Below are 63,583 nucleotides of genomic sequence, written 5' to 3'. Positions count from 1 at the left end.
TTTCAGAAAAGTTTGTTATAAATTTTTTCAACTGAAACATTCAAATGTGTTGACATTGTGTGTTATCGTGTTACAATTGAATTAAGGTAATCGATGTTGAATCAACACATGTTTTGTTCGGTTATTCGCCTTTGTCCTATTTCAAAAGAGGGACGAAAGATACCAAAGGGACAGTCAAACTCATGAATCTTAAATAAACTGACAACGCCATGGCTTAAAATGAAAAAGACAAACAATAGTACACATGACATAACATAGAACACTAAAGAATAAACAACACCAACCCCACCAAAAAATAGGGGTGATCTCAGATGCTCCGGAAGGGTAAGCAGATCCTGCTCCACATGTGGCACCCGTCGTCTTGCTTATATGATAACCGGTTAAATCCGGTAAATAGTCGGTAGCTCACATTCATGAAAGGGAAGGGGATTGTAGTTACGACGTAAGGAACATATCCAATATCATTTGTGAAACGGTTATTCCATAACGGTCAACCAACTCGTGATGGCGTCCGTAAAATTTACGAAGGGGTAGTTTTAACTTCACCATTTGGAACTCTTGGTTTAATAGCTTCCTTGTGAGCAGCAACCCTATATCAAGAAAATCATGATAGGAAATGCAAAATGCATTCATATATCTTCTCCTTTAAATTTTCGCAGTCCAGTAGTCAGCACTTCTATGTTGACTTGAGTTATCATTGATTTGTTCATTATTATGAATTAACTGTTAACAAAACTTTGAATTTTTTAAAAACTAACTAAAGGCTTTTATTCCTCAGGAATAGATTACCTTACCTGTTTTGGCAAAATTTTTATGAGTTTTTGAAAAACTAAGGCTTTTATTTCTCAGGAATAGATTACCTTACCTGTTTTTGGTAAAGTTTTATGAATTTTTGGTCCTCAATGGTCTTAAACATCAGGCTTTATTTGGCCTTTGTCACAGCTTTTATTCGAGTGTCACTGATGATTCTTGTGTAGTCAAAACGCGCGTCTGGCGTCAATATAAAATTTCAGTCCTGGTATCAATTTTTTGAAATTTTTGAAATTTTTACCGGAGCAATCTTAATACATTACTATAACATTAAGCCCGTAATATTAATTTCAATTTATTTACTATAACATAAAGCCCGTATTATTAATTTCAATTTATTTTTGTATAACTCATTATAATTGAGTCTGTGGAACCCTTCTCAGGAACAACACTACTGGCAATTAATTTGTAATTGAATGCAGTGCATTACAGCGTACTAGCATGAAATTTATGATAATTGTTGAGGAATCCATTTGTTGAAGAACGCATAAATTGGTATACACAAATCGTACAACTGGTCAGTTACAAGAAAGAAGGTATACATTTGTTTTATGGGACATGTGTGGTTTACACCAATAATGTCCATGCAATTCTGGAATTATGCTGATGTACAGATGTTGAGTGTAGTTCTTTGTCTGTGTGGTATCCATTTCTAGAAACAGTACGTAATACATCAATGTGAATTACCCGGGGGTCATTTTGACATCACAATTACACCGATTAAAACCTGGATCTTTGGAATAATCGTACAACATCGGGAGTCTAATGTTCAGTGGTTGTCTTTGTTGTTGTTTGCTATAGTTGATTTTCAGTTATTGTTTTAAGCATAAAATTTTCTTATTAATTGTTTCATTTTTGGCATGCCGGGGTAATATGACACTTTTCACACTGTATTGGTTTTACTTGTTTAAGACCGTATGGTATAGTTGTTTCCATTTTCGTCATTTGATTTCAGATAGCTATTTTTCAAATTGGCCGTGATATCACATCTATAAATGTTCAGAAATCACAGTATAAGACTGGAAGGAATAAAGGCAACAGTGGTATTCCGCTGTTCGAAATTCATAAATCGATTGAGAAAAAAACAAATCAGGGTTACAATGTACAAACTAAACCTGAGGGAAACACATCAAATAAAAGAGGAGACGTACGACAGAAAAACAACATTAAAATGTAACACGCACAGACACGAACTATAATATAACGATTGCCATGTTCATGACTTGGTACAGGACATTTTAAGAAAAAAACGGTGGGTTGAACCTGGTTTTTAGGAAACGTCAATTATGAATTTTGTCAACTTTATGAAATCTAAGCTATAGAAATATGTGTAATATACATAAACCTTTATTAAAGTCAATTATGATATTTGACAAATATAACAAATAACTAAAAAGAAATATTATTGTGTTTTCAACATATCTAGAGTACATTTTTCGTGACAATACCTTTTCTCCCTTTCTTTCTTTTTTTTTTATATAAATGCACTCGTTTTAAAAATTTCAAAATTTCTTGGCAATTTTGTCATTATTTTTTGGAAACATCACAATATAAACACAGATATAGATTACATCATCAGACAAGGTAAAATGAACAGGAGTTTATAAGTGATAGAATTGAAATACAAATGAAAAAATTAGAAATAATAAGAAAATCTTTATGCTAATGATGCAATCAAAACAAATTTGAAAATATAGAAGATACTGTGCAATCTAAGTAGTTTTTAAGTGATGAGCTTAATGCGATAAAGAGAGAACAAGAAGTGAATTTGAAATGAATAGAGACACATTAATAAATTGATAAATTCTCATTTTGATAAAATGGGCAACAAATTTGACAAAAAATCGGTCACTGACTCACACATTTTTTGAAAAGAAAAAATTCCACTCTGTCAGAGAACATTTAAGCAAATTGCTCAATTATTTCCAAATAAATGTTTGTTACTCAATTCTTTTTTGGAACATGACTCTTCATAACTTTAACGGTACACATTTTGCATTTAGACAATACATCTATTTAAGTTGATGATCTTGACTAATATATTTAAAAATCCATATTGTGTTAATATTAAGATATGTATGTGCTTTTAAAAAAAGAGATTAAAGTAAAGCCAAATTATGCTAACTGAAATTTCTATGTCTTTGTGTTGAAGGATGGCAAGAACTGATGACATATACATATAACCTCAGATGACATATAGGCTGTGACATAATTTCTTTTGATTATTTTTGTCGTTAGGTTGCTTCCTCGTTTACGTATACCTTTCATCCTTTTTATTCATCATCAAGCATTTTGTCGTAAAAGGAATACAAATATTATTAAATTATAAATATTATTGAAGGTAAAAGAAAGATACTTTACTAAAACCTTTAATAAATACTTTATTCTTCCGACACAAGTAAGAAAAAAACATAAAGTACAAGCATATCACAAGCACCTATCGCTGGAAAAGTAAACATTATATTACAAAAAAGACAGCTGGTTGTAGTTATCTATGAAAAAAAACAAAGTACTTGACATACTTACAAAACGTGAGATTTTAGAATAAACATAATTATAAGAAGTAGATATTTCAATGCTAGGATAACTCACATGTGACACTTGTAACTTCACGGAGGAGAAGTAACAATGTTTAAAATTTGGATACATGGATTCTTATTGTTTGTGCTAGCATCAACGACTACATCAAACTCTAGTGAGGACGTAGAGGTTCGGTTACTTGACAATCAAAATGCTCCTTTAGTGGCCACTCTTGACATGTCAAAAGCAGACGAACGTATTAAGAAATTTGTTAGTCATGCAATTGAAGCAAAAATTAAAAGCATAGAAGAAACAGTAAAATCTAAGAAACTTGTAAGTGATGCACTGGAAGTTAGAATGAGAAATATAGAGGAGACTGTGAAATCTAAGCAGTTTGTGAGTGATGCAATTGAAGTAAGAATGAAAAATATAGAAGACACGGTTAAATCTAAGCAGTTTCTTAATGATGATATTGAAGCAAAAATGAAAAATATAGAGGATACTGTGCAATCTATGCAATTTATAAGTGACTCACTCGATACAAAAATAAAAGATCTGGAAGTTAATTTGAAATCACAAATTGCTAATTTTGAAAGGAACTTGACAGATCAGTTAACTGATAACATTAATGAAACGGTCTGCAAGAAAGCAGAAGAAAACGGTAAGACATGTACATCCATTTTCAAGATGTTTCTCTTTACGCATTTTATCGATATATGTTGTGTCGATTAAAGGTCACAATTTATTCACATACACCAATCACTCACAAGTATACCCGTACCAATCCTCGGACACAATTATATTTTTAGTTATAAGTGATATTCCCACAGTTCGTCCAATGCAAAATCAAAGAAATTATTATAAAACAAATAAATATTTCATCAAATAAATATAATATGATGTGAATGATCATAATTACAATAATTTTAATCTGTAAACATTATATGAGGTGCATCATGTCAGTATATGATTAAAATTTTGAGAAATTTATAATTAATTCTAATTATAGGATTAATTCTAATTATAGGATTAGGGGAGAATATTGGATACAAAATTTAAAGTCGCCTATGCAAGTTTTTTTCTCTCGATATGTTCGGTTAAAGAAAACAAATAGGTGCAGAACGCACAGAAAACAAATCATTTGGAAATGCAAAATTTCTTTAATTATCATGACAGTTCCATAAATTCTATGCGGTGTAAATGTTGGTATGTATGTGTGTATGACCGACAATTGCCCATCTATATTTAATTCATAATGATAATTTCAAAATGAAGAAAGTAAATTAATATAAGAATAGAAAAACTACCGTGCAGAATTGTCACATGTTATTTCTGCATCTTTGGATATTAATTAACTGAACCCTAAACATGTCTCATAAATTGCCTATCAAACTGTACATTAAGCATTCAGATGATTGATGGTTTTAGCTTGCTAAATTTACATTGAAAAAATATTCATGCATTTTTTTAATTGATAACAAATTATCACTTTAATATAATATAGATAGATAGTGTTACTATGGATAGGAAAGCAATATGGACAGCCAATGGAAAATTCATGTAAATTGGAAACATTGATTAGAACAAAGAATATGCATGACAAACTTTGTGTTTGCAAATACATGTATATGTAAATTTTTAACTACTTAAACATGTTTGTCTAATTTTCACTTTCAATGTCTTATCCTTTTTTATAATCAACGTATAAACATAAATCAGTTACATTGAGGTATTTTCAAGATTATTTTCAATATTAGGCTTTCCAAGCCGGATCGTAACGTTACATCGAAAAGAAACACACAAATTATATATGTATGAAAATAAAAATAGAAAGCAAAACCAACAAATTAAAGTAAATTAGGGATTTTGCAGTTGGAATATTAATGGAATGTTTTTAATCACATTGGAAGATGAAGAAAAATGTGACTGAATCATGAAAAGAAATTTCGAGGTTAATACAAACAGTTTGTTTTAAGAAACCATAAATTTAAAGTTATAAAAATATATTCTGATTGCAATGAAATAATAACGATCTACTACTTTTAGACATATTAAAGGCACAAAGAAATTGCATAATGAAATAGAAACATGTCGTAATACAAAAGTAATCATATTTACTATGTACACTCTGGTTTATGAAACTGTAATGTGTAATGAGTTGTGTTGTAATGAACAGCTTTAATTTTTCAACTTAACGTCAGCTGATAACATAAGATAAAAATAGGTTTGTCCTCTAAACATAAGTATAGGGTTGTTACGAAATGTATTATCATGACTTGGTTAATTTTACTGCCTACGATAAAGAAGCATGTGTGCATAATACAAATGTAAAAATTATTTATTATGTTTTTAAACTTCATATAAATAGTTGTGTCCTCTAAAACATATAAGTATAGGTTTGATAATAAATGTGTTATAAATAGACTTGGTTAATGATAATTTCTTGAATTACATTCAGATTAATTACCAAAATTTCTAGATATTGTAAGTGTCTTTGATATTCCGAACTCTGATACCCGAGATTGTTCTTGTTAAACATTTCTGAAGGGTACGATCGTTTCGCGACAATATTGACCGTAATGACAATTTTAACACTTAACATTTGTATATACACATTTTTTTTATCAATATGAACTGTGATGCATGTAGATAGTTGATATTTTTCGAAAATGGAAAAAACAACTTTAATGAAATTATTGCTTTTATTCCCAGAAAAAACAGAAAAGCATAATCAACGCCCAATTGATTGCAAAGATGTCAAATTGCATAAAGGAAACGGAGTTTATAAGATATATCCTGATCCTTTAGAACCAGGATTTGATGTCTATTGTGACTTTGAAACTGACAATGGCGGATGGACGGTAATTAATTTTATTGAGAGTTCATTCAATTTAATACCAAATATATATTAAGTTAAATGATGATGATACCTTGGTGTTATACATTCAGTGTCAATGAGAATATATGAGTTTGATATAATTGAATAATATGAAAGATGACCCCGGTTTGAGTCATTGGTCATGCAGTTTTTATACCTATTCATAGTTCAATTTAGCCTTGATTCAAGGCATGTCGTAGTTAAACATGGCATTTGCATATGTTGAATCTAAGATAAAAAGCGAGAATTGATTTGTGATAAAATACTTAATAAGAATATGACGGCTTCAAAGTCGATTTCGTCACCCCTAGCGCAAAGTCTACTTTTCAAATCCGTTACTGACCTATCATTAACAATGCACTTACATTAGTTGTTTTCCTTAACTTAGGATGAAATAAATTTGCATTGACTATGTAGAGCTAACGAGAAAAAGCAAATTTGTCAGTGCGTAATGTTTGTTATCTTCGATTTGTTTTTTTAAATTACATTCGGAAACGTTTAATATCGGTATTTTTTTTTTATATCATATATGATTAAAATGCCTATATATAATGTGCAACTTATCATGCTTTGCATGGACAGCGGTCAATTTTGTCTGCTTTAAACCTGTCTGACAATTGTCCTGATAGTTAAAAACTCTGCTCTAGTCGGACTTTCTTATGAATGCAGATATGTCATTGTATTGTAAAATTCCGCTGAGTGCCTTCAAAAGGGCTTAAATGCATTGGAATCATATTGTGATACCTGGTGCTCAAATGTTATCTTAAAAAAAAAATAAAGTTTTAATTTTTGATAAAAGTGGACGTCACATAAAAGAACCATTCTATTTTAAGAATGAATGAATTTAAACTGTTTTCAAATATAAATACCTTGGAGTTATATTCTAGTCAAGTGGCATGTTCAATTATGCAAAAGAGATATATTGCATAAATCTTTAAAAGCTTCAAATGAACTTAATAGATATTTGTCTGGCTCATCTGCTAGTACTAAAACAAATTTACTTCTGTTAAACCATGCCTATAATTCTATCATTTTGTATGGCTCAGAGATATGGTGAATATTCAAAACTGACTTGCATCTTGCAAAAACAGATGCTACAAATAAACTTGAAAAAATATACCAGAATAATGTTGCTTATAACATTTGTATAAAATGAACTTAAAGTTATGTAATCATATTAAAGTACACATGTTGCTGTACAATCAGGGTTATGAAGATTATCTATATATCTATGATAACCTATTCGCAAAGATTGCATCATTTTTACTCATAATTTTTGAAAGAAGCCTGTATATGTATCCAGAATATGCTGGAAGATAGCACTATGACATGGTATTCCTGTATTGAATTCATACTAAAAAAAACTTGAATCGAAAGACACAAATTGTATTGATTATTCAATTGATAGATTAAAACAATTTATTATTTCAGGTGTTTCAGAGAAGATTAAACGGACAGACAGATTTTTACAGAGGATGGGAAGCTTATAAAATTGGATTTGGAGATTTAGAGGCGGAGTTTTGGTTAGGTAGATATGTTTAAAATTTGTAAATACTAAGTATGACTTACTATAATTGGTTTTCAAAATAAAGAAAGCAGTCTCACGTAGAAACGAATGGATTGATATAAAATAATTAATCTGTTCAGTTACGATCAATGCTTTATGGACGTAAAAAAAAGAGATATTAGAACATTTAGCTTATTTGACTAAATCAAGTAAAAAAGAATTCGTTTAAAAATTTATTATGCTAGTATTCCCTTTTCATTTATATCAATGATTAGTTTAGTACATATTTATAAATATTTGTTAATTTATGAGTAAATATTTACAAGCATATTAATGCCAACAATTTTTGATACAGATAATTCATATGAATAATCAATAATATGTTATAAAGCATTTATTGACATGGTTAATGTAATAAAACATCGTTCGATTACTATTGTACATCTTCGCTAGCCAAGGGTTACGATACAATTCTCTCCTCTTTACACTTTGCTGATAAAGAGAGAACTTCGGAGACACAAGATAATGATTTGCATTGGTTGCAGTCGTATCTAGCTGCATACAATCAAAGAGCACATACAACATAAACACGTGTTAATGTAGAAAATGTAGGTAAAAAATTGACATGTGCTGATTGTGCAACAAGTCTTTACACCACAAAACATACAACGATATTTAGTGACAATTTAAATGTTCTTAATCAACTAATAGAAGTTCCTTTGTATGATTCTTGCACCAATGTTAAAATGTCACCGTATATTTTCGTTTCGGAATTGACGTGACTTTAATCAACCGATAGATGACGCAACATTGTTATCACAAATGTTGGCTTAATTTGCCAAAGATGGAGAGGGGATGGATCGTAAGCCTTGGCTATCGTAGATGACGATTGCAATAATGATCAATTTCAATATTAACAAATGCGAGTCGAACATTCAAAAGTTATCCGAGTTTGTGTTCTTTTTCTGCATCTTGTTTAACAAACAGATAAAAAGACAAATTACCAAGTTCTTTACTGGTTTTAGACTACGAAATAATAACTGAAGACAAATATGGCCGGAGAGAAATTTGATCCATCACTGTTTCTTAATGTTAGTGAAAACAAGTATTTTAATCAGCGAGTTTCAGATAATCGAAATGGGTAATAAGCTTATGTTAAAGTTCCGTAAAACAGAACGTTGTTGACGTCTTAAATGTTTCCATCAAAGACTCAACTTAAATTATGACAACGCTGACGCAGACAACAGCATGTAGGATAGCTAGTTCTTTAATGCTTTCGTCGTGGGTAAGACAATAACGCACTATTGAATATCTGATAACGCAATATCCAAAGCATTTATTTAACTAACAATCTGATTCAAATAACATGCAAACAAATGCTTATCTCTATACTAAAATAAGGCAAGTAATTTACTTCATGTAATACATTAAATATGTTTCGAGAAAATTTATTAATCTTATCTGGAAATCTTATTAGGTAACCAACGGATACATACATTGACTGCAGCTGGAAAAAGCGAATTAAGAGTAGATATGTCACACTTTGATGGTAACAGGGCTTACGCAAAATATTCAACGTTCGCTGTTGGTGATGCGGTGACTAACTATAAACTAACTGTTGCTGGCTACAGTGGGAATGCTGGTGAGTTATAATCTATATAAACAGAAAAAAAAATGGCTAAAAAAGAAAAAAACAGACAAATAATAGACCACATTACACACCATACAAAACTAACTATAAATCTTGATATGGAAATATACAAAAAGGAAACCACAAAGATAACTTATGGCAGAGAATTCATTTACGGTTTAAAGTTTCTGATTCAAGAGTATTATGCATTGTGTTTGACATTTCTTTGCGTATCAAGTGCATTAACTTATGTAAAATATACTATGCAGGCGTAAAATAACATTTTAGAAAGTGGTCAATCCCATCAAGATTACTACTGGAGTTTCGTAAATTATTACTCGCTGAAATAGAAATTAATCTTAAATTTTTATTGCAGCGATTAGTGATCTATTACTAATATTAGACTTTTTACTTTATGAACATAATAAATGATTTCATACTACCAATCTGGCCTCACCATGAGCATGTTAAATAAGAAACATTCAGACAAATAATGCCTTTTTGGTAACTAAGTTCAGGTTTGGCCAGTGATTTTTAATAATAAATCAGGACATTGCTGTAAGTGCGAATGTCCTGTTTATTCAAATACTGAGATGTTCTAGGGTAGAACAGCTTGAGTGGACAAATGTTTATTAGATTTTAAACATAAATTCACAGGGAAGGTTCTCCAGAAAAATGGAATGATTTCATATTTGGTCTGTTGCTTGATGTTTATAATTTTATTTTGTTGCGTGTAATGAATTGTACATACGTGCCATACAGCAACGTTCTGTTTGTCGATAGTTTGAAATTATACAATAGATATAGAAAGATGTGGTATGAGTGCCAATGAGATAACTCTCTATCCAAGTCACAATTATAAAAGTAAACTATTATCGGTCAAGGTACGGTCTGCTTTTACACAGAAACTTTCTGTTAAACTTTTCCTGGCTTCCATGGATAGGAATAGGTTTATATTTGGACTGATTCTTGAGTTGTTAGTAATATTACCATCTGCCGTTCATCAATTTCTTGTTTGATGATATGTTGATATTTTACACTTCTCATTGTAGACGGAATTGTTTTCTTGACATCTATGGATATAGTTGATTTTATGTTTGTTCTGACGATTGATGATTTAAGTTTTCAAGGTTGTATCGTATAAATGTTTACAACCGCCCCGAATCTACTTCCTATGTGTCGATAGTTAGATTTTTCAATTACAAACACGTTTTGCATGATCTCAATATTGACGACTTCAAGTCTATACCTCCCGATTGCACTTGTGCTAGTTCCCAATTCACATATAATCTGGCTTGGCACGTTATTATCGTTGACCTCGATATTGTAAATAACACTTCTCTGCGAAATGTGTTATCGAAAGGTCCGAAATATCGTGAGCCTAAATCCATCAATTGGAAATACAACCTTAAAATTTTGATGGATTCAGTCGAGGATTATGCCAGGCAATGGGCTAAGCGCGAGAGGGAAGACGTAAACACTCTTTCCGAATGGATCAAGGCGGTGAGGTCGTTGATACAAATCAGAATTAAGAAACTGAATGGGTCTATCAATGCCCATGCTACGTCAGTCTTTAAAGACCAAAATGTTGCAAAACACTTATCTTACCTCCATGACAAATATGTTGTTGTCCCCGCAGATAAAGCCCCAAACAACATCGTTTTTGTGTGTAAAACTCATTACATTAACTGCTTGATAAACGAATTAGGTATTGACAATTCACTTGGAAACTCAACATATACCCTCACGACACTTACCAAAGAGGAAATACTGGATAGTTATAGGTCTGTTCTATGTTCCTTTGGAATTTCAACCAATGTTGAAGAACTGGATCTTCCATCACTGTATTGGATACCTAAACTACATAAGTGTCCTTACAAACAACGGTATATTGCTGGGTCTTCCAAGTGCTCCACGAAACCTATTTCAAAATTATTAACATCTATTTTATCAGCAATCAAAGACGGGCTTCAAAGTAATTGTGAAACTGCTTATTCTAGAGGTGGCGTGAATCAGATGTGGATACTTAAAAATTCCAAAGATCTTTTAGAGTACATACAATCTAACTCACTTTTATCTTGCAATAGTATTAAAACATTTGACTTTTCTACACTTTACAACTTTACACAAGTATTCCACATTCAAAACTAAAAAGACAAATTGAAAGAGTTGGTATTGCTTTGATTCATAAAAAAAAGAATGGCCAACGTAGATACAAGTATCTTGTCTTAGGGAGGGATACATCCTACTTTGTAAAGGATCACCCTGATTCAAACAAAAAATTCTTTAAAACTGACATTATCAAGATGCTTGATTTTTTTATTCATTCATTCATATCTTTATTTCCTCTTTATAGAGATTACATGCATTAAATTATCATGAACAATAAATTAATACATTAATAACAGAAAATAGAATAATAAAGTTATGAACAATGCGTAGTATTTACATATAAATGAAAATGTTAATATATATTGCAAGCCTTACTGTAAAAGAGTTTATGTTGCGAGCTGTTGATATTACATGTGCTAACACTATACTATATAGTTCAATTGCTGATTGTATTCGGATGCAGATTTTATTACATGGACGTAGCAATGTCGCTTAAATGAATCTAAGTCGGAGTCACTGAGCGCAGTTGAAGGGTCTTTTCCTAGACAAATTATGAATAACGATTCATCACTACATTCACTGAGTTCAACATAGAGATCGAGAGAAAAGTTTTCTATTATCAAGTCTAGCCCAAGTACTGTACATATTTGATGTGCACGTACAGCCAAAGAATGCATGTACAAAAACGTCAGTGAATAGACGGTCGCAAATTTCACAAGATTTGGAATCGTGGTTTGGAGCGGTATATATAAGTTTTCCGATAAACAGTGCAGTGCGAATTTCGAAGTTGTTCGTCGGGAATTTCCATACATGAGCTACAGATATGGATTAATGTATATATTTGAACCTCTTGAAGTCATTGTCCGAATTAATGCGAATTAGCCAGTCATTATCATGTTTTGATTCAACTTCATTCACAACAATACGTTTCCATTGAAGCTTTTCAGGAAAGTTGCAATCACTAATGTAGGTAATAAGAAATTCATTCAGTTTGTATTTACTTAGAATGTCCAATATGTCATGAATGAATCCAAGAAGTTAGCAATATCCTTATACTCTACTTTCCGCTATATAGATGACGTTCTTTCACTAAATAATTCAAAATTTGGTGACTATGTTGAACGCATCAATCCCATCGAACTAGAGAAAAAGGATACAACAGATACAGTTGAGTCGTCCTCATATCTGGACTTAAATCTAGAAATTGACAATGAGGGTTGGTTTAAAACAAAACTTTACGACAAAAGAGATGATTTCAGCTTTCCAATTGAGAACTTGCCATTTCTAAGTAGCAACATTCCAGCATACTTGCATAAGGGGAATATATCTCCCAATTGATACGATATTCCCGTGCTTGTATTTCCTATCATGATTTTCTTGATAGAGGGTTGTTGCTCACAAGGAAGCTATTAAACTAAGAGTTTTAAATGGTGAAGTTGAAATCATCCCTTCGTAAATTTTACGGACGCCATCACGAGTTGATTGACCGTTATGGAATAACCGTTTCACAAATGATATCGGATATGTTCCTTACGTCGTTACAACAATACCATTTCCTTTCATGAATGTGACGTACCGAAGTAGACTATTTACCGGATTTGTTATAACATAAGCAACACGACGGGTTCAACATGTGGAGCAGGATCTGCTTACCCTTCCGGGCCACCTGAGATCACCCCTAGTTTTTGGTGGGGTTCGTGTTGCTTATTCTTTAGTTCACTCTGTTGTGTCATGTGTTCTATTGTTTGTCCGTTTGTCTTTTTCATTTTTAGACAGGCGTTGTCAGTTTATTTTCGATTTATGAGTTTGACTGTCCCTCTGGTATCTTTCGTCCCTCTTTTAGAAATTCTATAACTCTGGTAATTTGTCAAAGTATTCTTGGTTTAAATGAAAGAGAATAATTTTTATTGGGACTGCAGCTGGATAACTTACTTCCTCAATTTTTTTTTTGCAGTAACGCAGAGCAATATCTTGTATTGGTTTTGTTCAGTATGTTAAGGTATACTTGGAAAAGCATTAACGACAGTTTTATTAATTATTTAAACTAATGTCGGTTGATGAAATTTTATTGGAATCTCGTAAGAAGGTTGATAATATGTTACTACTATCATTTGCCTGCAACAATGCACGTTTAGACCAGGTATCGATCTTGTTTCACTATGTTGAGGTACATTTGGAAAAGTTATAATGACGGAGTACTTTGTTACTGATGCAGACAAGTGCAAGTTGCTACTTTCATATTTATCGGATTTTGTATTAAGGTTTTCAGTTGTTAACCTCCAGCTGCTATTTTGTTTTGCTGTAGTATGATTAATATTACGTGTATCGCTACAAAGCATCAGGAACTTGCAAGTCCTGTGAATTTGATCTTACTAATTTTATTGATTCCAATTGTTTCTTTAAACTGTAAATTTTAATCTGAAAGGGCCAGAAAGGACGATTTCTTACAACAATTTTACTATCTAAAGGCATGTGGTTGATAACCAGCTGCAGTCCACATGAAACTTTTAAAACTGTTTTACCCTTTTTGTTAAAAATAAACCGCGAAAGCACTTATCTTGGATTGATTTGGACTTATTCCAAAGTATATCTCTGACTCAAACAAACATTCAGTTTTAACTCTGCGATAAAATGTGTTAAAATGATATATAAACCTTCAATTTATTGATTAAATGTTTACAATGCAACACAACATTTAAAAATCAATCCTTTAAGAAAGCTCAATCTCATATATAGAAAATCTCACCAATCCTAAAAATACAAAACATGCCCAAAACGTTGCTTGAAAATTCATTGAACGCAAGTTGATTAAACCAAACAATAAGTTTATTGAAGTAAACTCAAATCAATGATTTGTTGTAAATCAGAATTTTACTCTATAAATACTGAGTCGTGGAAATTTACTACCTTAAGTCAAGTATGACGTTCTGACAAATTACTTTCCATGAAGAACGTGATATTCTATTCAGTGAAATATTTTAGAAACAAGTGCAATTAGGTTAATAATAATAGGGATATCTTAAGTTTCATATACCATTCTAGCACGCCTATTGCAAAAGTTCATTTTAATAATATCATGAGATAAGCTTTTTTTTTTTAACTTAGGCGATATCATATCTGTCTTTTTGCTTGAAATCGGAAGTCAAGCATGTATGGTGTTTCATAATAAAATTCAAACACAAGACTGAGTAGTCATTAGGCCAAAATTAATCATTTTTTGGAATTTGAAAACTCAACTTAAGATTATTTGTGTTAAAATTAAGCGATCGTGAATATTGAAAACAAACGATTTACTGTTTCCATTGACAGTTCTCATCATTGTAATCAACTGTCACACTTTTAATCAACAATTATTAAAAGTCCATTTCCTCAGACTTTTTACTTTGGTTGCGTTTCCATATGGTTTTCTGGTTCAGAGCCTGTTAGTATGTATACTTATTGACTGAGTATGACTTGAATTGTAAGTTTAGTGTCTTCGAGGTGCAACTATTGTTCTAATGCGTACTTTTTCACGAATATCCATCCAGTAAGTGTTTATTATATCGAAAAAGACAACAGAGAATATGGCGGTGATTAATCAACTATCTAGCTACATATTGAATTAAAAAGCAGAAACCCTACCATAATGTTTACCAAAATAAATATTTTGAAATGCTAAGGCTACGTTTTGCACTGACGTCAATCCTAGATAAAATAGATAAAACGCGACGTCGTTACTCCCGCGGTAATTTCAAAATCCTCAAATTTCGTAGCTGCATTGAAATTTTCCGTGAAAAACAATGACGCTTGTGGTCAAATAGTTTCATCGAAGTCCAATAATTCAACGCTTGCAATTTGAAAAAAAAATGGTAAAAATATTGTGTACTTATTTTATATAGAAAATGTTAAGTGAGGCATACTAATTATATTTGTTATATTAATACCACTGGCAGTTAAGCAGCCATCAAGTAATATTTTTTATTCAAACTATTTGTGACTACCGACTTGCATATTCTGTACCTTGACATCAAATTCTACTATTTTTTAACTCGCAAAATGGAGAGAAAATACTATGATTTTACTTTTCGTAACTCTTTAATAAGTTCAACGCCGTTGTGTGCATATTTCAGGAGAACTTAATTCGTTAAAAATATCTTTTAAGATTGAGTTGAAGAATATGTAAAAGATTAAAAATGACACTTTATAAATGTTTTGCACCCGAAATGCTTTTTCTTTGGATAATAGATGAATCAATTTTTCGTTTTTTTCTGAGCAATTTCTTTTTTCAGTAATAACTAAACCCAACAGATTAGCTATGTACAACCCAGTTAATAACGTAATCATCACTAATACATTTGATCTAGTGATGCTTGCATTTTAGCTGGTCTAAATGGCTCATGTTTTATATTCATTTCACGTATGGCTTGTTGCTTAAGTTTCATTAAATGTATCTTATAATTGAGTTCCATCTTTTTTCATATGTGAAGAATCGGTATTTTATTCAGCACAAACGTGATCATTGACTTGCAATATTCTGGGTTTTTGAGCATTCTTGTGAAGAACATCGCCAAATGATGACAGCGTTTTTTTCATCATGTATATTTAATATTGAAAATAAACCATTTTCCAAAAAGAAATTAATTTGAATCTGAGTGAAAATCTAGAGACAACTTCCCTTAAACTATAATACTATGATACTGGTAATTATTGTCAATTTCAAAAGAATTTGGGATTAAGGACGTCTTCATCTAGTTGTAATTGGTCTCATTAAACATTCGATTACCTCATGCGATGGTATTCTTACATGTATGAAAAAATATTAGATTATGACCACAAATAATAAAAGGGATATCACAATTGATTTCGAGGGTACCAAGTCAAAATTCCTTGTAAATTTTGCTTAAAATAGGTATCCCTATTTAAAATCAAATATTTCATAATATTACATGTCGTGGAGCATTCTCCGGTTTTCATTTGATACTACAATTACGTGTTTCAAATAATATTTCATGTATCGGTTTCTATTTATACGTATACTGACGGTCAATATTTTAAATCTGTGACGTCACACATAACGATTCTGGCAGAGTACGAAAATAAAAAAAAAGACTGATTTGTGTAATTTTTTTTTGCTAAAAATAGAAAAAAAACAATGTTGTGTTTTTGTTTACAATTAAAACAAGTTAATCTTATTTTTTAAAAGTTCAATAGCATGCTAAAAATCTTGCAAAATCAAATTTAAAACTACACAAAAAAAAACACACATTGATTTTCATTTTTCTACTACATCATTTACATATGTAATATATGAATAAATGACTTTAATTAGTCAATACTTCGTTCTCGGTCATTTTAATCTTTACAGGTCTATATATAACTTATTGACCTCGTCCAAATAAAGGCAACAGTAGTATACCGCTGTTCAAAACTCATAAATCCATGGACAAAACACTAAATCGGGGTAACAAACTGAAACTGATGGAAACTCATTAAATATAAGAGGAGAACAACGAAACAACATTAAAATGTAACACACACAGAAACGAACTAAGCAAAGTCCATAATTTATTAATATATAACAACATAACCTTACCTAACAAAATGTGTTAACATATAACAAAAAGGAACATCTGAATAAATGTTGAAGTAATTAGTTTTTGGGTAGTTACTAAAGTCTCTAAAATAGAGTTGTGTACGACAATAGTACTGTCCGAAATAATAGCCAGAAAAAACCCACAAGAACACGGTACAGTAAAAGGGCTATGCGACCGACAGAGTTGCATTCATTCATTTTTTTAATCATTCAAATATTACTGATTCAGTTCTTTAAAAAAAAAAGTGAACATTTGAATAGAAAACATTTCACTTTTATAAATTGTGACTTGTACGGAGATTTGTCTCATTGACACTAATACCCCATCTTATTATATCTACATAAAATTGGCTAAACTCTTTTTTAATTGGTCTAAAAGTCATCACATCAATAGATGTTCCTTGTAAAAAGTAGACGTTGTTGATACATAGATTTCCGTCATATTGATGTAAAATTACAATCAGGTCATCGATTTAATTTTTACGGTTAAATTTATTCAAAGTTGTGTTGAAAGAAAAAAAAAACGTCGAAATAAGTGTTACGTTCTCGCGTTGTAAGCCGAAATATAGCTGGTCTAAATACATTGTTTTGGTACGTTTTTACAGTACAGATGGATGCAGTCCTAACCTGTACAGCAAGTTAACTTGATAACCAGTCATTTGGACTGGTCAAAGTTAACCTGTGACCGGACTTAGGACTGCTCTGACCAGTCCTAGGACCAAAATCTAGTTAACTTGAAAAGCGGACTTGGTCCTAGGACTGTTTTTATATCTGCCAAAAAGTTAACTTCGAAACAGGTCCGCTATTGATATAAGTTAACTTCGAACCAGTCCTGCCGTAAAGTTAACATAAGTTAACTTCAAAACCAGTCCTGCCATAAAGTTAACATAAGTTAACTTCGAGACCAGTCCTGCCACAAAGTTAACATAAGTTAACTTTTGCTTTGACAAATCCGATCGAAACCAGACCTGTTCCCGAGTTAACTTTTGACTGGTCTGCTCAACACTAAGTTAACTTGTAACCAGGACCGCTCTACATCGATTTTTTAAAAATATTTTTTAAAATCTTTGTTTCGTAGTATAAACATCGAAAATAAAGTAAAACTAATACTTCCGTTATATAAACAAATACAAATATTTGAAAATAAAGTACGCATAAAACGTTGCTTGTAACACAAATTTATCTGTGATCTGCGATTTATAAATTAAAAAACGATCTTGGTTACAATGATAACGGGCACTGAATATATATTGCAATACCTATCAAATTCAACCATATTTGCACTTTATTTATATGTATATCTATGAAAGGACGTAATTTACAGGAAAGCATCATTTTAACACATGACTACATATTTTTGTTCGCATAAATTTAAGGTGCCAGCATGTCCTCCTTTTATTCAAATTATTAATGCGTAAAAAATTTAGGTACATTTTGATACCTCATGCTGACTTGTACAACAAAATTATTTGACCGCGTTGACCAAAACTGACCATGTGTGCACTTTTATTTATGAATCTATATACCTGCATAGTAAATCAGCCATATTTTTTCAAATTTTTGTTCGCATAAATTTAGGGTACCAGCATGTCCTCCTTTGATTAAAAATTTTGATACATAACAAAATTTCAGTAGTTTTGATACCTCATACTGACTTGTACAACAAAATTATTTGACTGCATCAACTAAAACTGACCATATGCAATATGTGCACTTTAATTTGTAAATCTATATACCAGCTGCATAGTAAATCAGCCATATTTGTTATTTCAGGATTCAATGTATATTACAATGGACAGCAATATTTTGCTTTACATTAACAACAATTTTTTGTTTGCATAAATTTAGGGTGCCAGCATATGTCCTCCTTTTATTCAAAATATTGATACGTAACAAAATTTCAGTAGTTTTGATACCTCTTGCTGAGTTGTGCAACAAAATTATTTGACCGTGTTGACCAAAACTGACCATGTGTGCACTTTTTTTTTTAAATCTATATACCCGCATAGTATATCAGCCATATTTTTTCAAATTTTTGTTCGCATAAATTTAGGGTGCCTTCATGTCCTCCTTTAATTCAAAATATTGATACGTAACAAACTTTCAGTAGTTTTGATACCTCATGCTGACCATACTGACTTGTACAACAAAATTATTTGACCGCATCAACTAAAACTGACCATATGTACACTTTAATTTGTAAAGTTATATACCTGTATAGTAAATCAGCCATATTTTTTGTGTTAGGATTCAATGTACAATACAATGGACAGCAATATTGCAATACAATAACAACAAATTTGTGTTCGCATACATTTAGGGTGCTAGAATGTCCTCCTTTTATTCAAAATATTGATACGTATCAAAATTACAGTGTTTTGATACCTCATGCTGACTTGTACAACAAAATATTTTGAGCGCTTCCACCAAAACTGACCATATGTGCACTTACATTTGTAAATCTATATACCATATATACAATGTATACCCGCATAGTAATTCAGCTATATTTTTTATGTCAGGATTCAATGTTTAATACAATGGACAGAAATATTCAATGTATAATACAATGGATTTCAATATTGCAATACAATAACAACAAATTTTTGTTTCGCATAAATTTAGGGTGCCAGCATGTCCTCCTTATATTCAAAATATTGATACGTAACAAAATTTCAATAGTTTTGATACCTCATGCTGACTTGTACAATGAAATAATTTGACTGCATTGACCAAGACCAAAACTGACCTTATGTGCACTCTAATTTGTAAATCTATATACCAGCATAGTAAATCAGCCATATTTTTTTATGTCAGGATTCAATGTATAATACAATGGACAGCTATATTGCAATACAATAACAACATGAACAACACATTTTTGTTCGCATAAATTTAGGGTGCCAGCATGTCCTCCTTTTATTCAAAATATTGATACGTATCCAAATTTCAGTAGTTTTGATAATTTAAAATGCAATTTTTTTTCTGCATACATCATGTACATTGAGAATGTCAGCGCTTCATCTCTGTATTCATAATATTGAACAGTCACTAGGGTGTGTAAAACGAAACTATTAGGCCGCATCATCCAAGTACATGTACCAACACTGACATGTCTGAATTCATTTGTGCTTTTTAATAAAAAATGTGTTTGAGGTTCTCTTCTGGTAATAGTATACTGTTAATCTGTTATGTCGGTTGATTGATTTTGTTTGTAGTTAAACGTCAAGTGATACATTGAGAATGTCAGCGTTTCATCTCTGTATTCATAATATTGAACAGTCACTAGGGTGTGTAAAACGAAACTATTAGGCCGCATCATCCAAGTACATGTACCAACACTGACATGTCTGAATTCATTTGTGCTTTTTAATGAAAAATGTATTTGAGGTTCTCTTCTTGTAATAGTATACTGTTAATCTGTTATGTCGGTTGATTGATTTTGTTTGTAGTTAAACGTCAAGTGACAACTATTTCATTCATGTGCACAAATCTCTCGACAAATCTGACGAATTTGACGAGATTGTTGGTAGTTTTACCACATCGTACATATCCGGACACTGTACAATTTTCGTTAGAATATTCTGCGGAAAAAGAATAGTAAATCCAATCCAAACAAGTAGAATAACAATGAAATATCCATGCATGTATAAATGCGCAAAGTAAAAATTATGAAGGGACAGGTAAAAAACGGGGAACGAAGTAACGTCGACAAAGATGTTGATATCCCATGATATACGAATGTTGTTCCGATGCGTTGGATAACCCTAATTTCTATCCGCCTTCTAATTAAAAAAATATGATAGCTCTATGTAATTGACTAATGTTTATAAGAATATATAAAATAAAAAAAAAAGAAAGAATTGTGTTGTTATGAATAATGTCTAGAAGAGTATAGCGAGTAAAGAAATTTGCTATCAGAGGCCTTCTTGGGAAGAACAATGCGAATTTTGTTTGTACATATTTTAATAAAGCTCAAGTCTGATATGAAAAGTCGCAAAAACGATAACATTTCATAAGCAGACATGTCCCCAGGTCTGGTCAATAGCAGACTTGTCCACAGGTCTGGTCAAAAGCAGACCTGTCCACAGGTCTGGTCAGGAGCAGACCTGTCCAGAGGTCTGGTCAGGAGCAGACCTGTCCACAGGTCTGGTCTGGGGCAGTCCTGTCCCCAGGACTGGTCAAAAGCAGACTTGTCCACAGGTCTGGTCTGGAACAGACCCGTCGATAGGTCTGCAGCAGTCATAAAAAAGCGGACCGTAGGTCTGGTCCACCGTAGACGAAGTTAACTTGCTGGTCTGCTTAAAAATTCTCAAGTTAACTTAAAAAGCAGTCAACAAGTTAACTCTAAGTTAACTTTTGTCAAGGTTAGGACCGCACCCATCTGTACCTACTATTTTATCACATTGGCTAATACACCAACAGTGAAGTGACAATATAATATCATTACAGCAGATTGTATGACGACGGACATGGAATTTTGGATTTGATTATTTTAAGAAAAAATGAAGAACGAATTACGCAGATTTATATGCTTTCGATAAACATGTTGAACATATTTTGAAACAAGTCAATCAGGAAGGAGAAATGTCAAGAAACAACTTTCGATCAGTTTATTTACTGGCATTATTTTATTATTGATTTTCTCGAGTTTTCTATAATACAAGCGAATTTTCTATTTAACTCATTCACTAGATATCTAACCGACCCGCTGTTACTCAAATTTTAAGATTTAAAAAGCAATAATTAAATGAGTCAACAATAAAGCAATGTATGATAGCCATTTTAAATCAATGTGTTTATATGATATGGGTAATATATGTGTATCACCTGAATTTCATTAGTTATTTCAGAAATTAAAATAATTGATTGAGATGGCAACCAAATAGATTTATACGTAAATCGATATCCTTTTGACTTATGTTTATTCTATAGTGTGTGATAACATTGTGTGAGGGAATTCGACGTTTGTTGTACCACTGTTCACTCCAGCGCAATTTATGACAATACCACTGTATTAATCAGAATTATTTTTTTTGCAGTGTTTTAAGAAATGATTTTACTTTGATGTCGCGTATTATTTGTGATACATTCAATGTTTTAAAAAGGCGAATTTTCTGTATAAAGTCAATGATTATGTTGACTTTTGAAGGCCAAACTTTTTACAGCCTTAAATACGCAAATAAAAGATCCAAAAACTATACCAATACAGAATGACATGTTTATGAAATTATAGCAAATCTATTGGATAACAAATTTTTATTCGTTGTTGCAAAATAATGAACTTAAAATATCTGACATTTTCTCCCTACCCAGTTTACCCCTATACATTTTTATGATGTGGACTGGTCATTGTTATTGAATCGTAGGCAATTTGATTGGATTAAGTTGTTATTAGTTTACCTACAAACTTGTTTATGCTTTTCATACATGACTATTGATTAATTAGAACGTGCATGAATGTGTACGGTAACTAAAATGACCTTCAAACTGGACACTGGACGAGTCAATATTATCTTTTATCAATGAAAGTTAAGGTATGAAAGGTAAGAATTGCCACTTCTTCTATTTTCACAAAATTTTCTGAATACACAGTTGAAAGATTATTTTTTAAAAGCCTATTGTGGAGATAAAAGAGAAAGTTTACAAATAAGACGTTTTGTTCCATTAAACAAGTCATTTTTTAAGAGAAATGCCCAAATATATTTTACGCACGACTACGGCAGGTAAAATTATTATTTATCATAACAAAAAAAAAGCATTTTTCAGTCTCATTGGAATATGTTAATTACAATTAATCACAAACTTAAGAAGTAAGTAAATAAAGTCAAAATATGTCCGATCTGCCTATTTCTGGACATCAAAAGTCAATACGATCGTTTTAAAGTCAATTTCGTCTACCTCACAAAATCTTGTTAGGCACTATAGTGGTAAATATGTTTGTCGGTCGCTAAATAAAGAAAAATATGTGTTAAAACATTAATATCACCTTATCTAATAACATATAAAAAAATCTTTATTCTCATATACCCGCCTTAAACGAAGGGGAACGCGATGGATTAAATAATTTATTAGTAATTAATGTCCATCGGTAAATAAATAATGTATGTTTGTTCACGACAGTCACATGGTACATATGTCATAAACTATATTTATTAATCTTATATTTAAAAGCCCATTATGTTTTGCGATTTCAAATTATTAATCTAGGAAAAGTTTGATCTGAAGTTGTTAAAATAATGTTTTTGTAACGTCTGGTTCTTATACATATAACAGGAGATAGCCTTGATTACAGTAATGGTCAAGCGTTTACTACCAAAGACAGGGACAATGATCCATGGACATCCAGCAATTTCAAAAATAATTGTGGAAAATATCACCAGGGCGCTTGGTGGTATCGACAATGTGCACTTTCCAACCTGAATGGGTTATATATTGAAGGAGGAAAAACAAGAAGGGAAGGAATGTTTTGGTTTCATTGGAAGAATAGCCGGTATTCAATGAAGTCTTCTTCAATGATGATTAGGAGACTGTAATATCATAAGCAAGTCAATTAATATTACAGCTACGTTTGTGTAAATTAAAAGATTATTGCATTGTATGATAATTTTTGTTCCTGCATTTCCTGTATGAATTTGTCTATTTTGATGATCTTTTTTCTAGTATGTAACTTGCTGTGAAAATTCCTAAACCTCGTGCTCATACTATATACATGTATCTTATAATATAACATATGGTGTAGCATTCTCCTGTTTTCAATGGATATAATGATCATCTGTTTTAAAGTTTATTTTATGTATCCGTATCCTTGTTTATTGACGATAAAATTCTATTTATATATATATATATTGATGGTCAATATACAAAATCTTGCTAAATTTAAATTTATGACGTCATTACCGTCACACATAATACACATACAAAACGCGCAGCAGCAGACGAAAAATAATTTGCAAGTATATCAGAATTTCATGTAAAATGCAGAAGCCAGTCAATAGGTGATATATGGACCTGTTAGATTATATTGACACTCAGATTTCGTCCTCGGTCAATATAATTTGAACAGGTCTGCATATAGCGTATTGACCTCGTCAAAAGTACATATATGATATATGTCTGTAAGTTACACACCAGTTTAAACTAAGCTTGCATATTATCTTACTCAGCTAGTAAATGTTAAAATAAATATTGTGTAACATATCTTTTCGGGTAAAGCTATTGCTCACATATTTTTGACCGTGGAGAATGGCTACTAAATTTGAACGTTTATAACATCAAAATCACATGAAAATGGATCTTTCTGCACTAACGTGGGCACAACTATTCATTTGTTGAAAATATTAACATTATTTTGAAAGATTTGAATAAGTTTACTATATTGCAATTGTATGGGCAAAATATGTAGCACTTTTTCTTACCTCCGTTTCGATTTTTAAACAATTTATTGCTTAATTGTCGTCAAAAGGGTTTTATACGTCCAAAATGAAAATCTCAATAAGAAGGCTATTCTTGATAGAGAAAAAATGCCAATCACGAACGTGGAGGTATAATGTAAATAAGTATGGTGTACTCTGTTCGTATATGCTAGTATGGCTGCTTCTTTGGATATTCATATGTCGGATAGTCTGTAAAAAAAGGCCGGTTAAATTATTCTTCAAAAATTTGTGTATTGTCTGTCAACATTAATATAACTACTCATAATTTTCTAAAATGTTTACTTTCATGAAATACATCAAATTTCCATTTGTTCAATCAATAAAGGCAACAGTATTATATAAACTCAGCATAGATTCCAGGATTAAATTTTGTATTTACGCCAGATGCGCGTTTCATCAGTGACGCTCGAATCCAAAAAAGACAAAAATTCTTACTCAAGTACGAAGTTGAAGAGCATTGAGTACCAAAATTCCTAAAAGTTTTGCCGAACACAGCTAAGGTAATCTATTCCTGAGGTATACAGCCTTAGTATTTCAAGACCTCAAAAGTTTTGTGAACAGTTAACTTATAAATATGACCATATCAATGATAATTCATATCATCACAGATGTAAGCACATACCTGTGTTCAAAAGTCATAAATCGATTGAGAGAAAACAAATCCGGATTATCAACCAGAACCGAGGGTAACACATCAACTATAAGAGTAAAACATAGGGACAACAGGATCAACGAAGTACAACAAAACAAACGCCACCCATATAGAAACAAACTATTTGATAACAACTGCCATATTCCTGTCTTGTTACAGGACATTTTAAGAAAAGAATGATGGGTGGAACCTGATTAAATGGCTAGCCAAACCTTCGGCTTTATGACAATGCTAAAAACTATCTCTAAAATTACAACCCTTAATGTAAATATGAAAGATATATAGCACAAAAACACACAAGAACTTTCATTACAGAGAAACGCACAAACGAATAGCAGAAGATTTGACACAATATGCAAACTGCAGAACAACAACGAACATATCCCAGTAACGACAAACACTACAGCATACCGTGACAATAGTGTTATGGAAAGGCAGTTTAATAAGTATTTGGACTACGAAAAATAAAACATAACAGATTATCTAACCGAAACCATATAATGAAACATCAAACATAAATACATGAATACAATGTATTGGATGTACAAAATACCGAACACGTGCATCATTGCAAATTGACACTCGGTATAACAGTCATATTCTGGAATATGATAATGATTGTATTGAAAGACAATTTTACAATTATTTGTACAACAAACGATAAGACCTAAAACATTATTCAAACGAAACCATTACAGAAACATCAAAAACACAATGCATGAATGTTTTCTCTTATTTTTGAGATATTGAGATCAGACGTGGCACGATACTTGTCTATCCCTAATTCATGTATTTGGTTTTCATGTTATATTTGTTATTCTCGTGGTGTTTTGTCTGATGCTTGGTCCGTTTCTGTGTGTGTTACGTTTCGGTGTTATGTCGTTGTTCTCCTCTTATATTTAATGCGTTTCCCTCGGTTTTAGTTTGTTACCCCGATTTTGTTTTTTGTCCCTGGATTTATGAGTTTTGAACAGCGGTATACTACTGTTGCCTTTATTTGGATATATAATATATACAAAATAAATCATTTCTTATAACATAAAGTCCATTATCAATTACAAAAGTAGCAATCAATAAAAGTTTCTCGTCAGTATCATCCGGACGAAAATTTATAGTTTCTTACATCTTGAATATCTTGTTTGACCTTTTGCTTAAATGTTTGATAATCAGAATTAGTTGGTCGAACTTCTTCCACTTTGTCACTTTGTTTCGCAATAAATTTATCGTGCAACAGTCTACTTTTCTTGATCACCGTTTTCGAAATAATTTCATCAACTGCGACTAGTTTTTTCACTATCATCCTCCTCCTCCTCTACCTCATCATCATCATCATTTTCATCATCATCACTATCATCATTACTGTTTTTGTGTTTCTTTGTTACATATTTCTTTGCTTTTATAGAAATTAAGATTATTACACAATGTTCAACTGAGTTCACTTTTTGACATATTTACCTGTTATGTATGTTTGTTTTGTTCACACATCGTGATCAATATACTGCATCGTAATGCGATTGTCAAGTGAGAGGTTTAGCTATCCAAATAAAAAACAGGTTTTATCCACCATTTTCTACATAAAAAATCACCAAGTCAGAAATACGACATTTGTCATCCATTCGTTTGATGTGTTTGAGCTTTAATCTTGCCATTTGAATATGGACTTTCTGTTTTAGTCCGGCTAATTGGTGCAGATATGGAGCAGATTTGCTCACTTAATGAGGAAAGCATGAGCTTTTGCACAGTAGTTCTTGGTTGTATACCCTTTGATATCAGCTATTGACCCACTCAGAAAAATCCAATATGGCTGTCATTTTCAAGATGTCGGAAAACCGTTATATATACCACGATTGTTGGAAGGTATTCTAAATATTTTCGGAAATGAAAGTAATGATTCTTCAAAAATAGTCTTCATGTTCTTGAATTTGTTATCAATTAATTTTGAAATATAAATAAAATAGTTTGGTTATTTGTAGAGCGCATACATTTGCAAATATGACTGCATATACAAAAACAAATAGTGAAAATCAAAATGTTAATCAATATGTAGCATGTTATTGTAATTGTTCTTTAATCGCTTTCCGTTTTAATGGTTGGAATGAAATAGGTTGAAGTGAGCCGATTGAACGTTGATATAGGTCGGTTAAATGTGGTGGCATGTAAGGTAACTTATCAGAACTTTTAGGCAGTGCCGAGGGCACATTGTCTCGTTTCTCTTTAATGCCATGTCTTACGTCACTTATCGGGTTTTCATCTGCCGTACCCACTATATCGTCAAAATATTATATGTAACCAAGATAGGTGTACCTTTCTTCGGGCATGGTTCTTAAATGAACTCCTGGTCAGCACTTTTATTAGTTTTAATGGTAATTGTCATTTCAGAGTTTGGCGGAACTGTGATTGTTTGTTTTATGCAAACTTAATTGCTGATTTGAATTCTCACATCCACTAGTGACTGTTGTTTGAAATAACCGAGATGTCTGGAGTTTGTCTGAGCAGATGCTGACCGTTGTCCTTAGGGACCATATCATCTCTGGCTTGGTGGGGTCTTGCTGGTCGATAGGCATTACACTTGGATGTTTCTATTTGGCGATCTACCGCGATTATATTGCAATGGGGATCTTCCACGTGTATAATGATCAGGTGATCTTCCATTGATCTGGTGATCTTCCACGATTTTATTGATCAGAAGGCCCAATGTTATATTGATCGGCAAATCCACGGTTACGCTGATTACTTGAAAGCATAACACTAGCTACATGTAGTTTTGTGACAATTCGAGTGAGGATTCGCACCTCATTTTCCAAAGGACTGCTCATATTCCCGTTATAGGTCGGTGAGACTGCCCCATTAGCAAAGAAAACTTGCCGAGGGGCATAATTGGCACTTTTTGATCCATAGATCGCCATCTGGTTGGCTATTGAGGTTTTCAATTGTTTTAACGCCTTGTTGATCGTTTTTGGGTTCCTCTTTATTACATGCCTTGTAGAATCTTTATCTTTATGCAAATGTAGATCTAAAAAGTTCGTTCTAGTCTTATGCTGAAGCAGCTTCTCCTAGGGACCAATCGTCAAATGACCAGTCGGTAAGTGAAGTTGAACTAATCTTCATCTTGGAACAAGACTTATTTGGGACTAGTAACTCCTCACCAGATCAGTACCTCACTCATCTCGAGCTATACAGAGCTATTGAACATCTTGTAGGCCCCAGTCACTTGAAAGCTTTACAAAGGGTTAGGGGATTATGGAGATTATATTTTGACAATCATGAAGATCGGGATAAAACACTTACAAATGGTATTGTTATTAGAAAAAAGCTTATACAAACATATGCTAGAAATCCAAAAACTGCTGAAAATGAAAATCCTAACACTGTTCGTGTAAGAATAAAAAATATACCTTGCTCAGCAGATGACGGTCAAATTCAAAGAGCCCTTGAGGTTAGTCACTGTGTTGTACATACATTATTTCGTGAAAGGCTATGAATTGATGGACGTGTGACAAATTGTCAGACTGGCGATCGCATTTCGATATGCGACCCAATACCAAATCCTTTGCCAAAAACGTTATTTATAGGTAAATACAAAGCAGTAGTACTCCATCGAGGTCAGGTTGATATCCGTACAAACATTACATGTAATAAATGGCTACAAGAGGGACATAAATCTTATGAATGCCCAAATGATTGGGTGTGTTGAATATGGGGTGGCAGCAGTCATAAAGCAAGCTATTGCACTACTTGCCCAGGTGATTGGGTATGTCAGACATGCGGGAAATCTGGTCATACGGCAAAATACTGCTATGCAGACTCTGAATACTTTAGTGAAGATAGCCAATCAGAATCAGAGTCAGATTCAGACATTTCCACCCATCCAGAAAGCTGTCAAAAGGATGTGTCAAAAACAACCCAAGCAGCTGATGCAGAACATAAAATGCCAAGCTTCACCTTCAAATGTAAAACAGTTCAAACGAAAAAAAATAACGGCTTAATAAATGTACAACAAAATGAACTAAAAACAAATATGTAACACCAAAAACAACAACCTCTCAACTACAGGAACACACATACAGAATGTAGCGGGATTAATCATGTAAGCGGGATCCCACCCCTCCCCTCTAACCTCTGACATTGATGTAACAGTACAACAGTGGTAAAATTAGTTAAAAAATATCTTAACTCATCAAATAAAAATACATCTAACGAAAATACAGAGTAACTGTTCTGTCCGATCCCAGGGGTGACAGTTAGTTTAACCGGTTGATTCCAAATATGCATAGAAAAAGCACAAAGTTCTTCAATCACATCTTTATTGGATGTCAAAAGGTAAAAACTACAAAAGATAAAATAAAAACAACCTTAAGTAATTTTACAAACAGATACGTAGTCAAAAATACAATGTCAAAAAATTGTTTACAAATATTTATGACACAAATGGCGTTCCATACAAAAATTTAATCGAAAAGGGGGACACTTTACAAAGCAAAAAATACAAATTTTAGAGGGCGATACAGGCCAAATACTTACACAAAAAGGGGATTGGACTACTATAAAATGTATTTAACTTTCTTAAATGCCCGAAAAATGATACAATGTATGATAATCAAATCTGATGTTTGCAAAGGCTTTTACGTGAAATTACTTCAAATCGTCATAGAAATCATTATGGAACTAGCGGTACATATAAAAATATACATAATAATACAAAAATAGCATAACTTACAGTGTGGTGGATAATAATACGCCAAAAATTGATTCAAAGTTCTGAAGCGACCATACACGAGTTGTGTTGATAAAAGGAGATAATCACATAAAAGTATCTATAGAAAGCATGTAAAAATGTTACAGAACACTCCTCACCTGATATTAATATATAATATCACTATATTAAACATATACTAATCAAAAGGTTATGAACTATGAATGAACAAACATCTTATCCCTAGCATATTTTGCAAATGGACAACAGAATAATGTTTGATAAAGTCATTGTTCAAAGTCTACACTCTCAGCAACAGCACCATTTCGGAAATAGGTCTGGTGTAAGTTGAACCATTTCTTGAGACTCGGACTTCTGCCTTTCTAACTCGTCCATCATGACCTGGTAGAGGATTAACGATAATGCATGTTGTCCACGCATTTCTCGAAACGTTTTTGTCCTTAATTAACACTATATCTCCTTGTTTCACATTCGGAGAAGAATCTGTCCATTTACGACGTGTTTGTAGAGTTTGAAGATACTTTTTGTTCCATCGTTGCCAGAAAATATCTGCCAAATGTTGCACTCGTTTCCATTGTGCTTTATACAGATCCTTTGTATCAAATGTTCCAATAGGTGCAGGGTAACAACCGGCTTTCTGAGTGAGTAACATTGCCGGACTAAGTATTAAAGGCGATTCCGGGTCAGAAGATACCGGAACGATCGGTCTACCATTTACAATGGCGCACACCTCTGCCAAAAAGGTAGTTAACACTTAATGTGTTAGATTTTTCGATTGTACTTCCAAAATCATAGAATCCAGAATTTTTCGGGTTATGCCAATCATGCGTTCCCACACTCCTCCCATATGTGAGGAATGTGGGGGTTGAAAATCCATACTGTCTGTTTATCTTCAAGACATTTATGAACTGGCCCTTCTTCTACATTAATTGAAGCAATGTTCAAATTGACTACTGAACCCACAAAATTGGCTCCTCGGTCTGAGCGAATTTCCTTAATACTTCCTCGTAAGGCAATGAATCTACGTAGAGCATTAATGAATGATGACAAACTTAGTTCTTCGATAACTTCGATGTGTATAGCCCTTGTTGACAAACACGTGAATAATAAAGCCCAACGTTTACTGTTGGCTTGACCACCTCTTGTTTTTCTTGTCACTATCGACCACGGTCCGAATGTATCTATTCCCACTGATGAGAACGGTGGACTTTGAGATCTGCAGGTAAATCAGATATCAGTTGTTGTTCCTGTTTGCCACGTAACTTACGGCAAATAACGCACTTATGTAGCAGTTATTTCCTGGAATAATAAGAGGATGTTTTAGTTTGAAATCAATGTCTGCTTTACTAATTCGACCACCCAAACGCAACATTCCAATATCATCGATGAACGGATTTAAGTTTCGAATACGGCTAGTCTTCGGTAAAGGTAACTTGTTCCTAATGCAATTAATTTCTATCGAAAACACTTCGCTCTGGATATTACTTATAACAAAGTTTTCGGTAGCATTGTATGATGTTGATAAATCATCGGTTTTGTCTTTCTGAAATGTCTTAGCAAAGATTTTCAAACGTCTGAATGTGTTAACTAGAATTTTCACTATCGACCACGGTCCGAATGTATCTATTCCCACTGATGAGAACGGTGGACTTTGAGATCTGCAGGTAAATCAGATATCAGTTGTTGTTCCTGTTTGCCACGTAACTTACGGCAAATAACGCACTTATGTAGCAGTTATTTCCTGGAATAATAAGAGGATGTTTTAGTTTGAAATCAATGTCTGCTTTACTAATTCGACCACCCAAACGCAACATTCCAATATCATCGATGAACGGATTTAAGTTTCGAATACGGCTAGTCTTCGGTAAAGGTAACTTGTTCCTAATGCAATTAATTTCTATCGAAAACACTTCGCTCTGGATATTACTTATAACAAAGTTTTCGGTAGCATTGTATGATGTTGATAAATCATCGGTTTTGTCTTTCTGAAATGTCTTAGCAAAGATTTTCAAACGTCTGAATGTGTTAACTAGAATTTTCCAAACAGAAAACCTCTCAATACGATAAGTAAGTGCAAGCTTACTCTCCTGTAGACCTGTTTTCATAACTTGTACGTTCGGTCGAATTTCTTTGTCCTGCTCTGTGTTCAATAACGGAAAGTCGGTATCAACTAAATCCTTTGATGTTTCATTAAGCGTCGGTGGACCATTTAACCACATGCTGTCTTGTAGTTTGTCTGGCGGAACGGATCTGGTAGCTGCATCTGCAGGATTTAATTCAGTAGGTATGTATGACCACTGGTTGGGTTTTGACAACTTCCTTATTCTTGACACACGGTTCGTAACATACATATAGAACCTCCTCGTAGTAATGTGAATGTAACCAAGCACCACTTTGCTATCGCTGACGAAACGAAACAAATTCCTATCAATATCTAGCTCAGTACACACAGTTTCAGATATATGAACCGCAAACACGGCAGCACAAAGTTCCAATCTGGGAATACTATGTCCGTGCAATGGTGCAACCTTAGCCTTGCCCATGATATATCCAACGCGAACCTTACCTTCTGAGTCTGTAGCTTAAGAAAGGCAACAGTAGCGATTGCTTTCTCCGATGCATCACAATAAACGTATACTTCTCTTTGACTCATGTCTCTCCATGAAAAAGTTGCATAAGAGCGTGGAATTGACAACTGATGTAGTCCTTGTAAAGAATCTTTCCAGCGTTCCCATTTATCACGCATAAGTTCTGGAAGAGGCTCGTCCCAATTCTTTGTACTTGTCATTAATTCACGAAGGAGTAACTTTCCCAAAATCACAACTGGAGCAATGAAACCTAACGGATCATAGAGGCTGTTAACGACGGATAAGATTCCTCGCTTGCTGAACGGCTTCTCCTCTAAAGACACACGGTAGGTAAATGAGTCATTTTGCAAGTTCCAGTACAGCCTAGACTACGCTGCATAGGAGCCTCAGAAACACCAAGATCAATGTCCTTTAAATGGCTTGCTATGTCATCCTGAGAAAAGGCATCCATGACGTCCTGATTGTTAGATGCTATTTTATGTAATCGCAAGTTTCCTTCTTTCATCAATGTTTCCTGTTTTCTTTTTATGAGATCAATAGCTTCAGAAGCTGTCGGTAGTGACATAAGTCCATCATCAACATAGAAATTTCTGTTAACGAAATCTAAAACATCGGATCCATAAATTTCTTCACCAGATTGTGCGGTTTTCCTTAGTCCGTATGAAGCTACTGCCGGGGATGGACTGTTCCCAAAGACGTGCACTCGCATACGATATTCGATAAGTTCATTTTGTGGGTCGTTATCCTTATACCAAAAGAAACGCAAGAAATTACTGTGTTTTTCACTCACAACAAAGCAATAGAACATCTGCTGGATATCAGCGGTGATAGCAACAAGATCTTTGCGGAAACGTAACAGAACACCCACAAGACTGTTAACTAAATCTGGACCAGTAATGAGAACATCGTTCAATGAAGTATTGTCATATTTGGCCGATGAATCGAAAACTACTCTGATTTGTGTGGGTTTCTTGGGATGATATGCCCCGAAAATAGGTAAGTACCAGCTTTCTTCTCCATCTGACAAGGCAGGCGCGATTTCAGCATGGTTGTTGTCGAAGATCTTTTTCATGAATACTAAAAAGTGTTCTCTTTTAACATCATTCTTTCGAAGTGTGAAGTCTAGGGACTTTGCTCGTCGCAGCACTTGAAGTCGATTATTCGGAAGCTTCGGCTTTGGTGAACGAAAAGGTAGGGGTGCTTCCCAATAACCTTGTGCATCTTTAGAAACGGTTTGATCCATAATTTGTAGAAATTCCTTATCTTCGATAGACATTCCAATGGTATCATCATCATTCGTCCTTGCGAATATTTCTGACTCTGACTCGGAGATGTAACAATTTGTGTCAAATGAATCTGCTGATAAGTTCTCCTTAATTTCAAAATTATTTGGACACGGCTTACAAATTGACGATCTACCATTGCGTAACAGGTAAGTTAATTAACGGTAACTGTATCAGGACGATGAAACTGGTTAAGACATGTTTCACCAACTATCACCCATCCTAAACGTAGTTTCTGTGCGTAGGGAGAGTAAGTAGGACCTGTAAGCTGCTCTATCACATGATGTGCTTCTGGTAAGTCACGACCAATCAATAGTAAGATAGGAGCGGTGTCATCAATTTCAGGTATGTAATCGGCGATTCCCCGGAGGTGATCGTGGTGCCGTGCTACAGCTGGAGATGGGATCTCCTCTCTGATGTTCGGTATGTCGCTTTCAATCAAAGTTTGAAGCTGAAGGCTTGTGCTCCCATCTAATGATTCTATAACTAGGCCAGTTGCCCGTCTACCAAACGTGTTCATAGTTCCTGCACAAGATGTAAGTTTATATTCTGACGAGTTTCCTTTCAAGTGTAACAATGAGAATAGTTCAGGTCCTGCTAATGACCTATTACTTTGATCATCAAGAATAATGTAGGCCATAATCGCCTTGCCCGGGTGATTCTGTTTATACCCCTTAGCAAGAATGGTCTTTGAACATGACTTGCCGTTGAAGTCCACTATACATACTTTAGTACAAATACTTGAAACTTCAGGTGTATGGTTCTCCTCACCGTTATTTGTCGGGTTACTTTGTTTAACTAAATGCAATGCAGACGGATGAGAATCACTTCCACATTCACCACACACAATTTTCTCCTTACAGTCTCTAATCTTGTGATCGGTTGAAGAGCAACAACGGAAGCATAGTGCATTATCTCGGATAAATTTCCTACGTTCGTCTAGCGGTTTTGATCTGAAAGCTCTGCAGTTGTTCAAGCTGTGATTAGTCTTGTGTAAAGGACAACGATTATCTTGCGATGCTTTCGAGTCATTGTTCGGTTTAAACTCGGTTTTCTTAGCTGAAATTCCGGGTTAATTCCAGTTATCACGGTTACCAAAATTCTTTGAGAATGACTTTGATGATGTATTTGCTGACGGTGTCTCGTACAAGAAGCTCGGATCATTCTTGACACGACTGACTTCACGGATGAACTCAACGAAACAGCTGAAAGGAGGAAATGTAACATCGTGTTGTTTCTTGTACTTCACGGCATGATTTGTCCATTTCTCCTGAATACCATGTGGTAGTTTCTTAACAATTGGTAGTATGCCAGATGATGAATCGTAGAATGATAAAAGTTGCTGAAATTGCAGATCTTCTTTTATTGCCTCGATTTCATACAGAATGTCACATAGCTCATAGAGTTTTTTTATTGTCTTTAACTGTCAGTTTAGGAAAGTTTTCAATTTTATTCCGAAGTGCTGCGTCTATCATTTCCGGACAACCATACCTCTCAAACAATCTTTCCAAAAGTCTAGAGAGTCCCTTAGTAGGAGTATATGCGTTTGCTGATCTTATACTGTGTGTATACGAAGATGATTCCGGACCTAAGTATTTCACTAAGAGATCAAGTTCCTCGGAAGGATTAACTTCGAGCTCTGACATTATGCTTTTGAAACAAGCCTTCCAGCTGCAGAAAGACTCCGGATTATCGTTAAATACGGTAAGTCTTGAAAGACGCAAATTTTTCTTCAAAAAAAAAAACGGGTTAAGTCTGAGGCAAAGTTTTGCGACGGTTGATTTTCTGGTTTATTTGTTTTACTAGGATCGAATGGCGCTGTTGTAGGATTTAACGTGTGCACATTCATGTTGATCTGAGGTTTTACAGGGCCCTGCTGTTTTACCTCCTCTATATTACTTGTATCCTTCAATTGCCATTGTTGATTTACAAATTTTTGCCGTTTTTTCCACAAGATCTATTTTTCCATTTAGCTTTAATTTCTCTGGGGTAAGATCAGACTCATCAGATTCAGTGTCTATTTCACTTTCTAAAACTCTATATTTTGCCTCAGTCACTTCCGCCTCTTTCTGATGTTGTAAAAGTTTGATGTTTGCCTCTGTTTCAACCTTCTTACGTTCTAACGAAGCGTTTGCTTTAGCATTAACGAGCTTTTGTTCTTCTTCCAATAGAGCATTTTGTTTTGCGTAACTCTGACTCTTTTTGTGCAAATTCCATGCAAACTCTAGCTGCTGCAGCTTTTGCTTTTAATTTCAAAACTTCAGATGATATAGAATCGTAACTAGAATGAGTTCTCACTGTTCCTTTAGAAGACGAAGATCCGATAATACTGCGAGATTTAGACTTTTTCTTAATTTTAGCACTTTGATGAGATTCAGATTCTAGTAATGACTGTTCAATGGAATCAATATTTGCGAATGTGTCCTTTACCGCTTTGACCCGTTGGTCAATAATAAGTCCAAGCTTATCAAAGTCTTCTTTACTTTGTGCAGTGTTTGTTCTTACAATGAAGTCTGAAATTTTATACAATATCTCATATTGTCTAGAAAGTTCTTTTCTTGCGTTAGAAATGTCCTTCTGTTCATTTTTCTGTAAAGCGGTATTCATACTGTTGTCTACACGCTTCCATGAATCTTCGAGAGAAATGATGTACTTATCTCGTGTTGTTTCGTACATTTCTGCTCCCTGTTTTGTATGAGTCCGGAGACGTTTTCCCGAATCAGCCATGTCGATGTATTTTATCGTCACACTTTTTTACTGTTCTGTCCCATCCCAGGGGTGACAGTTAGTTTAAACGGTTGATTCCAAATATGCATAGAAAAAGCACAAAGTTCTTCAATCACATCTTTATTGGATGTCAAAAGGTAAAAACTACAAAATAAAATAAAAACAACCTTAAATAATTTTACAAACAGATACGTAGTCAAAAATACAATTTTCAATACAATGTCAAAAAATTGTTTACAAATATTTATGACACAAATGGCGTTCCATACAAAAATTTAATCGAAAAGGGGGACACTTTACAAAGCAAAATTTACAAATTTTAGAGGACGATACAGGCCAAATACTTACACAAAAAGGGGATTGGACTACTATAAAATGTATTTAACTTTCTTAAATGCCCGAAAAAAGATACAATGTATGATAATCAAATCTGATGTTTGCAAAGGCTTTTACGTGAAATTACTTCAAATCGTCATAGAAATCATTATGGAACTAGCGGTACATATAAAAATATACATAATAATACAAAAAAAGCATAACTTACAGTGTGGTGGACAATAATACGCCAAAAATTGATTCAAAGTTCTGAAGCGACCATACACGAGTTGTGTTGATAAAGGGAGAAAATCACATAAAAGTATCTATAGAAAGCATGTAAAAATGTTACAGAACAGTAACCGTGGCCGGATACTTGATCAACCTAACAACAAAAAAGACATTAAGTACAGATCTGAGAGTACACACAGTCACTGACAGCTAGTTTAATAACAACTAATAAAAAGAATCATGCATCTTAGATATTGAATTATGTAAAGGTTTCCTTTAGTTATACAACTGTTAAATTTATATTATAATCTTTGGCTCTGGTCATTCCTTGCGAAAGGAAGACGCTTCGAACGCAAACAACATTTAAAATGGCTTTTTGTTGTTTTAAAGCATTGCATATCAAAAGAAGGAGCAGTGATTTGTTTAAACTTTGAACTTAATATTTGAATAGTGTCACAGTCAATTGGATTTTGACGATTTCATATTTCCATTTGATCTCTAGAAGTGACTTTTCCAGCAATTCAAAGATAATTTTATATCATCATCATCAAGAGCTTACGTTTGCGCTCTTTTTTTACATTGATTTTTTGTTTGAATTTTACAATATCTTTCAATTTGTGATAGTTATCATTAAATTTAGAAGCAACAATTGTAACTGGCAATGCGATTAATAGAAGACCACACACACGTCAGACACGCGAAGCAATGAATGTGTTTTTAATTTGATAGATGCTTTTGTGCTTTTTTGTAAAATTGTTTGTTTTAAAATTGTAACACAGGGATGACTGCTGTGCCCATATTTTTACTATTTTATTTATTATGTCTGTTTTGTTTACGCATCGTTGTAAATATAACGGAATTTAAAGAGAATGTCGTACAAGTGAGAGGTTTAGCGCTATAAAACCAGGTTCAATCCACCATTTTCTACATTTGAAATTGCCTGTACCAAGTCAGGAATATGACAGTTGTTGTCCACTCGTTTGATGTGTTTTGTCATTTGATTTTGCCATGTGATAAGGGACTTTCCGATCTAATTTTCTTTGGAGTTCAGTATTTATGTGATTTTACTTTTTCATTATACAGATTACTATTATTAATTCTTATTTTAACAAATGTAAATTGTTTGTCAATATCTGTTAATAAACATTTTTCTCTGAAAAAGCTTATTTTACAATTACGGACACTTTCATAAACGACTCAAATAGTACTGCTTTGTTTTGCTGCGGATCATTGTCTTTTGAACTACCATGTTGAAACCCGACGTGAGGGGCTAATACATAGCAAGGTTCATATCTATATGATATTAACATTTTCTCGTCCTCGGTGATAAAATTGAGAAATTGGAATGGGGAATGTGTCAAAGAGACAACAACCTGGCCAAAGAGTTAAAAAAAACCAACGAAGGCAACCAATAGGTTTTCAACACAGCGATAAGAATATGCATGTAGTACTAGCTATTCAACATTGAAGAAGCATAGATCCGTCTTTTCTTACCTTCAGAGAACACGTTGAAGCCATTATTATAGGTAACATATCTTACCTTGGCAGCTCTAGATGACAACGGTTCATTACACAACAACCACACTTTTTGTAGACCACACTGTGTGTAACTGTTCGTATTATCCTCTTTCAGAGTGTTATTGTCAGTTCCGAATACTTAATGTATCTTCCAAGACGTCTCGAGTTCATTATCGGAATTCAGAAACTAAGATCTGCAACATTCAGCTATATGTAGGCATGGAATCCTCCAGAATTCTAGCTCTGCTTGAATAAGGGCACTACAAAGACAAGAAGATATATAGGTGAACGGTATCTTTTCGGTAAAAATCTAGTATTATATTGAATAGTTCAGGATTTCTCTCAAAATAAAAGAATCCTCTTTCCACAAAGTATTCTTCAGATTGGAAATTGAGTAATCCAAGCCGTGTTTCTGGATATTTTTTTAGAATGGACTTTCGGACCAAAACTGTCGTACGTCCTATGTTTATTTCTAATAAATTATACATACTAAATGATAGAAATTGTGTTTGTTAATGTTGAAATTTCTTTGCTTGCTATTTATAAATGCAGGTAATAAACTACTTGATACCATGTTCTTGTTCACGAGTAGATATAATACCTGCATATGTACATAATAAGTACCAAATACTTTATAATATGTAAAAATCTCTTTAGTTATTAGTTAATATTGGAAATACAAATGAAACATACTGAAAAATCAGATAAAAGAAATTAAATTGCTATCGTCTATTGTGACATAATCATGCTTTTAAATTTAATGCACACGTGAGAATTATCCCATCATGATTTAACAATTCATATTGTTTTGATATAGAACGTATTTGTGCTGATCAATTTGGTTTACTTACAAAAGGTATTAAAAAAATCATCATCAAATAAACAATTCCAAAACGATAATTTTTTCATTGTATCTTGTTTATTGGTTTGTATAAAAATTTGCCCTTTATTCTAAAATATGTCATTAGTATAAAATTTTACGTAAAACTTTTTTTGAAAATAGATAAAGGCAATAGTAGTATACCGCTGTTCAAAAGTAATAAATTGAGAAATTTATGTATTACTGAAAAATTATTACACCAGGGTTTTCGATATCACAAACTAGTCAAAACATTTACTAAATTTTATCATCGGTATAAAGACATCATTCGTAAATATAGCTCAACATGCAGACTTCTAATACGTTCAGGTATTTCACATCCAATGTTTTATGGAAATATTCTTTATAAAGCACAAAGGTGTCAGTATTCACCTCAGGAACTTACAAAACCTTTGAATAGACTTATTAAGAAGGGATATAATTACGATACTGTTGTCAAGTCATTAAAGATTGCATATTTTGGCGTTAATATTGAGTCACTGATAAGGTCTTTGCATCGGAACTAAACACATTTATTCTAAAAACAGTTGTTGGCATGACACAGGTTATGTTCTTCTCATATATGTTATGATGGTATGATACTAAACCCCTAACGGGAAGGATTGTGCCTGATGTTCATATGATGAAATCATAATCTTTTAGTCAGTTTAATTGAAGTCTGGAGCTGGCATGTCAGTTAACTGCTAGTAGTCTGTTGTTATTTATTTTATTTTTTATTTTTGTTATTTATGTATTATTGTCATTTTGTTTATTTTCTTTGGTTACATCTTCTGACATCAGACTCGGACTTCTCTTGAACTGAATTTTAATGTGCGTATTGTTATGCGTTTACTTTTCTACATTGGTTAGAGGTATAGGGGGAGGGTTGAGATCTCACAAACATGTTTAACCCCGCCGCATTTTTGCGCCTGTCCCAAGTCAGGAGCCGCTGGCCTTTGTTAGTCTTGTATTATTTTAATTTTAGTTTCTTGTGTACAATTTGGAAATTAGTATGGCGTTCATTATCACTGGACTAGTATATATTTGTTTAGGGGCCAGCTGAAGGACGCCTCCGGGTGCGGGAATTTCTCGCTACATTGAAGACCTGTTGGTGACCCTCTGCTGTTGTTTTTTATTTGGTCGGGTTGTTGTCTCTTTGACACATTCCCCATTTTCAATTTTATTGAGAGAAAACAAATCCGGGTTACAAACTAAAACTGAGGGAAACACATCAAATATAAGAGGAAATCAACGAAACAACAGAAACACTAAAGTGCAATAGAAAACCAAACGATATTGCAACACACACACACACAGAAACGACCTATAAGATAACAATTGCCATTTTCCTGACTTGGTACAGGATATTTGAGAAAAACATAACGGGTTTTAACACTCAAATGACAACATTACATGACAAGAATACAGAAGAAAGAATATAATTGATATATGTCAATACCGAAGTGGTGACTAACTACAGAATGAAAACTAACACGTAAAACAACCTAGATCAGCACATAAAACAGCACTGCCGAAACACACATTGTATGTCACCCGACTAGATCGACGCACAAAAGTGACATCACAGATTCAAATCAATTCCCCAAAATAAGTTCAAGATTAGGTTTGTAATAATGAAATTCGATGTATTTAAAAACAATGGAAATGACAATACTGTTAATATAAAATCGTGTTAGTAATTACATAATTTTAAAATTGCATTATGTAGCTTTGGCGGTATTTGTTCTAAATCAAATTGTAAACCAAATACATCGTGTAAGTTTAATTGCCACAAATTAAGATCTTATGAATTAACTTGGAGATTAATTATCTCTACCCTCACACACGAACAGAACATAAAAAAGTTGGGACTACGACTACAAACGATAAGACATTTAACAATATCCGATCAGTAAACAAATACAACATCAAAACTAAAAACATGAATGTTGGATAACAAAATACAGTGATAGGTCTAAAAGCAATGCAAATTCACACTCATCAAAACAGTTACAATCGGGAATAGGCCATGTTCGGTACTCAAAAGACCAAACGACTTAACAGCAAACCACAATCTAAGATATGGTAAAAATGTCCTTAGTTAGTTTAAAAAAAGACACATTGTATGGATCAACCAATTCGTGATGGTGTCTATAAAATTTACGGACTATTTTATCTTTCCTCCTCATATATTTGTTGGAGCAGTTTCTGGGTAGGAGCACACTCCTATATATGAAGTCTGTATAGTGTGAGCATACACGAGCGTGACGTATCAACTGAGATATGTTAACACCATACGAAGGGGAGGATGGTATGTTACTACTGAGAAATGGGAAATTGATAATTGGAAGTTGAAAAATATAGAAAATTCTTAAGTAGAATAACTGAAACAATACAAATCTATTTGTAATGCGTTTACTTTTCTACATTAACCAGATGTATAGGGGGAGAGTTGAGATCTAAAAAAAAACAGTTTAACCCCGCCGCATTTTTGCGCCTGTCCATAGTCAGGCGCCTCTGACCTTTAATAGTCTGGTATGATTTTTAATTTTAGTTTTATGTGTATAATTTGGACTTTAGTATGGCGTCCATTAGCACTGAACTAGTATAAATATTTGTTTAGAGGCTAGCCGAAAGACAGCTCCGGGTGCGGGAGTTTCATGCTGCATTGAAGACCTATTGGTGATCTTCTGCTGTTGTCTGTTCTATGGTCGGGTTGTTGTCGCTTTGACACTTTCCCATTTCCATTCTCAATTATATGTACAATAAGAAATAATTTGGCTCCTGCATTGGAAGAAATTTGATTATTGGTTGACTCAGATAATCCTGCATGAACAATTGCAATGTACTCGTATAAACCATTTTAATTTTGCTATAACGTATACACTCATCACACAAAGATATAACGACAATAAATTTTGAATCAAAAAAAAAAAAAGAGGCGAATTCAGGTTTTAATATTTAATATCAAAGTACCAAAGTACTGAACATCAGATGACCGCAAATTCTTATGAATGGTCATAAGCACTGGCCTCAGAAAACAAATTCACATCTCACACCTGAAAGTGACGTTAATGTACAGAGATATGTTTTTTTCTGAGACCAGTTCTTGCATGGATGATGAATTGCATTTTGTAATGTGAGAGAATTTAGCCTCACTGTAATAACTATTATATTTAGTGATACGAATCAGTATAATCTGTTGTATTTTATATTAATATTTGTGTATAACAGTAACATATATATATATATATATATATATATATATATATATATATATATATATATATATATAATTTTCATCCATTTATATCATTATATTCTACTATTTTAATAATAGTGCATGGTGGACACTCTTCTGTAATAATTCGACTTTTACATCGCGATGACCGATATATTGTTGCCGACGAGATTGTTTTCTTCTGTAACTTATGTGTTTATCTGGTAACCGATCTATTTACGCAGACATTATCAAATAGCATTCACTATCGTTTGTTACCTTAGCCGTATTTGGCACAACTTTTTGGAATTTTGGATCCTCAATGCTCTTCAACTTTGTACTTGTTTGGTTATATAAATATTTAGATATGAGCGTCACTGATGAGTCTTATGTAGACGAAACGCGCGTCTGGCGTACTAAATTATAATCCTGGTACCTTTGATAACTATAAATTTAACTAATTTCTTCAATTAATACTCATAAAATATTTTTGTTTAGAACATAAATTAAAAATGAAAAATGTTTTGTCATTAGAAGTATATTCATAAGTAAAAATATAATTGATAATATTCATGCACACGTACAGATAAATTGTATTAACGCTTACGGAAGAATATCTGTTCTGTTTTGTTCATGTGAGACAATATCTGCAAAAGTCTAATTTCCATGTCCCGCACTTCACCAGCTATTATTTTTTTATCCAACCATGTTTTTTGAAACTTTTAAGTTTCAGTATATCAAACTAAATTATATAATGCACCAACTCCTGCCAATTAAACACTTCGTTCTTATATTTCTTCCAATAAAATATTGTAATCTAAATGTTCAACCCCCCTAAAATCATGTTGTCCCCTGTGTTTTTCTGAAAACTAAATCATTCAAATGATATCCAAATTAATTAAACAGGCGTCCGATTCTCATATATATGATATATCATATAATAAACTTGCCCCTAATTTGTCTTTTTATATTATAACTATAGCATGTAATAAAATTTTGCAAATTTTAAGAGAAAAAAAATTGTCCCCAGGGGTCATTTCCTTACTGTTACCGCTGTTTTTTTACCTGTGGAAACATTTACAAGACCAAGAGTTATTTCCCATTATGTATTGCGAAGAACATCGTTTCCTGAATGCATTAGTACAAAGAAATAGTCGGAAAGGCGACCAGGTTTGAAAATTCAAGCCCATCCAAGGTAGGAATTTATAGAAAAATACTTATTGGTGTTCTATCCTGTTACAGCCTTTTCTTACACTTTCTGAGAATATTTTTAAGTGTGCACCACAACTTAGTGTGTTTTTATATCATTCTTTTAAAAGTTATATGTCACAAGAAATACACTTACATTTAATGTGATAAAAAGGACAAAAACTATCGCGTAATTCCTTTCTGTTACATTCTGTCATGTTACCTGATGAAAAGTAACAGCATAACCATCATCAGTAACAGGAAGGATATTCAAGACAATTTCAATGAAAAATCGAAAAGTTAATCTTCTATATGCCAACCATTTCCTTTAATATAAGTTGTCACCACCATATCAAATACATTTCAAAACTTTAGTAACATACAGTATATTGAATGAAAAAATAGGTTTTTTGCTTTTGATAACAGCAGAGAACATTGTACAATTCTAGTATTGTAGATAGTAACAGAAAGGAATTTATTTTAGAATTTTTCATTACCTAGGCATATTTTTCATCTTCCAAATACAGTTTCAAGGGATATATGACATTGTTTGCTGTTATCTTCCATTTGTGACCAATCTAAAATGATGTATTTTTCTTAAACTTTAAAATAAAGCAGAAAAATCCTTTGCTGTTACCAACTCTGTCCTGTTACCGTTGTTCTGTTACTCAAAATTCTTTCATGTTACCGACGTACCTGACTATTTTAAGTATATTTCTAAACCTTTTGTATTGCAAATGGTAAAATCAATAATTGGCATTTGATAAACTATTGCAGGATATACTAGTAAACCACAAATAGTGTCTTAAACTTATTCCTTATTCCCATTACAAACTGTTTAAAATTGATTCACTTTGGTAACAGGAAAGAACTGGATTTTTTTTTGTACCATTTTAAAAATTTCCTTATTAAACAATTGTTTGAATTACACACAACAGTTCCTAGATCCCCAATGTGTGTTCTTTGATTTGTGCTCTTAAAATACCGGGTTGAAAGAATTTTTATTTAGTTCTTATTGCAAAAAATTAGACTTTTTCAGATATTGTCTCATGTATTTACCTCCGTTAATATTCAGGGCACTCGACTTATCGGATGAGCAATTTAAAAATTATCATTTACTTAACCGAAAAAGTGGATATTTTTATATTTGCCAGTGTTGGTCTTCGACTGTTGTATGCTCTTTGGTCGGGTTGTTGTCTTTTTGAAACAGTTCCATTTTTCATTCACAATTTTACTTGTCGACAAAACACAGCATGGAAAAACTTGAAATCTCGGTAACGCTACCCTTAACAAATAATGAGGCAATCTCATTTATTTCAGAAGGTTAAACTGATCTTGCACAAACGATGGCACTAGTTTATAATAACACATTTTTTCTCTAATTATGTGATTTGACATACGGTTCGACAGATAATATTTGTAAACACATCTTAATAAATGTAAAAATAAAACAATTTTCTATGTTAAACGTCTTCTGATTGACTGAAAGTTTTTTTTATTATCAGCTCATAGACATAAAAAGTAAAATCACAAAACAAACTGAACTCTGAGGACAATTCAAAACGGAAAGTCCCTAATCAAATGGCAAAATCAAATGATAAAACACATCAAACGGATGGACAACATATTCCTGACTTGGTACAGGCATTTTTTAAATGTAGAAAATTGTGGTCATTGAATCAATATTCCAAAAGATGCTCCTTTGCGTTGAAAGCACATACAATCTTGACTTAATTATCGACCATTATGATCAAATGGAAAGGTAATGTTAATGTGGCAACCCTTGAAACAAAATAAAATTCAAATCAAAGAACAGTCGCGTGCATTTACCTAGATATAAAATGATGTACATGTGATGGCTTACACTGAACAGCAAGTTATAAAAGTCCCCCAAAATGACTAGTGCAAAACCGTACAAACAGTAAAACATTATTATCTATATAAAAAGGAGAAACGAAAAACACTTATGATTCACATCACCAAGGGCAACCACTGAACATCAGGTTGCTGACTTAGGACAGGTTCAAACACATTCAGCGGGTTTAAACGTTTTAATAGGCACCAACCTCCCCTAACCTGGAAAAAAATAGTGTAACGTCACAACATAGAAAGACACAGTATAAATAAATAGCAACTGTAGTATACCGGTGTTCAAAAGTTAAAAATCGATTGCGAGAAAACAAATTGGGTTACCAGCAAAAACTGACAGAAACCTATCAACAATAAGTGGAAATCTTTCATTGTTTTTGTCGAAATGCGTACTATCTGGCGCAGTCAAATTTGTACTGTTGATATTATTTCTTCTACTAGGCCGATACCTTTACTGGAAGACTGTTAGTCCCTAGTGGTATAATTAAACTGGTCCCACAGTACGGAAATTGTGTTACTGAAATTTGTTGTTACAATATTTTGAAAAATATTTTAAATTAAGGAGTATATCTACAGCAGGTCTAGTTCCTTGTACGGCTTCGGTTATACTGTTTGTCGGAGTTTAATTTAAAAAGGTTTTCAATTTATAAATATGTCTGCGTGTTTTATAAATGTGGATCAAATACCTTAAATGACAGAGGAAAAATGTAAAATGTTCAAAGTTATAAAGAGGTAAAGCTTAAGAACGGTGCTGACATTCTGCCCAAATTTAAACTTAAAGTTTGTCTGTGTGTTGTGGTTTTTGGCATTGTGTACATGTATGACCTTTTTGAAGATTTGAATGAGAAAATCATAAGTTAGAGTGCGGAAACTGAAAAATATTGCTATTTGTTTTAAAATGCATAACTTTAGACAAGAACGATAAATGGCTAACGGCTCAAATTGATAATCTGTCTGCGTATTGTTGTTCTTAACTATGCGTTTAATTTTCATAAAATATGTAACTAAAGAGAGAGTGCGGAAAATAAGGCATTAGCAAATTGTTAAGTTATAATGGTTGAAAATATACTACCAAAACTAAACTCTGTCTGCTAAAAGACGAACAGGGTAACAGCCATTTATTGTCTCTATACATCGGAAATCAGTTCATTTTATACAAAAGAGCAAGTATGTTAAGCTTAGTTTTACTTATGTCAGTTGATCTTACTTTAACATGTACCAGAATTTCTTCCTGCATAGAAGGTAAAATTTCGAAAAAGATTTATTCCCAAGTCACAGGTCGATAGTATAAAAATAGTAAATTTATTTAGTTTATTTAGTTTGCAAACTCTTACAACAAAGGAAATTTCAGGATTTACGTGAATATAATTAGCGTTTGTTTACTGTTCCAGATAGATATTGTAAATTTTTGCTTTAGGGTAAGCAGTACTCGATGAAGTGCCCACAAATATTCTTCTTTCGTAAGCATCTAAACTTAAAGGTCTAACAATACCAAATGTGTTAACAGTATCTATAAACGAAATGAGTTCTCCTTTATGATTTAGAATATGTAAGCTGTTGTTAAGTGGATCGCATGCAATTAAGTTTCCCCAAATTATTTCTGTGACATCAGTCGGCGAGAACGTCCTCTCTTGACTCTCTGTTCCCGTTCGTCCTCCATAGTACCATTGCAGTTCACTATTTGGATCAGATTTAACGGCACAAATACACCCTTCAGTATCGTCTTCCCTATCCCTTTTCATTACAACTGTAACATATCCTCTTGAGCATGCTATAGCCTTAACTGGCACGAAGGATGTCTCCAAATGAATTTCTGCAACGAGAAGTATTTCTAGAGGTTTCGTGTCAGTAAGTACAGAGATCCTATTTATTCTGTTGCCATCGATTTTTTGTGTGGTTGCAATATAAATATTTCCGTAAACCTTCGACGTGTGAAGCGCAGTGGGAATCTGAGAATCGCAAAAAGTAAAGATATTTTTAATTTTCCATGACTTGGATATCTTCAAAGTGTCGACAACTTTTAGTGAATAAATATTACAGTCTCCCTCTGCTATTGCAAGTATACGTCCCGCGTTGACCATTGCAAGCGAAAGTATTCTTTTCCCGGGTAAATCTTTAATCTTTCTGCTCTTTCCATCTCCATAATACTTCATTATAATATTTTCAGATGAGGAAACTACATAAAAACTTGATTTTTCATCTTTACTGTTATAGACAATCGATGTTACTGAACATAAGGAAGTTTGAATTGTATCAATTATTTCAAATGATATTTTATTTTCAGAGGAGTTGATAGAACCTGTGTTTTCCCTTTCTTCGCGGGAATACAGAAAAGACTGTTGACAAGGATGCGCATATTCCAATTTTCCGACTAAATCAGATGTGATCTCGGGTGCAACATATTCTGGTAAAGAGGCTGTAAGCGATGCATGCTCATTTGTAATACTTTCAGTGATAGTCAGGCCTACTACATGAGCAGTTTCACATATTTCTACAATATCACTTTTATGCAACACGTCCTCAATAGTTTCCTTTATTTGTACCATTTCAGATCTTTTATGTGTAAGTCTTGATGTTAAATTTGAAGTTTCCTCTTGAACTGCTCCCCAATTTTGTTGCAAGTCTGACTCGATGCCGTCAATCTTCTGTATCAGTGTATCCTTAAATGATGCAATCTTTCTTTTTTGTTCGGTGAATTGTTCCTGTCTAATAGCATGTGTATTTTGAAGTTCATTTTCTTTTGTAACCAGGTGATTAATATTGTCGTCGTATAGCCTACAGTATGTTTCAAGTTCATCTCTTTTGTCTGACATTGCTGAAGTAAGCGTTATAAATCGGTGTCCTTTGTGTTCCTCTTGCAAGCATACCTGACAAACTAGTTCTTGGCATCCTTGACAATAAAGACGACAACGGTCATTGTTATGGGTTCTGCAAAAAGCAGACGTATCGGCCATTTCTGATGATCTCTAATATGTCTTTTCAAATCAACATGAATATTAATCATTACAATCCTATCCTTTTGGGAGAAACAGAGAAATGTCTCACGGTTAAGGAAATATTTTAGTTCTTGCTTTGACATTAAGTTCATGTGAAATATTATAATCCTTGTCCATAAAACAAATCAATTGCGTAATAAGCATGGTAAAACCAAAAAGAGTTCCTTATGATACTCGTTTAATATATTAAAACGATAATAAATTCGAGATGGCAAACCATAAATAATGTATGGACTGTCTTTAAAAAGTATGAAGTATTCGTAAGTGCAATAAATGACTAAAATGATATAATTATGATTTTATTGAATCTTTACTGTATATAATTTATTGTCTTATATTATATTATTTCATTTGTTGATGGTTCCCTTTTTTTCAATGATCGTTGATATTGTTAGTTCAGTTATTTCATAGATACCGCAACTGAAACTCCTGTTTTTTTCAAGTTGACATATTACTGATTATCAATAAGTAACACGACCGTCTCATTGTCCTATAAAGTAGGCAACTGTAGGTTAACAAACAATATATTTCGTCGGAGCAAAACTAATAAATTCAGCCAAAAAAATATTTACCCTCTTCAAATAAAAAAAGAATAAACAAAAAATATTGATTAAAGGCAAAAGGACTCATGAAATTTCAGCAACGTAGATTGCTCATAGTACATGCAGCTGATTCACAAACCAAATACCTTTTGGGAGATATTTAATATCCATATCTATGTTTACCTACTAGTTCCAAGATTTGATCGCCATGTTTCAGCTCTTTGAGACACAATTTCGAAATTTTACCATTATAAATACTTACGGATATCGGACAGTAAAATTCCAGGAAGACTCAAAGTAAGGGAAGGGTAGTACAGAATTTGGTTACACGTTTTAACCTCTTAGATGTTCAAGGCATATTTATGTTGAAAATCTGCTTCACAAACCTATGTTTTGACCTTTACAAAAAATAGAAGTGCATATGAACTTTGAGGTTATGATTTTTTGATGCAACTTCATAGTAAAAGGGGCACAGTTTGTGCTGTTAAAGGGGTTGCTATAAGAAATTGCATTGTCTATATTTGCAGAAGTGCAACCTCTATTGAATGAAAAAAAGTTATCTTATAGAGTTTTACCGAATCAGTTTGTTTCCAGAGATTTAATGAAATTAATATAAAAAGTTTTATAACCATTTCATTTAGATTGAGAAAATCCTTGGACTTTTATATGATTACTCAGCAAAAATTCACAGTCAACAGCATGCATAGATTACCCTAATGCCTGTATATAAAAATTAATTTCATGAAATGTTATGGTGTTTTGTCTTGTTCAAATCCAATAAGTAAGTTATAACGCCTGATTTTGCTTTATTGTGACCGTAGCATCAATTTATTCAACCTAGAGATACAAAAATGCCTCTATAAAACCAACCATTATGTTTTTCCTAAATATTTGTTTTATTAATGTATTTTCCATTTTTACAGAAAAGCAGTTATTTCAGCAAAGTTAAAGCCCCAGGGTCAAACATATAGAAAAATCTCATTTCCAAAGATCGTAAAACAGATAACTTTATCTTTATAGGCAGTGATAGTTAGTTAAATAACTGATGTAAAGAATTTGTATATCAAACTGGCACTTCACAAATAAAACTGTTGCAAATATGGCTTTGTTTGGCTTATATATTAGGCATATTATGTTCAATATATGGTTAGAGATTACAAGACTGTGACAGGATTTCTGAATTAACTGATTAAGAAAGAAATGGTTAATTTGTAAAGATAAATGGCCATTAATATTAAAATTTAAATCTATAGTTTTCTAATATTGTATATCATTGTAGGTAAATACTTAATATTGGAACACAGGTTGCTGTAATCTTGCATATCAACATATTTAAAAATATAGAGCAGTGATTTCTAAAGAAAATCAATATAATAACTGTAATACAGTTGTGTTGTTAAGTCTTGTTTAGTAACGTCTCATACGCTGTAACGGTCTACGAAGGATATCCTAAAATAGAATTTCGGGTATATTGTTTAGATTTAGAAAACCATAATAGCTAAGGTTTTAGTTTATTGGAGTTTTTAAGTTTACTTTAAATAGATAATTTTATTTAGAAAAAGATTTAGATTTTTTAGTCCCTTTAGATAAAAAAGCCCCTAACATTTTTAGGTTTTTATACATCTTTGGCTTTATCGTGTTTAGGTTAGTGAGTTCCTGCTGTAGATAAATGTGAAGGGGGCATCAGATGCACACAACTTTTAATTTGTTGTTTCATATACTGCCAAGTTGTTGATTTTGTTTTACATTTTTTATTTTCATATTTTACATTTATTCTCCCACTATTCAAATATCTTACAAATAACTTCAATGGAAAAAGTATACAATGTAGTGTATATAACCTATCATTTATTTTCAATAATTAGGAACATGGAGTTCCAAATACTGAAGTTGCGCGCAACATTTCATTAAATGAAAACCGCGAAGACATTCATATATTACCAACTTGTTACATTTGTTTATTTATAGATGCATTTACTGAAATGCATAGATTTCATAGATTTCTCAAATAGATATAAATACTATAATATTTCTGAGCGTTTTAATACTTTAATAGCACAGATAGTATGTATGAAGTATAAATCACATAAATTTATTAAACATAATGATATATATAGAAAAAAAGGGTGTGGCAAAACATATAAAATGATAAAAAATATGGCCTTTTCGTCAAATCACACTAAAACAGACACTACAGCCCTAAAGTCGCTTTAATGTACCCTAAATTTCAGAAATGCTTTGCATTTTCTTTGATTCAAAATATGTTGAAGGGATTTCGGTTGCAAATTAATTTTATAGATTTTATTAATCATTTAGATAGCCTCACCCCCCTTTTTTTTGTATTTTCGCAATAAATTGAGAAAAGTCTCATATTTTCATTAAACCAGGCATTCAAAAATAAAGACTTGAATTATACAGATTGTTATATGCAATAAAGATAATTCAAATAGAAAATTCAAAGTGAAATGGATTTGTGTGTCACAAACAATAGTAAGCATCAGGCTTAAAAAAGGGGAGAGCTGCCAAAAACAATTTTTTTTGTGTATTTTTTTGTATTCCAAATTTCTTTAGTACACTTGTCAGTTGATGTTTTTGTATTCTGTTAAATTGTTCCTTTTAAAATTGTTATATACGATGATGACTGATGTACCCATATTTTGACTATTTTATTTATTGTGTCTGTTTATTTAACGCATCAATGTAAATATAACGGAATTTGACGAGACTGCCATTAAAGTGAGAGGGTTTGCGCTATAGTACCAGGTTTAATCCACCATTTTCTACATTTGAAAATGCCTGTACCAAGTCAGGAATATGACAGTTCTTGTCCATTCGTTTTAGATGCGTTTTGTTATTTAATTTTGCCATGTGATTATGGACTTTCCGAATTGATTTTCCTCTAAGTTCAGTATTTTTGTGATTTTACTTTTTGTCCCTATTACTTTAAAGAATAAAATCCATTCATTTCTTCCTAGTAATCAAATTTTTGGTTATTGCAGCTTGCTAATTACTAAAGTTTTATTATGGTCACTCAAAAATGATATGAAATTCAATGTCAATATATAAAAAAGAAGATGTGGTATGATTGCCAATGAGACAGCTATCCACAAAAGACCAAAATGACACAAACATTAACAACTATAGGTCACCGTACGGTCTTCAACAATGAGCAAAGCCCATACCGCATAGTCAGCTATAAACGGCCCCGCTAAGACAATGTAAAACAATTCAAACGAGAAAACTAACGGCCTTATTTATGTAAAAAAATGAACGAAAAACAAATATGTAACACATAAACAAACGACAACCACTGAATTACAGACTCAAGTTCATCATATTGAAAAATCTTACATATTGACATTCAGAAGTTGTGTCTGACAGGTAAACAAAATTAAGACAGGTTGCAACCTTTTACTTGCATGCTGGTTACCATATAAGTCATTTTGATCATGAGTACCTGAGACAGTGTAGATTAAAGCCGAATTTCTATTGTACAAAGGGAGATAATCCAATAAAAATGTTGTTTTTTAAAACCTTAAAATTGCATGTACATATTAATTTGAACTAACATATGCTTCACCAATTTTAATAAAATATAAACATATCTCTATTTAATTATCTGGAGAGAGAGAGTTAATAGTGCATTTGAGCATATACTATTGGTTTGATTTTGTTGTAGTACTTTCTAAAATTCTCCTCTAAAAATGTCTACATTTCTTAAATATCTGAATCTGTATAAATGATCATCAATGTGATTTTTTTTTATAGCATTAGTATTATATTTAACAATCAATGAAGATGATTCAATAACACTAAATGATGCTTACATGCAAGAATAAGATTATTATAAACATACATAAAAGTTAATTGGAATTTACTTAGCAGCACAAAAACAATTGTTGTATAAGGTATGGAATTTAGGGTAGTATTAAATTGTTTCCACACTATCTGATAAAAATTTACATACATGAAACTACATGAAATACGAAAGGTAATTTACTAATAACTCAATCAATAAAACTAATTAGTCAATCTAAGTAACAGTTTCTGACAAATGCAAGTATTATAATGTTTATCAAATGGCCAAGTACATTCGTCATCTTCTTGATTGTCTTCAATATTGATGACCTTTTAATACAGAAGTAATTTTAGACTTCTTCTTCGCTGATAAGAAAGCCATTCTGATGGTGAGACAAGTACCAGAATGTCATACCGCACATTAGGTAATATGTCGAAAAAGATATACTTCCAAGTCAAAAGACGAAAGTATGAAAATCTTAAATTAAAAAAAAAAAACGAAATATAAACAACGAAGAACTATTTTTTTTATATTTTATACGCAAACTCTTTCAACAAACGAAATTTCCCGATTGAAATTAATCTAATTATCGTTTGCTTACTGTTCATGATAGATATTGTAAATTTTCGCTTGAGGAGAAACCGTACTCGATGAAGTGCCAACAAATATTCTTCTTTCGAAAGCATCTAAACATAAAGGTCTAATAATACTGAATGTGATGGCAGTATCTATTAAAGAAATGAGTTCTCCTTTATGGTTTAGAATATGGAAGCTGTTGTTAAGTGGATCGCATGAAATTAAGTTTCCCCGAAGTATTTCTGTGACATCAGTTGGCGAAAATATCATCTTCTGACACCCTGTTCCTGTTTGTCCTCCATAGTACCATTGCAGTTCACTATTTGGATCAGATTTAACTGCACAAATACATCCTTCAGCATCGTCGTCCCTATGCCTTTTCATTACAACTGTAAAATTTCCTCTTGAGCATGCTATAGCCTTAACTGGCACGAAGGATGTCTCCAAATGAATTTCTGCAACGAGAAGTATTTCTAGAGGTTTCTTGTCAGTAAGTACAGAGATCCTATTTTTTCTGTTGCCATCGATTTTTTGTGTGGTAGCAATATAAATATTTCCGTAAACCTTCGACGTGTGGAGCGCAGTGGGAATCTGAGAATCGCAAAAAGTAAAGATATTTTTAATTTTCCATGACTTGGTTATTTTCAAAGTGTCGACAACTTTTAGTGAATAAATATTACAGTCTCCCTCTGCTATTGCAAGTATACGTCCCGCGTTGACCATTGCAAGCGAAAGTATTCTTTTCCCGGGTAAATCTTTAATCTTTCTGCTCTTTCTATCTCCATAATACTTCATTATAATATTTTCAGATGAGGAAACTACATAAAAACTTGATTTTTCATCTTTACTGTTATAGACAATCGATGTTACTGAACATAAGGAAGTTTGAATTGTATCAATTATTTCAAATGATATTTTATTTTCAGAGGAGTTGATAGAACCTGTGTTTTCCCTTTCTTCGCGGGAATACAGAAAAGACTGTTGACAAGGATGCGCATATTCCAATTTTCCGACTAAATCAGATGTGATCTCGGGTGCAACATATTCTGGTAAAGAGGCTGTAAGCGATGCATGCTCATTTGTAATACTTTCAGTGATAGTCAGGCCTACTACATGAGCAGTTTCACATATTTCTACAATATCACTTTTATGCAACACGTCCTGCATATTTTCCTTTATTTGTACCATTTCAGATCTTTTGTGTGTAATTCGTGATGTTAAATTTGAAGTCTCCTCTTGAACTGCTCCCCATTTTTGTTGTAAGTCTGACTCGATGCCGTCAATCTTCTGTACCAGCGTGTTCTTAAATGATGCAATCTTTCTTTTTTGTTCGGTGAATTGTTCCTGTCTAATAGCATGTGTATTTTGAAGTTCATTTTCTTTTGTAACCAGGTGATTAATATGGTCGTCGTATAGCCTACAGTATGTTTCAAGTTCATCTCTTTTGTCTGACATTGCTGAAGTGAGCGTTATAAATCGGTGTCCTTTGTGTTCCTCTTGCAAGCATACCTGGCAAACTAGTTCTTGGCATCCTTGACAATAAAGACGACAACGGTCATTGTTATGGGTTCTACAAACAGCAGACGTATCGGCCATTTCTGATGCTGACTAATATGTCTTTTCAAATCAATTTGAATATCAATCATTACAATCCTATCCATTTGGGAGAAACAGGGAAATGTCTCACGGCTAAGGAAATATTTTAGCCCTTGCTTTGACATTAAGTTCATGTGAAATATTATAATCTTAATCCATAAAACAAATCAATTCCAAAGTAAGCATGGTAAAACCAAAAGCATTTCCTTATGATACTTGTTTAAGATATTAAAACGATTATTAATCTGGGTGGAAAACCATAAATAATGCATGGATGGTCTATAAAACGTATGAAATATTCTTAAGTGCAATAAACAACTAAAATTATGTAATTATGATTTTAATGAAACTTTACTGTATATAATTTATTGTCTTTTATTATACTGTTTCATATGTTGATGACTCCCCTTTTTTGCAATGGTCATGTATATTGTAAGTTCAGTTATCTTATATTTCCGAAACTCAAATTCTGTTTTCTCAAGTTGACATATTCATGGCTATCAATGAGTAACACAACCGTCACATTGTCGTATAAAGTAGGCAACTGGAAGTAAACAAACAATAACTTGTCAGATAATCGTCGAAGTAAAACTAATAAATAGAATTAAAAAAAAACATTCATCTCCTCAAATAAAATAAGAAAAAACAACAAATATTGATTAAGGCAAAAGGAATCCTGAAATTTCAGTAATGTAGGTTGCTCATAGTAAATGCAGCTGATTCACAAACTAAATATTTATAGATATTTTGTTTTGTTTACCTACTGGTTCCCAGATATGGTCGTCATGTTTCATCTCATGGTGACATTGTAAAGCAAAATTCTATCCGGATAAAATATTATCCGGCGGAAAAAATGTTACAGAAGTTGTTGTTATTTTTTTATCCGGAGGAAAATATTTCACTGTGATATAATATACATTGCCGTGAAATTCTATCTGGGAAGTTAAAATATTGAATAGTTAATAAAAAACCCCTAATCTTTGCAAATACTATGGACTAATAATAGTGTATTTGAATATAAGCTAAATTAGTAAATAAAAAACCAGTTAAATGTATTATAATGGGAAATAATTTCACAGATTATAATTGAATATAATATCCTGAAATATTAAAGTAAATATCATTCCTTTAAAAGACAAGTATCATGAAACATATGAAACAAAACCAGAAGTAATTTCACAGATCTTAATATAAAATAAGGTAAGTAAAATACAGGTAAAGGTAAGTTGTTTTCAGATATCACTAAACATAAAAAAAGTAAAGGTAGAAATATAGTTGCATTACTACAGTAAACATATACAACAATACAATGAATAATAGCATGCATACATGACAGATGAAACCAGATGAAACAATATATAGGAACAAAAACAATTTCAACAGCTGGATAGTATTTACCTGTGAAATATTTTCTGTCTTATTAAATCATGTTTTAAGTCATCTTCTTATATAAATTAATTTTAAAAATTAAGAATAAAGGAAAAATTTCACTATGAAATAGATTACGCAATATAATATCTGTAAAATATAAATATTTCATAATTACCTCCGTATGATTGATAAATTATGCAAATATGTTCTCCCTTGGTGAAACATTTATAATTATAATCAGGTATATATTGATTGCGAATATCTTATATAGTAGACAATGGGACTCTATTTCACAAGATTCCGTGAAATATGGAACGGAAAATATATACTGGTAAATACTATCCGCATAAGACAGATAGAATTTCACTCCTCTAGATAAAATCTACCTGTGAAATACCATGTCTGGAAACAAATTATTTAGACAAATTATCCCCAGGATAAAATATCACCGAGGAAGAAATAAATTGTTACAACGTAACTTCGGAATTTTACCAGTATAAATACTATCGGATAGCGAACAAATATTATTCTCTGGAATACTCAAAGTAAAGGGAAGGTTAGTACAGAATTTTGGTATAAGTTTGAACTTTTAAAAGTTTAAAGCATATACATGTTGAAAATATGTCGCACAATCCTTTGTTTAACCTTTGCAAAATTAGTGCATATGAACTTTATATTTTAGGATATGATTTTTTACAAACCTTCATAGTAAAAGTGGCACAGATTTAGCCGATAAAGGAGTTCCTATGGGGAATTACATTGTATATATTTACAGAAGTACAACCTACATGACCTATAATTGGTGAAAAATGACCATTTCATTTTGATTTAGAAAATCCTGTCCATATATATGATGACTCAGCATAAGCTCACTGTAAACAGTACGCATATCTTACCTCAAGCCCTGTATACAAATTGATTTCATGAAATATGTTAGGGTGTTTTGTCCTGTTGAAATCCAATCAGTAAGCCATAACGTCTGATTGTGCTTTATTATGACCGTAGCATCATTTTTCAAGCTAGAGATATAAAATGCCTCTAGAAAACCAACTATACTGTTTTTTTCTCCTAACAAATGCGACTAAATTTCATTTTTACAGAGATAGTAGTTATTTCAGAAAATTTGAAAGCCCACGGGCAAAAACAGAGAAAAATCTCCAAGCTCTGGGTCATAAAACAGATATCTTTATCTTTATAGGATGTGATTTAATTATTCTCAATCTCTTTTATATGGATAGCAATAACTTTGATTTATAAAGTTACGCGAAACATAGATTTTACCAGTCAGTTGCATAAATCTTTTAAAGTATTATATATCAAACTTGTACCTTCACAAACACAGCTGTTTAAAAAAATATGGCTTGAACCTTTTTTCTATCTCATATATCTCATACGCTGTAATGCTCTACGAAAGATATCCTAAAATAGAAACAAATTCTGATATATATTTGAGATTTGGATAACCATAATAGCTAAGATTTCAGTTTGTTGGGGTGAGTTAACTTTAAAAAATAGAATTTTATTTAGAAAAAGACTTCAATTTTTAAGTCCCTTTTGGTAAAAAAATATTCACATTTTTAGGTATTTATACATCCTTGGCTTTTTTATCATGTTAACTTTAGGTTTGTGAGTTCCTGAAAATGTTAACCTAAAGGGCCCATCAGATGCACAAAACGTATTATTTGTTGTTTTCATATACTTCCAAGTTGTTGATTTTGTTTTACATTTTTTATGTTCATTTTTTACATGTTGCTCCAACTATTCAAATATCGTACAAATAATGTCAATGGAAGTATACAATGTGTATATAACCTATCAGTTATCAATATTTAGAAACATGAAGTTTCAAATACTGGAGTTGCGCGCGAAATTTCATTAAATAAAAACCGCGGAGACTTTCATATATTACCATTTTTTATATGTGTAGTCACATGAGTAAGTTTACTGAAGATAAGAAACATTATATTGTGAGAAATCATATACATTGTAAAATTATCGAATTTTACTGCCAGTACTATTAAATGTGAAGGGCTATTCATATTTATTAACCTCTGCCTAGACTATTTGATTTTTGTGTTATGAACATTTAATTTTGTCCAACAAAAAAAGGCGTAGGTTGCTGTCTTCAATATTTTTTTTATTTTATTGTTTTTATAAAAAAATCGGGCCATTTGCTTTTTTCTTTTGAATTGTTTCAGATTTTATCATGCTGGAATCTCTAAAAGCTTAAAATGTGGTATTCGTGTTGCTCATTGTTGAAGGTCTTACGGTGACCCATAGTTGTTAGTATCCCCGTAGTTTGGTCCACATTAAAAAGGAAAGGTTTTGTTCTCGTCATTCTATATTATCTGCGTAACTTTATTTATTTGATGAATATTTCAAAGGTTTAATTCATCATATTAACATGGCATTACATTGTGTATTGATTAAGATAATTTGATATATTTCATTTTGACATAATCTTGTTGTTTTCGAGAATTTTGATAATTATGCATTACAAGCACTGGAATAAAACACAATAGCAGCTTACACGATCACATTTGGAAGTTTATATGATACAATAAAAAAACCTAAAAAAACCCTGTCATGCTATTTTATTATTACCTTGTACATAATAATTGAAATACCAATTTTCATATGTAAATAAATATCAATACATGTTTTTCAAGTCACAGTTATATGAAATAGTATCATGTTCAAATCACAGATTCTACTAAATTTGTCTGTTGTGATATTTTTTGTATTTGCAGAAAAACTACAGGTGGCAGAAAAAAGTAAGTAAAAAAAAGTTGAACATTTGATAAGGAAATATGTTTGTAGATCACTTTGAATTCTTATGTCATGTTGCATATACGCAGTTGAGCAAAATATGTTAATGCATACTGATTATATCGAAAATTCCTTCTATTGATTAAATGTCTCAATAGGGTAAATTTACATAATGTTTGTATTGAAATACATACTTTAATTTCCAGTTGTTTGTTTTCATGGTGAAAAACCCGACTGGATTTTAAAACTTGTCCGTGAGAAGAAGGCATATACAAACTGCTGTGAAAAGTTACACAATGTAGATAAAGAATTAAAAACATGTAAAGGTATAATGATATTTATTATGTCAGTAAATGGACTTGTGAAAGCAAGACAATGCATCATTTATAACTACTTCCTATGTATTTTGATATCTTAATACCAGTTTTTTTTTCAATTTGTGCTAAACTCTCATATTTTGAGGACAATATACATACGTGGATTGTCGAAATAGCCCAAAACCGATGCTTAAACGTAGCGTTAAAACACAGAAATCAAATCAAACTATACATATTGCTCGAACCATCGAAATATTTAAAACCAGCAGCTTCGATCTTCTGTGTATAAGCATGTCATTTAGTCTCTTAAACGGTTGTTGAAAAAATGATATTGTAATAAGGGCCAAAAGAAGGATCGCCGTCCTATAAAGTAACATTTAATAAATGAAAAAAAAAAACTTCGTTGATTTATGTATAGAGTTTCCATTGTGAAAAAGAAATATTTAAGTCTAATTAATAGTTCAATAATTGATGTTTACAATTGCCTAACATTGTTTAGTGTTCCTAAATAACTCATTACTAGTTCTGGCATTAAACTGCAGTTAAAGCCAGTATTGGTACCTCCGACGTAACGATTCTGTAGTAAGAACCATTCCGAAATGTAAAATTTATGCTGTTTCGGCTACGGTTGTTAGGTTATAAAATCTACTCAGTATTCCTATAATGTATTCAATATCTTCATTCCTACTTAGTGGTTTGTATTTATTCCACACCCTCCAGTATATCGACTGAAATAGACACGCAAGTGTTGAAAAAGTCTCCAAAATGTTTCCTCAGATGAACTTAAAGTTTAAGGCAACAAATACATGACCTAATCCTTTGTTCTTGTGCTGTACTGCTGTACCCCTGTACCATGTTGTGGGAAGTTGAGTTTGGAAGTCCGCTTATATACAATAAAATCGAGAATGGAAATGGAGAACGTGCCAAAGAGACAACAACCCGACCATAGAAAAATACAACAGCAGAAAGTCACCAACAGGTCTTCAATGTAGCGAGAAATTCCCGCACCCGGAGGCGTCCTTCAACTGGCCCCTAAACAAATATATACTAGTTCAGTGATAATGAACGCCATACTAATTTCCAAATTGTACACAAGAAACTAAAATTAAAATAATACAAGACTAACAAAGGCCAGAGGCTCCTGACTTGGGACAGGCGCAAAAATGCGGCGGGGTTAAACATGTTTGTGAGATCTCAACCCTCCCCCTATACCTCTAGCCAATGTAGAAAAGTAAACGCATAACAATACGCACATTAAAATTCAATTAAAGAGAAGTCCGAGTCTGATATCAGAAGATGTAACCAAAGAAAATAAACAAAATGACAATAATACATAAATAACAACAGACTACTAGCACATACGTCCAATCAGAATGACGATGTTAAATTTGGTGCCTCTTTAAAGTTATTTAAATGAGTTTTAAGTGTTACGGGATTTACATATTTCTGTTTAAGATGATCACGAATATGTAACAATTGTAACTTCATGAAATATGACAGATTCATCTTTGTATTTGAACTACTATGATTAATACGACAGGAACAACTAAAAAAACAAGATCAGCTTACCCTTATGGTGCACAAGACATATCACATTTTGTTATAGGGTTAATATTGGTAATTGTTTTTGTATTGTATGAAGTGTGTTTTTTTTTAACTTGTTTGTCTTTTCGTCGTCTTTCTGTTTTTGTATTCCTTCAAATTATAAGTTTTGTATATCCCATAGGTTTTTTTCTGCGTCTTTAAAACAATATTGAGTCCGTACTATCATTATATACTTGAGGCTCAATGTGTGTCAATTTTATGCTTTGATTTTTTCAAATCATGAAAATAATTGAAAAATCAAACCGTATTGCTAATTTTACCAGGAAAGAGCGAATGGTTACAATTTTAATTCTTAAACAGTCTTTTATATTGTCACCTAAACTTGATAAATTGATTAACGTTTTTTGCCTACAGTCAAGGGATTATTATTTTCAGACCTTCTCTTGACCATTTAACATTTTCCTTCCTATTGTCCATGGCATGATTAAAATATTTACATCTCACTTCAATCTCACAAATGCTCAATATTTTCAAGTGCAATTCGTCTACATTTTTCCGATTTTAAAAAATATTGCAAAATAAAAAGTGAAATAAAAGGATGATTCTGATTAAATGAAATGCTTATCATCAAGGCAACTCTAGACAAATAATATCTCCAAAAGAATTGACTGTAATATATTTTCTGTCTACGAAGAATAACATCAAAAAGGTGGTGCACATGGACTACATATTTGGTGGGTTGATACTTATATCTTTTCATATCATTATTTAATAAAAGGTTCATGATATTAGTTGAGAATAAATCTATTCGATGTCTTTATAACTATTTTGATATGAGCGTCACTGATGAGTCTTATATAGCTGCGGAACCGTAGCTCTTAGGTCCTTATGTTATTTTTTGACTATTTGCGGACCATAGAGCTACGGATTTTTCCTATTTCAAAACGTTCGGAATTGCGACCCAGGTTCAGGTCGCACTTATTTCTTAAAAAAAATATTGTTTATAATCCATGCAAAACTTGTCAATATATATAGTTCGTTTCGTTAGATATTTTTCTAGGATATGACGTACCTATTTATGTTTGAATATTCATTTCCTTAACACTATTATCTAATTATTGCCATTAGTATACATTCTCCGCCTATTTTATTCGGCAATATTGAATCTCGTCGTGACGTCACGAGAATCAAGAAAAGATATGGTCCGCAAATAGTCAAAAAATAACATAAGGACCTAAGAGCTACGGTTCCGCAGCTAAGTCTTATATAGACGAAACGCGCGTCTGGCGTACTAAATTATAATCCTGGTACCTTTGATAACTATTTACACCACTGGGTCGATGCCACTGCTGGTAGACGTTTCTTCCCCGAGGGCATCACCAGCCCAGTAGTCAGCACTTCGGTGTTGACATGAATATCAGTTATGTGATCATTTTTAAAATTTCCTGTTTACAAAACTTTGAATTTTTCAAAAAAAAAAGGATTTTTTATCCAAAGGACAGATTTCCTAAGCCTTATTTGGCACAATTTTTTGGAATTTCGGATCCTCCATGCTCTTCATTGGCTTTAAACCTGTTTTAATATGAGCGTCACTGATGAGTCTTATGTAGACGAAACGCGTGTCTGGCGTGCTGGATTATAATCCTGGTACTTTTGATAACTATTGGTCTTATAATTATTAGCTAATCGAAGAATTAATAAACTAACTACACAGGGAAAGTACGAATTAAGAGTTGACATATCCGATTTCAATGGTAATAAGGCTTATGCCATTTGCCGTCGGCGATGCCTCTACCAACTATAGACTTACTGTTATTGGTCACAGTGGGAATGCTGGTGAGTTATAATTTATTGATTACAAATGAATCATGACATACGAAAATCAAAGAGTGTATTACCCGAAACTACAGGAGAATCTAATTGAAAGTAAATCGTTAACGGTTTATAGTTTTGGATTCACAATGTGTATTAGCGATACATATGTTAACCGACAAGTCTTTAAATTGACCAATTCAATATTGAGTAATAGAACAACAGAAGTGTTTTCTGTCTCTCTTAAATGTACGTTATTAGATATACTTAGGTAGAAACGTTGGAGGAGCCAAATGTAAAGTCGTTTGTTAACATTAAATTCAGATAGAAAGTTTTTTTATGATTTCAGATTTGATCATTAGCGTGTAAACTATTTTACACCTGCCAATCAGCAACGTCCTGTTTGGCAATATTTTTTTCAAGCTTGATAGTGACTTGCTTCAATCTTTCTTGGAGTACCGTAGAGCAATGCCTGGCTTTGGTTTGTTTCACTAGGTTAAGGATATTCTTGGAAAAGAAATAACGACGGTGTACTTTGGAAATGATACAAGCTGATGTAAATTGTTACTATAATTTATTCCCAATTGTGAACTTGTCCTTTATATATGCACAATTACAGCAGCGCCTGCAT

General features: G+C 32.6%; 1 protein-coding gene across 1 annotated transcript; it reads left to right on the top strand.

Annotated features, from left to right (window-relative positions):
- The first annotated feature begins 3,343 nt into the window (after positions 1-3,343).
- LOC143075383 (microfibril-associated glycoprotein 4-like) lies at positions 3,344-23,630 on the top strand. Its single transcript, XM_076250771.1, has 5 exons — positions 3,344-3,991; positions 6,043-6,191; positions 7,640-7,736; positions 9,193-9,357; positions 23,306-23,630. Exons 1-5 carry the CDS (start codon positions 3,439-3,441, stop codon positions 23,563-23,565), a joined length of 1,224 nt encoding a protein of 407 aa, XP_076106886.1. The 5' UTR covers positions 3,344-3,438; the 3' UTR covers positions 23,566-23,630.
- The last annotated feature ends 39,953 nt before the right edge of the window (positions 23,631-63,583 follow it).

Source organism: Mytilus galloprovincialis, chromosome 5 (assembly GCF_965363235.1).
Source record: "Mytilus galloprovincialis chromosome 5, xbMytGall1.hap1.1, whole genome shotgun sequence".
NCBI lineage: Eukaryota > Metazoa > Mollusca > Bivalvia > Mytilida > Mytilidae > Mytilus > Mytilus galloprovincialis.
The sequence above is the reverse complement of the archived record's forward strand: the minus strand, read 5'-3'. Positions and strand labels throughout refer to the sequence as shown.

Excerpts from the sequence above, each read along its gene's own strand:
- LOC143075383 (XM_076250771.1), top strand. The coding sequence starts at position 3,439 with ATGTTTAAAATTTGGATACATGGATTCTTATTGTTTGTGCTAGCATCA. Across the intron at positions 3,992-6,042 it reads CAAGAAAGCAGAAGAAAACG|AAAAAACAGAAAAGCATAAT; the intron begins GTAAGACATGTA and ends TTTTATTCCCAG. Across the intron at positions 7,737-9,192 it reads AGAGGCGGAGTTTTGGTTAG|GTAACCAACGGATACATACA; the intron begins GTAGATATGTTT and ends AAATCTTATTAG.